At 48.5% G+C, this 72,089-nt stretch overlaps 2 long non-coding RNA genes across 2 annotated transcripts; both read right to left on the bottom strand.

The window, feature by feature from the left end:
* Positions 1-9,471: 9,471 nt before the first annotated feature.
* On the bottom strand, positions 9,472-31,059 carry LOC133341174 (uncharacterized). The gene is made up of 3 exons (XR_009755022.1): positions 30,886-31,059; positions 13,368-13,555; positions 9,472-9,600 (listed from the first exon to the last, which is right to left on the bottom strand). It is a non-coding gene; the product is annotated as an uncharacterized LOC133341174 (long non-coding RNA).
* An 11,768-nt stretch (positions 31,060-42,827) lies between these two features.
* On the bottom strand, positions 42,828-45,467 carry LOC133341175 (uncharacterized). Its single transcript, XR_009755023.1, has 2 exons — positions 45,243-45,467; positions 42,828-45,054 (listed from the first exon to the last, which is right to left on the bottom strand). It is a non-coding gene; the product is annotated as an uncharacterized LOC133341175 (long non-coding RNA).
* Between the last annotated feature and the right edge of the window lie 26,622 nt (positions 45,468-72,089).

The following is a 72,089-nucleotide window of genomic DNA, read 5'->3' on the forward strand; positions in this document are numbered from 1 at the left end:
GAGAGAGAGAGAGTGACAGGCGGCGAGAACACAACGGGGTAAGGTGACAAAACCACACGCACCTTCTTGCAGAGGACGTGTGGCCGTGCTCGTGTTTGCAAGTGACACGTCGTGGACACATCCAGTTCCACGCGCGACGGCCGGATGGTTCGCCTGCATTTCGAGGGACATTTGGCTGCCCGATTTTTTTTTTGCGTAGGCGCAGACAAATATTTTATGCAAGGAAGGTTTTATGAAAATAATAACTTTCGGGACTGTCACGCGGTGCCACGCTCCCTGGCCGCGTGAAAGAGCAAAGCGGAGAACACATTTGCAGAAACGACACAAGATTGTATTGCCTATTAGCGCACAATACTCGACGTCGTGTATCATATTAGACACGTAATGTGTATACATAATCATGACGCTGTATTTCTTGCCCACTTATTGCTTTTGACGAGAGAGCGTGTCTTTATATTCTAACAAGGAAGCCTGTTTTTTAACTCTCCCCCGGTTCGTCTCGGCTATTATTTTTTCCGACCGGGGAAGCAGTGTGGTGTCACGCTGACAGCAGTGGTGTGTTGTCTGAACCGATCACTGACCCCAACTCACCTTCACCAACCGACACTGACCGGTGTGGTGAAGTATGTCTGATTGCGTCAAGGAGCATAGACCATCACGCGAATTTCGGGTCATCCTCCGCAGCGGCTTCTGGCTACCTATCGAACAAAGACGGTCACCGTATCGCGCGCTTTTAGATGCGCTTCCGTGGACGTCTGGAATGCTCTTCCTTCCGATATTAGGAAGCCACTTGAGCTATGGACTTTTAAATCTAGATTGAAAATGCATGTCTTTGGAACTGCTTTTTTGTTTAGTGTGATGTCCTTCCCCCACACATCCGATTAACATGGTTGGCTATGTAAGGTTAAAAAAAAGTGCAACATACAGACGTTAAAAAACGACTCTCAGCGGTGGATTGACAAAGGGCTGTGAATGATACATTTCTGTCCCCATTATTTGCAAGTGGTACATTTGACCGTGACTTCACCGAAATTGCAAGGGGGTCGTTCGGCGTCTCTTGTTGATTTTCATGAAGAAGACAATGTGTTTCCTAATTCTGCAGGCCCGGAGAGCACCTACGAATGAGTCATTGGATCAGTGGTTAATTGTCAAGGTGACTCTCTCAGCCATTTCATTAATCCCATATATGACCATCGATCTGTCCACGAAATTGGACGTTTCTTCGTGCGCCATTAAGTCCGTGGGCCGCCACGCAAGTCATTGCCACATCGGCTACGCGTGCAAGTGCGGAAAATGTTGTCAATGCACAGGCTGGATGAGGGCCTCCTCACACCATGCGGGTCGTGGAGGTTATTTGCTATATCAGTGTTCTTCATTGCAAGGCCCTCCGGCCACTGGTGGCCTTAAATGCGGCCCCTGACGTACGGCCCCGGACAATACACAAATGTGGAAACACCTCCCATCATTATCGTGCTGTCAAACCACAATGGTTCCAAATGTGTGGCGCCCCACACACTAATGCTGTCATATCGGCAAAAGTGTCAGCACCCCTCCTCTGAAAATTAGTGAAGAATACTTCACCAGAGGTCAGCGTGGGTTGGTGAAGATGGGGAGCATAGATGTGGGAAAATTGCAGTTGAGTACGATGCTTGATGTTACCATACTGCCTTTCATTGCACACCAGCTAACACCACAGCAGCCTATAAGCACCTGTTATGCATGGTGGTTGCCCATCCGAACCGCTATCCAGACTCGATGCTGATTAGCTTCCAGGCGAGATCGGGAAGCGTTCCGTGTGATTTGGTCACCGGCCAGATGCATATTCATCATCATCATGAAAAATGACAGCGGAACTGCAGGGACAGACACGGATTGATGAATTGACCGTAACAAACTATCATCAAATAGCAATGCAATCGTACCGTGGCTATACAAATAGACTGTGTACATACACGTGCCGCTCACTAATGCAAGATCAATGAAAAAATGGAACGACCCAGCCAGGGTAGAAACGAGCTGTGGGGAAAACGGGTGGCAGGAGTCTTGGAGAAGTCGGTGAAATCGAAGAAAACAATCCACTCGATTCCGACTGACCGACTCCCCAGGACAATGTTACTTAACCTCGCGTGTGTCGCTGGCGTTAGCTTACCCGTGATTACTCACGCACATAATTGTGCACACTGTAGCATGTGGGAACCTAAGCAACGATTTTGCATCGCTACAGGTAGCCGGGTGCGTTTATTACTATTTTTTTTTAGTGAATGCAATGTGGCGATGAGGGATTGGACCCCGAGCCCCCACGTGCACAGTAGAGGACGAGGCACGTGACAGTAGAAGGACGAGGCACGTCACGGTAGACGGACGACGTCACAGTAGAAGGACGAGACACGTGACAGTAGAAAGACGAGGCACGTCACGGTAGAAGGACGACGTCACAGTAGAAGGACGAGACATGTGACAGTAGAAGGACGAGGCCTAGAGGACAGAACACGATGCAGAGTCACGACTCATCATCCATTAGCGACGTTTATTTGTGTTTGATCGCGTGAATTGTGAATGTGTCGTTAAACCCGCCACCACCCGACACAGCCAATTTAGGTTTCTCACGTAAACAGAACGTGCTAAGTCGTCACTTGCTCAGCGTACCGGTGTGTCGGAGAGCAAACCCGCAACATTTACAATTACAACCATCTTCATCAGACGACGACCAGCATTGTTGAGAAATCCTCCAGTGAACGACACATTTATATTACGCGATCTAACCCCCCAAAAAAACCTCTATCATGCATAACATTGGTCACGAAAACCTACGTGTTAAACTCGCTACTCAATGTCTCCGAACTTTATTGTTTTTGCTGACCTGTGTCCCCCACCACCTCGCAAGGATTCACAACAGGAGGAAAGAGATGGGGACAGGAGGGACCGGCTACAAGTCCAGCGAGAACGGCACCCACAGCGCCGTGGGCCACAGTGCTGCTGCCGTCCCACGTTTAGCTTTTGCTGAATTGGGAGCACTTCAAATATTCATGCCGTAATACTTTTGAAAGCCAATATTCATGAGATATGTTTTCAGTGCCGGAGGCCCAACTCTTGTTCCGAGTGGCTCTATTGCCCATTGTTTCTGGCATTTGTTCGCTGTTACCGGAGGCGGGGGCGGAGAACAAGCGGGGAGGAAGGGCAGAATGGAGAGGGCTGTTTATTTGCATGTTTACGTGTGTCAACTGGGGAGCGGTAGCGCAGCGGTTAGCGCAGTTTGATTTCCGCTCACGGCCAACATCAGTGACGAATATCTGAACTGGTCCCGGGCCACTCAGCACTCAATGAGTGCCTGGTGTGGTGTGTAAACATCGTCACTGCAGAGACCGGTTGTGGATCTGACAACACCCACCCGCTCGTCTGCCGTGCCCACCTTAATAGGTGTTCGTTAACAGTTATGTGGGGATGTTGGTCCGATCTTGTTTTATTTATTGTATGAGCAGGTCACCTGTACGTGTGTTTATTTATTTGGAGAACCTATTCGAGACCGCTCCACCGATTTCAATGAACGAGGAGTCGGTTGAAAGCGTATGTGTGGCTTTATGCGAATGCCGTTGAAATTCCCACCCCAAAAAAGAAACCCTTGATCCAGTAAATGTGTCTTATCGGGTCCCGCAACTCCTTATCTACTCTCCCATGTGTAATTGCCTGGTGTGACTCAAGCCCCATCTCAAAATCATAGCAGCTTGGACAGACGACGTATTCATTATTTTGTCTCGTCCCATTTCTAGTGCGGTGTCAGCGGCGAGCGATGTGGTGGAGTGAGTGTCGGTGGGCCCTCTCTGCCCCCATCACACAGGTCGCACAGCTTGGTGAAGAATGGTCGAGCAACCCCCCACCAACCCCCCACCCCCATGACCGACACATTGTGAGGAGAAGCCATCATCCAGCAGAGGAATGACAAAGGACCATGGAATTTTGTATTGTTATTATTATACATCATGATATTATTATTTTGAAGTTATTTCGGACCGTACGTAGAAAGGACAGTTTTCCATATATCAATAATATAGACCTTATTCTCCAGATCACAATATGTAATTTGCACCACCCACCCCCTATTTTTTCCTTATAGCCCGGTAATCTGGTCTCGCACGCACACACAAAGATGTTTGTGTTTGCGTGCGAGACAAGATTTGTATAAGTTAATTAACACTGGGGGACCAGTTGGGGGTGCGTTTTACTCCACCGGAGCATCCGATCACCTGGAGACTCGGACGCAACGCATTGCACACATACGCGCAAAATTGCACGTACTGTAGATGTTGTAGATATGCATGTTGAACTTCTTTCGCACCGCACGTAGCGCTCAGGTTCACGTGCAATCGTTCGCGTCAGCCGGAGTGTGTCGACGGCGACGCCGAGTTCAATCCGTGCGCCACAAGCGTTCACGCTAAGCGGGGATCGGCCAGGCGAGGCGGACCGAATGATCTTCGTGACTTGTGAGGTCCGTGTCAATAGTAAATCAGACGGAGTAATGAGCTTACAGCCGCGATAATGTGATGGATGCTCTCTCGTTCGACGCTGCTGATTGAAATATTTTACGAGGTCTAAACGCAATAGTTAAAGTGCAACGACATTTTGTGTTGATTTTTTTTAATTCGTGTGTTATACATATAAAGAAGTTAATCATATGTATGGATATTTTAGTATGAAATACATCTTTAATTTAATGTTATAGAGCTTTGTCGATCCAACGTCATGGACATTTGTGAAAAAACGAATCGTAGCTCATCGGGTTCCTCGAGGCAAAAGATTCTGATTCTATCTTGATTTGAAGCTTTCGTGACTGCAGGAATCCATACTCTTTCGTTCTTTCGGTAAAGTCACGTGGGTATAAAATAAAACAAATCACGACGTTTTGGGCGCAACACAAGCGTCCATCATCAGGTGGGAAAGCATGGTCTGCTGCTGAGGCAGACTTCTCGATTCTGTTTCACGTGACTGTTTGACCATACTTCACCACGCTGGTCAATGCAGGTTGGTGAAGGGTGGAGGCGGGAGGGGGTCCAGGTGTCACTCACCACTGATGTAAGCTGGGAATCCAACTCAGATTTATGAAATCATAGTGGATTGTGTAAACCACTATATCAATGCACCCCTCCAGAGCGAATGCACGTAAAATAGAATTGTTTCGTGCAATTGATTGTGTAGTGTGCTTACATCTATACAGCATTAAATTATTGGCAGCTTTGAAACATATCGACATAATTATACACCTGTCAATACACCGCGTGACAGATTACGATATATTGCTGTGGAATGCTACAAATGACCTAGATTTGTGGTATCGATTACTTGATTTTTAAAAAAGCCCTAAAAGCAAGGGAAATGTCAGCCTCTTGACCGTGGCAATGTTGCAGCCGCGTAATTATAAGTTCACTGGACGTGCGAATCCAGAGGTCACCGGTTCAAATTTTATCCCGCGGTGCGAGTTTCTTAACACCTCCCACGACCCCCGCCACAACCGCTGCCTCCGTCCACGCAGCAGTACACACATTGGCTTCACTCACCACAGTCGATCGCAGGTCACGTGCATTGGGGTAACGTAAAGGTACTGTATTCCCACCCTTTTCAAGACCGTCCGCTCAGCATGCAAGAGGAGGCCAACTACCCTCTAAGAGAGGGCCCTCCAGAGATCCCTTCTCATTGGAGAGCCTTCAGCCAGCGGTGGCGTGAGCACGAAGACATTGGCGGGGCCCCGCTCTTACCCCCGTACCTCTCTTCGGCACCCGAAAATTAAACGCCGTGAAAATGTGGAAAAGGCAGTGCTCTTCGTTTAACGATACGTAGCACATAAAGTGCATCTAATTGCGCGGTGAGTGCCACTTAACCGAGGCACGATTGGCGGTATAAGCGAACAGTTCAGCGATGCATTACGGCAACGCTTTACGCCATTCGTATGAGTACTCTGCAGAGGAGCAATTGAGCGACAAGCATCGCTAAGCAATTAAGTGATGACCCGTGCACTGGCAAGGTAATACATCACCGACGCAGTACCAAGCACATCCCAGCAACAACTAAAAAAGTGAGCCAAAGCCTCCAGGAATAATAGTTTTTTTTTATATTTGCTAGAAAGCATACCCGTGAAAAAGTGTGTGCGCGGACAAAATCATAGACGTTTGCATTTATGCTTTTCAATTTCTGTAGCTTGCTAAATTTGTACCTTTTGTTTGAACATTTGAGATGCGAATGCAATAACCGCGTGCATTACGTTGCCATGAAATCATCGGGCTCCTTTTTAGCCAGACAATTTTATTGCAATATTTCACCACGCTGCTGCTGTTGTTGACTCAAATGTTATACAACGTGTTGAGGATTTAGTTTAACGTATGTATTGTTTGCATTTGGACGGAGTGAAGGACGAATGGCTGACCTTGTGAAATACATTTGAACTAAAGGCCCTGAATGTGTTGTTTTGGCTCAGCAGTAATCCTCTGCTCGAAAATGACACGAGGCTTTGACCAACTGCGCTTGACCGTAAATAACAGTCGCTGCACTGTCTGCAAAAGCGGCAGCAGCATCTCTGTTCTGTCAATTTCCTCGGGGCTCACAGATTACGAGGGTGCATATTACCTGCTCTGACAAACACGGGCAAAGAAAATGGAACAAAATGACAAGATACAGAAGAATTTAGAGACGCGTGTTTTGGAATGGCACTGACATGCATGAAGGTGGAACGCATGGATCGGATAATGTCCAGAAATTATTCAGTGGACTTGGCGGGCAGGTCATGTCAACTGAAGGAAGAAATTTCCAACAGTCGAGAAACGTCCACCACAGAGAAGGATTGATTAAATTAAACCTAAACGATTTGTTGTACCAGGTAGAGCCCACTGAGTTATGAGCTATTTTTCAGAAGCGACCTGGCCACAAACGAAAGCTCAAATGAGTGGCTTTATCGTGTGGAAAATTATAGGAGCCAAATACTCCCAACGCATGCTGCTAAATGTGGAGAGAAAATCCCGGAGGACTCGGAAAAAATCCACGCGACCACAGGGAGAACATGTAAACTCCAAATATACGGGCGTCACCAGGCCGGGTAGTAAAATCGTATGCGGGAACATCGCAAGCTTCGGGTTGACGTTGATCCAGCAGTGGGTAGTTTGAGGATCAAGTTTATTTTGTCTACCCAGATTAGGCCTTCAGAGTCCATGACAGTCGCATTTGCAAGAGTGATCTCGGGCATTCGTCTGCCAAGCAAGTGGTGATTTTTGCTGCGGTGAACAATCCAAATTGAGTCATTTTCCGTGCCATTTTCTAATTTGGCAAATTTGGATCCCAACGCCGGCACGCAACGGGCCCCCGGCTCTTGCGAACGACCCCATGGGATCTCAAACGTCCAGCGTGAGTGAAGCAGACGGCCAGTGGCATGGTTACGGTTCACACACACACCACTGCGATAATAACAGGGGGGGAGGGGTGGTGGGCGCTGGATTCGAACCGCGAACTTCTAAAACAAGCGGCGAACAGCGCTGTAGTGGCGGGCGTGCAATGGTCAAGGCGACGTTTACGCCATCCCTCGCGGGCTGCACTTTAAACCGCCGAGGTTGCAACACGCGTGAGAGGTGGCGGCGACTTCCTCCATTAGCGGGGAATTAAGGAGCCGCCTAATTGCGGCTGCCGCGAGGCGCGCGCTACGATCCATCACGCGCGTCGCGCCCCGCCGATCGCCTCGCTACGCGCGCCCCTTTTTTTCTTTTCTGCGGGAGCCTCTAAATGGAATCCATTTGGCGACCTCACGCGCCCGGCGAAGTGTCTCCCGAACTCGACGGACGGACGCGCGCGCGCGGTTGTAGAACTCGCGCCGCTGATTGTCAAATGCCACGTGGGAGGGAGCGAGAGAGAGAGAGAGAGTCGCGCACGCGCGCACACACACGGCGTGTTTCGCCATGTGCAGGCTAAAAACACATTTGTTGTTGTTGCTATTATGTTAGCATTTCTATGGGAAAAGCTGAACAGAAATAGAGCAATTTAGTGATTATGCCACGTTATATATATATTTATTTGCTTGGCTTTATCGAGCTCGAATAACGTAAATAGCCTTCGCATGCACACAGAGGTCTGCTACAGGAAGGACCCCCCCCCACTGCCCCCCTCTACGAATGTCGAGGTGACGGTGCCCCTCAGCCTTGTGGGTTTTGTTGCCGCTCGATATGCCCGGGAGCCTTTGAGCGCTCTCCGTTATCGCTCGCTCCCTCCCCCAGGAGCAACGCTCGCGCGCGGGAGAGCGCCGCCGGATAAATGGAGGTGAGAGCACAAACCCGAGCCATTCACTTGGGCTCCATTGATTCGTCAAGCCTCAGTCATGTTTCCACACACAGAGTCCTCCATCTATTGAGACGAAGATCTCACCAACCCCTCTCTCTCTCTCTCTCCCCGACGCAAGAGGCTCTTGGGTTCAGGGCTGTCTGTTTGCGAGGCACCCTACGGCTGTTAGCGGAGCGCCTGGCACGGTTGTTTACACACCGCTCCACGCCGAGTTGACCTAGGGGAGGCCCAGGACCGGCTCAGATATTTGCCACTGATGTTGGCCGTGGCCGGGGATCAACTCCAAGTGGCTACATTTGTAGTGCAGTGCGCTTCCAACTCCGCAACCGCTACACCTATATATGTGTGTGTAAACCCTGCAAAGATGCTCCATGTAGCCTTTTAACAGACTGTGGTGCAGCGGTGACTCGACTCAGTCGTAAATAAGTAGCTAGTGCGGTGTGTAAACCTCAGCACTGGGTGCGGTGCTGGCCAAACCACCATTGTTTGTGCCGTTCAGTGCTTCCTATGTATTCGCGAAAGGACAAAGATCCCTCGTATAGCCTTAGCAAACTGTTGGCGCAAGTGCTGTTAGCGAGCACCTATGGAGGCCAGAACGGCACACGAGGGGGGTGGGTGGCCAGCACCACGCCCGTACGCCATTGTCTCCCCAGTGGCGATGTTTTTACACATTTGAGGCTGAGTCGACCTAGGGGACGCCCAGGACTGGTTCGGATAATCGTCAGCCAGTGTTGACCGTGAGCGTGGATAGAACTCGGTTCGCCTGGTTCGTAGCGCAGCGCGCTAACCGTTACACTACCGCTAAACACACAACCACTCACATGGTTTCTCAAAAGCGTGATGAATCACGGGGTCTTTTCACACCGCACGCACAGCACAGCGCTTGAGGGTATTTATTGGTGTTGGGCATCGTGGCTCGGTGGTGGAGTGAGCCGCTCGCAATCGGAAGGTTGTGACTTCAAATCCCGCGTTGTGGCTTGGCCCGGCTCATCATCCCTCCGTGGCAGCGTTCTTCATTGCAAGGCCCGCGGGCCCACTGGCGGCCCCTGATGGCCTTCAGCGCGGCCCCCGTCACGTGCGGCCCCCTACAATAGACAACTGTTGATGAATGCCACTCTATGGGGGTGGTCGCAGTTATTGTCCTATCGATGTAGACACACCCCTGTCGTGGGCACGTGGAATTACCACCACTGGCTGTGGGCCGCAAAGAGGAGGTGAGCACTGCTCTCAAATATACGCAATGGAGCATGAGGTCACGTTGACTTTGAATTCGTTCTTCTCCAGTGGCGGCTCCTGCAAAATCTCTCAGGGGGGGGGGGGGGGGCAAATGTTTGGATAATTGATAAGGATAAGGTCCACCCATGCAATGGATAAATTAACAGCTTAAGCATGTAAATGCAACTTCACTACTTTAATATTAATGAAAAATAAAGTGACTATTACAATACATCTCCTTGTTTGTTTCTATACTCACTATTATTACACTGCTTACATCACATTACTCGCTTAATACACTGCTTACTTATACTGAAATTTTGCTCTTCTCTCCTTCAAAGTAGCAACGTGATCAATTACTCTCTCATTGAAAGCAGGCATGTTCCTGACTAGTTCCCTCTCCATGGAAAGCATAGCCAGTGCATTCAGACGTTCCTGTCCCATTACATTTCTCAGGAATGTCTTGATTCTCTTTAAGGTTGAGAAACACCTCTCAGCTTCAGCAGTTGTCATGGGAGTGGTTATGAGGATGTTCAACAGAGCAACAGTCTCTGAAAAAGTATCCTGGAGGTTGTACTTCAGCAAAACCTGGTACAGCGCTAGTGCACCACAGCAGCCCTTGAATTCTGGACTCTCATAAATGACAGACAGTTCAGTCTTCAGCTTCGCCTTATTTAACATAGGGTATGCCCTGACAGTGATGTTCAGAGCCTCAACAGGGAATGTATGGCCATGCTGTTGAAACATCTCTCCTTGTAGCAGCGTGGCACTTAGAAGGTGGTCGGAAAAGAAGAACCTTTCTTTGGTGTGCAATACAGTATATAATTTAATGTTGGGTTTGTCTATGGCAGTATATAGTAGGGTGTAGACTCGTGTGATGTAAGAGAATAAAGTTTAGATGGAAGCATATTATATATTTTTTACGACGTAGAATTGTAATGTATTACTTACTGTTAGTAACTCAGCGTATTGTAGAGTATATTTAGTATACTGATGATAATATGTAGTTTATACTTTAGTTGTTTACGTGGTGGTTTTAGTTACTGCAGCTACATACTATTAACACTCCTTCCCTTCATTAATGCTACCCTTATCCCCTACCTTTGATGCTGCTAATCCTGCATAATGCACGGGCATAAATAGTACTATTCACATACCTGCATTTCCCATATCACATACCTGAATTTCCCATATCCCCTCCTTTTGATGCTGCTAATCCTGCATAATGCACGGGCATATGCAGTACTAATCACATACCTGCATTTCCCATAAATATGCTAAATTCCTCTTGATATGCAAATTATTTTGTTAAGGCTCCCCATTTCTTCCCCCCTTCCAACCCAGCTTATATACATGCTCCAAGCACGTGTGCTGTTTCATTCAGACGCTGTCGCCTCGACAAACCTGGTTTTCACCTGAGGACGGCTACTTGAGTTGTGGCCGAAACGTCATGAGATTTATTTTATTATGTTTTATTTTTATTATTTTATTACTTCCCTTCGACGTGACTTTACCGAAAGAACCAAGAAGATGAATCCCTTCAGTCACGAAAGCTTTAAATCGAAATTCCACTAGGTGGCGACAAATAATATTGTTGACTGAAACGTGCTTACGTATGATGACGTAAGCACGTTAGTGCGAGCCCTCCCGGAAGCCATAGAGAATGCATTGGAGCAGCCCGCCGTTCGAAAAAAAACATCTTTGAATGTAAGTCTATGGGAACACTCTGGGCGATTCTCAGCCAGAGTGAAATCGCCCAAAAAGAGGCGGTACTCCACAGAACGTGACATGACGCTGATTGGACTATGTCCAGAGGCACAGTGACGGCTAGCGTAACTCTGTGGTTGAATGAGATTGTTAATGTGATTGAAAAAGTCCCTTTCACACTTTGGTGGTGCGTCGCCCAATCGCCCTAATGAAGAATCCGCCCCTGTTCTTCTCTCTCTCGCCTTGCACCGCTCACGCCGCCTGCGCAGGGCTGGTCCGCGAAGCGAGCGCACGAACTCGTCACCGTTCACGCTGCGTGCGGCGCTACGTGGGGGTGGCGGGGGGGAATCTTGATTTGAAGCTTTCGTGACTGCAGGAATCCACACTCGTTGGTTCTATCGGTAAAGTCACGTGGGTAGAAAAATAATAGATCACGACGTTTCGACCGCAACACAAGCAATCGTCATCAGGTGGGACAACCACAGCAAGAAAAACATGCTTGCTGTGGCTTTCCCACCGGATTACAATTGCTTGTGTTGCGATCGAAACGTCGTGATCTATTATTTTTCTACCCACGTGACTTTACCGAAATAACCAAAGAGTATGGCGGGGGGAGTTTGTAAAAGGGTGGGGCAGGGGGCGCCCCCCCCCCTCCTCCTCCGCACTCCCCACGGTCAGTAATGAGGCGCTCGCACTCCCTCGTTCAGAGCGCCGTTCACCCGTGAGTATTGCCAGCGGAGGAGGAGGAGAAGCAAAACGGACGTCAGCGCCGTAACGAAGTGGCGCATGGGGCGCGGGCGGTGGGGGGGCATTCTTCTTTGGCCCCCTCTGCAGGTGGGAGGGAGATGGAGGAGGGACGATGATGAGGGGTGGATGAGGAGGTGGTAGGTGGAGGAAGGAAATGGAGGAGGGAGATGAGCTGAGCGAGAGCGATGTTACGCCGCTTGCGGTGCAAATGTCAACGACCACAACTTGTTGTCCGAATCGCATTTACGGCGGTTTGGAGTGGACACGTGGAGGTCAATTGATGCAAACTCCCCTTGGAGAAGACTACTAGTTGTCAGATTCGTCCTACTAATTTTATAAAATGGGGTGAACTAGTGGCACAGTATTTAGTGTGCTGCGCTATGAGCCCGGTCACCCAATTTTCGATTCCCAGCCACGGTGAGCATCGGTGGTGAATGATGCCTTAACCGGGCCTGCGTCCTCCCTCACCTCACTCATATCATTAGAACTGCTTTTTTGTTATTTGTTGTCCTTCCCTCGCACTTCCGATGAGCGTGGTTGTTAGCTACGTACGGTGCGAAAGAAGTTCAACATACATGCATACACACTCCCTTCCGTCAGCTTGAGCTGCTGACCAGCGTAGTGAAGTATCGTCGAACAAACTCCCACGACCGACACAGCGTGGGAAGGTCTTCACCCAGGAGTGAATTGAAACTAAAACTAAACTATTTGAATTTTTATTTTACCAGGTAAGGCCCACTGAGCTATTGAGCTTTTTTCCAGAAACAACCTGGCCACAAATGATAGCTCAACGAGGTGGCTTGTCGCGTGGAAACCTCTAGCAGCCAAATACTCTTAACGCGTGTTTCTAAATGTGGAGGGGAAACCGGTAGAACCCGGAGTAAGATCCACACAGCCATGGCGAGAGAGAGAAGCGCAGACTCCAAATATACAGGCGTGGTCAGCGGTCGGGATCGAACCATGGCTGCTGCTGATGATGATCGGTGTGTGGGTGGTGACACACCAAAGGCATCTTCTTCTTGGTTCTTTCGGTAAAGTCACGTAGAAGGGATGTAATAAAATAATAAAAATAAAACATAATAAAATAATTCTCACGACGTTTCGGCCACAACGCAAGCAGCCGTCTTCAGGTGGAGAACAGGTCTGTCGAGGCGACAGCGTCTGAATGAAACAGCACACGTGCTTGGAGCATATATATATATAAGCTGCGTTGGAAAGGTGGGGGGGAAAGGGCGTCTTGACAAAATAATTTGCATATCAAGAGGAATTTCGCATATTTATTTAATTATGTTTTATTTTTATTATTTTATTACATCCCTTCTACGTGACTTTACCGAAAGAACCAAGAAAATGAATCCCTGCAGTCACGAAAGCTTTAAATCGAAACACACCAAAGGCAGTTGTAGCGCCGCCGTCATCGGAGTCGCCTTGCTAGCTCCAGGCTGCTCCTGCTGCGAGGGCTGATGCCGGGTCACGCGCGTCGGACTCCCACAGGAAGGACTTGCAGCTGCTCACTGCGTCAATGTCACGTGCGTTTGAGTGCGCCCGTCGGCAACGCTGTTTGGTTTCGAAAGCAGCGCTGCGGGGAAATAAGAAAAAAATACATAACACCCAGGACTAAAACAATCTACTTTGCAACAGAAATGAGAAACATCACACACTCGCTATTATTATTATTTTGCTGTCGTTACAGCGGCGGTCATATAGAATTTATGCTATTGCCAGACAGGCATTGGTTATTAAAATATTATTTTCACGCCTAAGTGCTTATTTTAAGGGTTATGTTTTCTCATTAGTGGCATAATTTGAGCTCTTAGTGAAATGAACATTTGAACAACGCCTCTAAGAATAATGTATGGCGAGCGAATCCCTGATGAATGGCGTTATGCCGAGGCAATGCCCAATGAATGTTGTTGGCACAGATAATGAACTTTTCCAGTTGCTCATTTCATCAGTGCCCACATACCGCTGATTAATCCCTGACCAAATCATCATAAATGTGTCCGATTTGATCATAACTTAGAAGCAAAGCAGAGATTGGGCCTGGATGGTGCTTGTATTTACGTTTAATGTTTACTTGTACATAGCGTCGTTCGTGCAAATTGCATCTCACAATCACGAAGAAACCACGAACAGGCTGAAAGCCAGCCAGACTATGAGCCAATGCCAACAATTGCCAAAGCTTTGGAGTCCTCTATTTTTAAAGATGTTTTCAGCCAACGAATGATTGTTTATACAAGTGCGAGGGTACCGGAGCGCCCGGAAAAAAACTCGACATGCACGAGTGGGCAACACTCCATCCCATATTCTCCCGGCGAGCCACGATACTGGCACCTCCTCGACGCCCATGGGAAAGGAGTTCTGCAACATTCGTGCGATCCACAAACCCTCGCTGCCTCCAGCGCTGGACTCCAGGCCATGCTGCAGCGTAGCCACCATCGCACGGCGATGCTGATTCACTGCGCACACCACAGGATCTTGCAAGCCACCGTGGGGCTAACGTGGTGGCCATCACAGGGCAGTGCGGCAAAATCGGTGGTTGGACTCTCCTTCTATGGCTCTCCGCCTTTGGCAAGCCGCATCCAACCAGCGTGGCGAGGTGTGGCCTAATAGGCCCCATGAGCAACACAAATTCAACATTTTTTTTCCAGATTTGAAGCTTTCGTGACTGCAAGGATTCATTTCTTAGGTTTTTTCTACCAGGTTTAGCTTTCTTTTTTCACACTTTTGTTATGTAGGCTAGGCGTAGTCACAAACCGAACCTCTGCCATAATAAAGGCTCAGTCTTTTGTTATGCAGTCTATTCATAGTCTCAAACCGCACCTTACCATAATAATAAAAAGTGGGCCATTCCTGGCCCTCCCCCCCCCTCAACCATTATATATACGGAGTGGTATCTCCTGTAATCTCTCATTTACTTGAAACAGCTGTCGGGCTGTGACGGTTTCACCTGAAGACGGAAGCTTGTGTTGCCTCCGAAACGTCGTGATTTTTATTTTATTTTACTTTTATTAATTTTAATGTTTTACCTACGTGACTTTACCGAAAAAACCTGAGAATATTTTTTGTTCCGTCGCCGCCGCCAAACACCTTGGCCGTGCTAATCGGGTACCGGAGGAGGATTATTTTTTGTTATTCGACTTGGCCAACAAACACTGCGTTCGTAATTCTGTCTCTCGCGGTCGCTTCTGTCACTTCCAAGGGCCCTCTTTTTGCGCAATTATTGGATGACGCCGTGGAGCCTTGTCCTCGTGTGGCCGCACGCCAACGGCATCTTGAAAAGTCGTATGCTGCCCTCGCTTAAGGAGAAAAGGGTTGTCCCTCATTCCCACCGTAATGACAACACACCCGCAGCGGCACTGGGAGCGGCGCCTTTGTGACCTCTTGTCCACGCCGATTGCGGGCGGTGGCGCCTGCGTTTACACGACCGCTAGGCTGCCTCGGATGCACGCTTCGTTCTTAATAATAGAGGTTTATTCGGGCTAGATCGCGCAAATATATAAAGGTGTGGTTAAAACCCGCCACCACCTGATACAGCCAACTAGTAAGGGTTGTCACGTAAACAGAACGTGGCCAATTCGTAACTAGTACAGCAACACCGGTGTGTTGGAGAGCCAAGCCACAACATTTACAATCTGAGTACTACGTTTCGCCAGCAATTACAACTAGCTTGATCAGGCGACAGACAGATTTGTGAAGAAGTCTAACTGTTTCGTTCCTTATATCGAGGCGTAGATGTGGTGATCACGCTTCTTGCGCAAAGTGTGTGAGGGGGGGGGGGGAGATTACTGAGTCAACGTACATTATGCACGTGCATTATGCGAGCCTTTTGATCTTCTCCTTCCTGTCTATTGTGTGTAATATCCCCCCCACTTTGCGCAAGAGCGCAGAAGCGAATGTTTTAAATCCAAAGCTCATTCCCAGCCTCCACATATGAATACAAATATGTTACTGGTAGGAACCTCCTGGTTACACCAACCCACAAGGGGATTATTGTGTCCGTCGTGCAGGGAAGGGCTGGGTGGGGAGGGGCTGGGTGGGTAGGGTGGGGCTGGGTGGGGAGGGGCTGGGTGGAGAGTGTGGGGAGGGGCTGGGTGTGGAGGGTGGAGCTGGGTGGGGGGTGGGAGGGGTGGGGCTGGGTGGGGGAGGGGCTGGTCACCCCGTGGTGCCCTTATAAAACTCAACGTTTAACCTACTCACGCCGGCTTGTGCCCGCCCTCACAGTCGTGCATATTTGCGGAATACACCACGCCGCCGTTGACCCTGGCCATTGACCGAGCAACCCAACGTTCCTACCAGCTCCCTCCGCAGGAATGTGTTTTTAGTCCATCGGCCTGTTTGCTTTTTAGACCATCGTTATCAAGTAGCACTTGTTTAAGCAAGCAAACCGGTTTTCACCTTCTGCGTCTCATCCGCAGAGCCAGGCTTGCTAAACGCATGTTTGTTTATCAGATCTTATTCGCAAGAGCGCTCCTATAAAATCTGAGTCCCTGTTCAATGGCATAAGTAATATTGTACATAAACTCATTATGCGTTGCCATGGGTCATATCAAGTAAAAGATGTGTATGCTAGTTTTTTTTAAGGCGGTGTTTGGATTTGTTTGGGGTCATAGATAAACATGGTGCCTCAGCAACCAGATATCATCAGCTTCACCAAATCTTTAATTAACTGAAAACTGAGCTACAGAGTAATACATGCACAAACGATGTATTAATCCAAATCAAAGCAGATAAGTACAGTACAACCACGACCAGATTCATCGCATGAGGTCGTAAGGCAAATAAGGAGGCAAGAGCCTAATCTCGTACGGTATTACATATTGCAAAAACAATTGAAGTAATTAAACATATTCATTGATTTACCGATGTAAAATAAACACATTAATTCGACTCAAGGTAAGTTCACCAAACATCATTAACTCACTGAGACCGTGTTTCTTCACTGACAATTCTTTGCTGCAAAGTCAAGAATGACGTCGTCGCAATTGAAAGACAAAATATTTCTGACCCACCGTGCTCGTCACCCAGCTGCTTCTTCAATATTGAATGAGGGCCCAAAGCCTTTATTAGCCCATGGCAGTGTTCTTCATAAATTTGCAGAGGGGGTGGCCACTTTCGCCGATAAGACGTCATCATTGGGGGTTTGACGGCAGCAGGACCGATGATGATGATGGGTGTGTTGTCACTCGTTGTGTATTGTCGGGGGCCACACATCAGGGGGTGCACTAAAGGCCAACAGGGGCGGCCAGTGGCCTGCGGGCCTTGCAATTGTAATAAAGGACTCGACCACGATGTCTGGCTTGGTGTCCTTTATTCGGTTCTTCTCTCTTAACCCGCACGGCTGTCCTTCTATAAGACTCTATACTGACACTGATACTGCTCTCCTGCAGTTTCTCCCCTCGTCGTTCTCTCAGCCTCTCTCTCCTCTCGTCGCTCTCGTAGCCTCTCCCTCACACACAGCCTCGCCGGCTGTGTTCCCCGCAGCTCCTCGTCCGCCTTCTCTCCAGCCGCCCCACCGCTGTCTTCTCTCGCAGCTCCGCTGGCTGCTCCCTTAGCTGGCCACCGCTGGCCGCCGCTGCCACCCCTTGGCTTTGCCCACGTGGCCTTACTCTGGTCCAGTCCCACTCGTTCTGCCTTCCTCTTCCGGTCTCCTCCCTTAAGAACCTTAACCTTTCCTCCCACGTCACCTAACTCCACCTCTCCGTGACGTCACATCCGGGAGGTCGCCCGCGCCCGCATTACACCACCCTCCCCCGTGGAGAAAAACCCAGCCGACCTCGGCTGAACAACACCAACAGTAATGCGGGCGAACCCGAGCGTAACACACCAAAGGACACCAAGCATGCAATATAACAGTAAGAACAATCAACACAACTCAACAATCAATAACGTAGCAGAAGCAGGCAATAAATACACAGTAAGAACAATACAACATAACAATCAACGAAACACAAGGGATTTAGAGCGTGTGCGGGTCGCCGGCCCGTCCCGGACGGTCGGCGGCCCATCCGCGGAACGGGAACGTGATTGAGTTTGAGGAGCGACAGGGTGAAATCCCCCTGTCGCTGTTGGAAGTCCACCAACGTCCCGTGTCCTTGAAGGATCAGTCTTGGGCTTGTCCCGCGGATGCGTCTGCAGCGGGGTCGGAAGGGCTGCAGGGCTCGAAGGACCCGCAGATCTGGCAGGCACCCTCCGAGCAGAGCGCCTCGTCCCCTCCGGTGTCAAGGCCGGCCTGCCTGGAACAGGTACGACAGGCGCTCTAGCAAGATCAATGGACGCAGGCGGGGGAGAGTCGGCAGCAACAGACCCCGGCAAGGCAACATTGGGAGATGATGCATCATGTAGGGGAGCAACATACGGTTTCAAGCGCGACGTGTGAACAAACCAGCGGCGAGAACCAATTTGAACACGCGCCGACTGAGGATTAGGAACCTCAATGAGGCGGACAGGCCCTCGCCAAGGTTTGTGAAATTTGGGAGAGGTACCCGGCCGCACCTGCGGGCAATGGAGCCAGGCCAGGTCCCCAACCTTCCAGGGGCACTCCCCTTTGGAACGCCGTGCGTACCTCTCATTTCGGGCCTGAGCTTTGGCCGTAGCCACACGGGCACTCTCCCGCGCCTCCGAGACCCGGCGAACAGTGTCCCGAATGTAGTCAGGAAGCGGTTTACAAGGTCCCCTCACACCGGTTCCCATCTGCACATCCATTGGCGGCACGTTTTCCCGACCATACATAAGGTAAAATGGCGAATAACCCGTAGCCGCATGAGGAGTCATCCTGTACGCCGAAAGCACCCCCGGGATGTGCAGGTCCCAATCCGATTGTTGCTCACTCACCGTGTGGCACAGCATGGCAGACAATGTCCGGTTTAGCCGCTCAACCATACCATCCGTTTGCGGATGGTATGGGGATGTCCGGACCTTCTTAGTCCCTAGGCCCGCGCATACTTCCGCCAATAATTTCGAAGAAAAATTTCGGCCCTGATCCGTAAGGAGTCTCTCCGGCGCACCCTTGTCCATAACATATCCGAACAAAAAGGCGTCGGTAATGGCCGCGGCCGATTGATCGGGCAACGGCCAGGCCATCGGCCAACGGGAGAGGTACTCAACCCCGACCAGCAAATATTTATTACCCCTCGCCGAAGGTGGGAAAGGTCCCAAAATGTCCAGTGCCACCAATTCATTGACCCGAGACACCCGAATTGACTGTAAGGGTGGCACATAAGGATGTTTAGGAGGCTTACGCCGGGCACAGTCAGGGCACGCGCGGACGTGCCCCACGACATCCGTCGACATGCCGTGCCAAAAATAATGACGTTGCAACGTCAACAAGGTCTTCTGCACACCCAGATGTAATAGCGTGTCACAATGGAGAGTTCTAATCAACTCGTATCGGAGGGACGCAGGCACCACTAGACGCCAGTGTTCCTGGAGACTTTCCCTCCACATAAGCAGACCATCTCGGACCGCGGTTTCCGGCGCACCCTCCGTAACCGGACCCCCAACCTCCACTTTGGATCGCTTCCGCAAGGACACTAACGACTCATCCATCATTTGCTCCCTTATCCAAACAGACCGTGGCAGATTCAAAACCCCATCAGTCGGCCCCGGTTCCACAGTAGCATCCGACTTCTCCACAGCCAATACCACCGGCTGAGGGGGGGGTAGGCTGGGCGCACATCTCTGCGTCCCCGACGCACATTTGCAAGGGGAGCGCTGCGGCAACCTAGAAAGTGCGTCTGCGTTCGCATGGCGCACCCCTTTACGATGGTGAATTTGAAATGAAAATTCTTGCAGCGTGTCCAACCAACGCGACAGCTGGCCGGAAGGTTGATCCATTTTAAGGGCATATTGCAAGGCCGCATGATCCGTACGTACGATAAAGGAACGGCCGTACAGGTACGGTCGAAACTGACGTAGGAAAAAAACAACGGCTAAGAGTTCCCTGCGAGTGACACAGTAGCGTGTTTCCGCGGGCGACAGGACCCGGCTACCATACGCAACGACGCGCTCTACGCCCCCTTTAGACTGAGACAACACCGCGCCAATACCTGTGTCGCTCGCATCCGTATCAAGAATGAACGGTTGATTGAAATCCGGATAATCCAATGTTGGGGCGGTAGCCAACAGATTACGCAGACTCTGAAAGGCCGCCTCTTCCGGCGGTCCCCACGCAAACTTACGTCCCTTACCCGTAAGGAGGTGCAAGGGCCTCGCGATGGTCGCAAAATTCGGTACAAATCTTCGATAATACGAGGCAAATCCCAGAAAGCGACGTACATCCCCCACGGTGACCGGAGTCGGCCAATCTCGGACGCACGCCGTTTTTTCCGGGTCCGTAGACACCCCCTCAGCACTCACGATGTGCCCCAAATAACGGACGGACCGTTGCAGTAGGTGACATTTCTTTGGTTTAAATTTCAAGTTCGCGGAGCGCATCCTCGCGAACACCGTCTCCAGCCGCCTTAAATGTTCATCAAATGTGCGGCTGAAGACGATGATATCGTCCAAATATATGAGACATGTCTCCCACTGCAACCCCGTCAAAACGAGTTCCATGAGCCTTTGAAATGTGGCAGGGGCCGCATTCAGCCCCATCGGAAGGCAGTTAAATTGAAACAACCCCTGCGGCGTACGGAATGCGGTCTTCTCCCGTGAGGGCTCGTCAAGGGGAAGCTGCCAAAATCCCGAAGAGAGGTCCAGTGTAGAGAAATACTTAGCCCCCGACAATGCGTCGAGGGAGTCGTCCATACGCGGCAGGGGATACGCATCTGCCACCGATATCTTATTCAATTTTCGAAAGTCAACACAGAATCGCAATTTGCCATCCTTTTTCTTAACCAAAACCACAGGCGCGCCCCATGGGCTGTTCGACGGCGATATAATATCCGCAGCCAACATATCCTCCACTGCCCCCCGAACGTGTTCCCGCTCGGCCGGACTCATTCGGTGCGAATTCAACCGAATAGGGGCAGCGTCGCCTGTAGCAATGTGATGGTGAAGCAATGAGGTGCGTCCCAAATCCAAATCATTGGAGCTAAACACATCGGAATACGTCAATAACAATTTATGAAGCGCACCCCGTTGATCCACAGACAGGGAAGAATTTCCGTCACATAAGCTAGCAATCCAGCGGTCATCCGAAGCCACAGGCTCGGAAACACCAGCAACCACTCCCTGGCTATGCGAACAATCGTGAGCCGTAAATGCCGTGGTGGCATGTGCCACAACCGTGCCGGCTGGGACACAGACATTTTCCGTACCCGCATTGAGCACCTGCAAAAACGGTAATTGGTCTGGCCGGACGATGGTCTGCGCTCCGACCAGCGCCGATCCGGCCGTTATCGAGGCTGAAGGTGACAACAAGATCCCAACCGCTCCCAGCCGACCAGGCAGGGGCTTCCGATACCGCAGGGGAATAAGCATCTGTGAACCAGGTGGAATATCAACAGATGCCACGGATAGCGCCTGCACTTGTACGGCCGAAGCAGGTCGCCCCCAGGGCGACGGCAGAAACGAAATTTGACGGCCACCCGGCAGTTCAATACAATTCTCATTAATTTTGATCAAAATAGGCATCTTAGCCAGAAAATCAGTGCCCAATAAACAGGGAACTGCCAAGGATCTTGAAATCAACACAACGCCCGAGGCCGACACATCCCCAATAGATATTTTAGCGTCCACCTGGCCCACGATGCCCATACTACCCCCGTTCGCAGCGACGCACGACCCGTAAACCGGACGCACGGCCCCGGGTGGGATGCCTAACAGATGAAAAATGACATCCGAAATAATAGTCGCGGACGCCCCGGAATCGACCAAAATGCGCACGTCCACCCCTTGTATAGACCCCGGCACGGTGGACGAACCCGTAGCGGCCGCAACAACCCTCCGTGCCAATTTGCGCCACTGCGTCACAGAGCGACAAGGCCCCGTCGAAGGTCCCTCTTTAACAACAACACTATGACCGCACAACGAAGGTGATGGGTGAGGTGTAAAGCCTTGCCGGGTGTCTGGTGCGTGCCGACTTGCCTGTTTCGGTGGATCCTTGGGCGGCTTGGCCGGTAATGAGGCCTCCTGTTGTGGCGGACCCGGGATGCGGGCCCAGCAGTCCTTCGCGTAGTGGCCCTTCCGTCCGCAGCGGAAGCAATCGGCGTCGTTGCGCCGAAGCGCAGGCCTTGCATCGCGCCGCCCGCGTATCGGCGGTGCAGCACGAGAGGCCGGTCCACCGCGGCCTGACCATGGCACCGAGGCGGCCGTCAGCTCCTGAGGGCCCCGCTCATCCGGCACGTATACCGACTTCGTAGGGTCCCAACCCAGAGCGCCACCCTCCGCGACGGGCCCCCCTGTCCACGCCGTGACCTGTTTCCATCGTCGTAGGTTGAATTGTGCATCCAGACATTTCGCCGCCGCCCGGGAGGTGAGCTTCTCATGCCCGCACACCGGCATGGGAATCCCAAGATCCCGCGACAGCTCGAGCATCTTGCCCAAGATGAGAGGCTCGAGCAGGTCAGGTGTTGTATCTGGATACGCGGCCATAGCCAAATCAAGCACTGCACCCCTGTACGCCACAGGCGACTCCTCGGGCGCTCGTTGTCGTTGAGCGAATCGCCGATGCGCGTCGTCAGGTGGCTCGTAGGCGTCGGCCATTTCTTGAAAAACTCCATATAATGTCCTCTTCTTCTCGGCCTTAATGGAGCGAAAAAAACGAACAGATTCGTCGTCCAGAAGAGTCGGCAACACTTCCAAGGCCTCAGCATCGGTCCATCTCGCAGAACGGACCGCCGCTAAAAATCTGCAGGCGAAAGCGCTCCAGTCGCCCCCAATGGCGAATTCCTTGACCGTGGTGAGATGGCGACTCCGACTTCGCTTCACTCCGCCCTCCGCCGATGGTTCCTCCGGAGGCAAATTCAAAATGGCGTCGAATCGCGGCGTGGTCAAGATGGCGGATTCCCGCCGCGGCACGCGCAAGATGGCGGCCTCCTGCCGCGTGGCCCATGGCGCCGGGAGTGAAGAACCCGTGGCGGCCTGTGGAGCACTCTCCGCTCTCTCCGTCGCCGTGCTTGGGGTGACGAGATGACACAATTGGCCCAGGGCGTCCTTGAGAGTCTCCAGTTGCTCAGCCACCTGCAGCCATCGCCGATCAGCGTCTGATGGTGTCGGCGGCCCTGACACTGTGGCTACATCTTCCACTCCCGTCCCCGCACTCGTTTCAGCAGGGCTCTCCTCCACCACCCTGGCAGGATCCATGTTTGGAGGGAAGTCTTCGTCTTCGGACGAAGAAGCCGATGCCGGCGCTGGAACATTTTTCTTTCTCACTTGTTTCGACATGCCGTTGCACTTCCGACACCAATGTAATAAAGGACTCGACCACGATGTCTGGCTTGGTGTCCTTTATTCGGTTCTTCTCTCTTAACCCGCACGGCTGTCCTTCTATAAGACTCTATACTGACACTGATACTGCTCTCCTGCAGTTTCTCCCCTCGTCGTTCTCTCAGCCTCTCTCTCCTCTCGTCGCTCTCGTAGCCTCTCCCTCACACACAGCCTCGCCGGCTGTGTCCCCCGCAGCTCCTCGTCCGCCTTCTCTCCAGCCGCCCCACCGCTGTCTTCTCTCGCAGCTCCGCTGGCTGCTCCCTTAGCTGGCCACCGCTGGCCGCCGCTGCCACCCCTTGGCTTTGCCCACGTGGCCTTACTCTGGTCCAGTCCCACTCGTTCTGCCTTCCTCTTCCGGTCTCCTCCCTTAAGAACCTTAACCTTTCCTCCCACGTCACCTAACTCCACCTCTCCGTGACGTCACATCCGGGAGGTCGCCCGCGCCCGCATTACACAATGAAGACCGCTGAGCTGTGGGTTAATGCAGCGCTGAGTACAACACTGCCCTCTTGCTGACAATGTCGCCATGCAGCAGCCTACAACTCCTGTTTCTATGCGCGGTGGTCACCCATCCAAGAACTATCCGGGCTCAAACCTGCTTAGCTTCGGAGATGTGATGGGTATCGGCACCACTCCAGGTGAATTGGTCATGAACCAAAGCAATGAAATGCACAATTGGGAACATTCACAGCGATTGTGCAACATTAAAAAACCAACACGTTCAATAACGGTTAATGATAAAGCGGAGTAAAGTTTAAAAAAAGAACTTAGTTTTCGGTAAAATCTATTTTATCTGATGAATAGGTTACAGTGGAAGAGCAATTACATTCATAATGGCCAAGTAAGAAATTCAATTGCCCATTAAAACTGTCTGGAAACATTTTGATTTCAAGCTTTTGTGACTGCAGGGATTCATTTTCTTGTTTTTTTTTCTACGTAACTTTACCGAAAGAACCAAGAATATGTCTGGGAACAGTTGTCATTTGTTCCACACGCAGAGGGAAACAATAATTATAATTTCAGGTGCGGCAAAATACGATCAATTTATAGATACCCCACTAAAATTATATAGGAGGAATTATACAAGCAAAGATTTTTTATTGATGGCTGATTAAAGTAGCATCCCGTAAACACAACACAATCTTTCCAATCGGATGTTTTCTTCTGCTTTTCATTAAAATAAGTACAAAATGTCGCTGCTGCTGCTACAATAATAATCACAAAGTATAACGTTCACTGATTTTGAAAAATCAGACGCAATGTGCGATTGACAACTCAGATGCGGCGTGGAGCCCAAGATTAGAGTCCCGAGTTTGGGAGCCTGCAGAGGGGAGAGACTGAACAGGCGAGAGCCTGGATTGGTGAGAGCCAGAACCAGGTGAGATCCTGGACAGGGGAGATCCTGGACAGGTGAGAGCCTGAACCAGGTAAAAACCTGAACCAGGTGAGAGGCTGAACGGGTGAGAGCCTGAACCAGGTAAGAACCTGGACAGGTGGGAGCCTGAACCAGGTGGACAGGTGAGAGCCTGAACCAGATGAAAGCCTGGGCAAGGTGAGAGACTGAACGAGTGAAAGCCTGAACCAGATGAAAGTCTGGACCAGGTGGGACACTGAACGAGTGAGAGCCTGAACCAGGTGAGAACCTGCACCAGGTGAGAGACTGAACGGGAGTGAGCCTGGACTGGTGAGACTCTGGACAGGTGAGAGCCTGAACGGGAGTTAGCCTGGATAGGTGAGAGCCTGCATCTAGTGAGAGCCTGGACAGGTGAAATCCTAGATTGGTGAAAGCCTGGGCAGGTAAGAACCTGAACCAGGTGAGAGCCGGAACCCGGTGAGAGCCTGAAGAGATCAGGGCCCGAATACGTGAGAGCCAGGACAGGTGTGTATGTGCACTGGGATATAATTCCAATGCACGTGTAATAACAATGCCTTTGAATGCAACCACAATCTATTGTTTAAATAACCACGTTCTCGATGGAGACCTGAGACATTGACTGTGTTTATAGCCCGATAAGTGTCATGCAGGTGATTTTGAAATTATAGACTAAAATAATAAAATGCAGGCATCTGTCAATCCACTGCTGTTGTGAAAGACCTCCCCTGTGCTGTTCCAGTCATGGGAATTTGTTTGACCCCGCTTCACACCACTCTGCTTCAGTGCAGCTTGGTGGAATTATAACCGGTGTTGATTTTAAAGATTTCATTTACTCGCACCGAGGTCATTATTTGTCGCAATTTCCCCACGATGGTATCCGTGGAATGGCGGTTTTAATCAGGAACAATCTTCTTCTTTCTTTCCCCTCCCCCCCCATCAGCAGCCGGGGTCAAAGGGCAGTCACAACAGTGTTGTCAGATCTTTCCGTCCTTGGGGCACTGGCCAAGGTTACCCAACCCACGCGCTGCCGCGCATAAGCCTCTGATCCAGAGCGTTTATCGTTCGGCACACCTAAAGCAACCGTCGCTCCAAATCGACTTCTTCCCGCAATGCCTTAGCCCTAGACTTTAGTCCGCGAATTTAGCCCCACGACATAGGGGGGGGGGGGGTGGGGGTGCACATGGCCTCTGGCTTGGCACTGCCCGGAATATAAATTTGAAGGCGGTGTTTCGGCGATTCTGCCAACTCTTTGAGACGACGGTAAATTGAATGGTTTAATCATTTCGGGCTGGATCTGTAATACCTCCTCTTCATGTGAAAGAGACAGTGGACCTCCTAATGCCTGGTCTGCTAACCTCACCATACAACCCCGAAATATGATGTACATGTACAGCCATTTACAAATCCACTGCTGGATAACGGCCTCCCTACAGCGCGGGTCATCGAGGCTCAGCATTGTAGTCAGTGAAGGGCGGGCAGTGTAGGCGCAGGAGCATATACATTGATGTAGGACCCGACGTAGGAGCATAGAAATACAGTAGAACGATAGGTTGTATTGATGTGCTCTCTGGCGTCCGCTGCGTGGCACCGCAGCTTATTTCAGCTATCATATAATGCAGTTGCCCGTAAAAAATATTATCCAGGATTAACCTTGCTTAGCTTCCGATATCTGACAAGATCGGGCACATTCTGGTTGATTGAGTTATAGGCCCCAGATACTGTGATCTCCAAAAATGGATTATAATGTTACACACTCTGTGCTCTGGCAAAAAAAAAAACTTCGCAATGTCAAAGATGCTGCAATGCAATATAGGGTTAGATGTATTTTTCCATGATTCATCGTCCCAATGTGAATGGATGGGGCATCCACTTTGCATTTAATACGGGAATTTCCAACCGGCTAAATTGAAGTTAATTCCCGCTCAGACGGCATTGATCCTGAGTGGGGGTATAGTGTTTAACTCGACATCCCCGGGCCTCGCCGGGTCCAATAATCTGATACCAGCGCTTAATATGCCGATCCATTCCTGCCATCATATCTCGTAAATGTCTTTTAACAACGGGTGAAAGTGTAAATGGTTGTGAAAGGCTGGAATTGGTAAAAAAAACAGGCCACCTTTTCTTTTCGACTTGCATGGGAACGTCTGTCTGTCTCTTTGGTTTGACCGACTTTCCAAGAGGCCAGAGAAACGTTAAGTTTCAATTTCACGGTTTTTCCAATGAACGCGAAAGACAGAAGTTCAGCGGACGTCCTTCACATGTCAGAATAATCCCCTCCGAAGCTCTTCAGTACCCTGTCTGTCTCTCAGAGTCTTAGGCCAGTAAAGCTGGTGGGATTGCTGATAAGGTTGATGCATTGCTTAACATGTAACCCTATGCAATCCAATATCATTTACAATTATATAATAGTGTCTAAATGCAATCGCGTGTCCAGATGCTTCACGCGGTGGGGGGGGGGGGGGAATTTATATTTTTAAACCAGTATTTGCTGTGCATTATTAATTCGCTGGACTTCAATTTATGATTGGTGGTGCAGCGGTTAAGCACACCGACAATAAGAGCTGAGTCTGAGTACCCGGGCACGGCTAACATCAGTGGCGAGGAGTGACGTGTGAACCGGTCCTCGACGACGCTTCATGAATGCACAAGCGACCATCGGGGTGAAGTGCGGTCAGACAAATCTCAATCACAGGCACGGCATGGGGAAGCGTCGTTCATTGCAGTTGTTTTACGTTAATTTACCCGGGAAAAAAGAGCCTCACTGAGTCTCAAACTGTGCATGCATAATGTGCGTTGATTGCCATATGAATAACCCAACCGGCAATGGATACCCATTGTAATTTATATGCATTCATTAACCCCCCCCCCCTTCGCACGTGAAGGTGCTCACAAGTGACGTCATCACATCTACCCCTCTATTTAAGGAACGAAACAGGAGGAGTTCTCCACGAATCTGGCTGTCGCCTGATGATGAGGCTAGTTGGAATTGCTGGCGAAACGTCGGACTCAGATTGTAAATGTCGTGGATTTTCTCTCCAACACACCGGTGTGCTGTACTATTGACGAATTGGGGTATTCTGTTTGCGTGATAACCCTTACTAAGATAATTGGTTTTTTACCCTTCTATCTGGCAACAAAACTGACACCTTTTTACAAGGAGTCATGTTTGCATAGACCGCAATACCTGCAGTCATAATACAAACAAAAGAACATAACTCTGATAATGTGCACTGTCCTTGAAGTTGATTGGACCACACCCGAGACAGCTTTCAAGGACAGTGCACATTATCAGAGTTATGTTCTTTTGTTTGTATTATGACTGCAGGTATTGCGATCTATGCAAACATGACTCCTTGTAAAAAGGTTTTGTTGCCAGATAGAAGGGTAAAAAACCAATTATCATATTTTTGCTGGCAAATGAGGTTCCCATAGTGTAAACCCTTACTAAATTGGCTGTGTCGGGTGGTGGCGGGTTTAATGACACATTTACGTTTACGCGATCTAACCCAAAAAAACTTCTATTATGGACGAGTCTCAAACTGTTACTTCGGAGGGAGCACTGCAAAGTTTCGGAGTAGGGGGGGGGGTGTTAGGCAATGCTTGCCAAGAGTTTCCCATTTGAGTCATTCGCGGGTAATTAAAACAGAAAATGGCAATTTTTCATCCAGCAGGCGGATTAACAAAGGCAGTGATATCTAAACAATTACAGGTACGGAAAGATATCACCAAGGAGATGACTTTTCCAACCGCGGTTATTTCATCGCCGGGTGATGAATGTTTAACAAAGGGCTGTAAATTTATATTATTATTATTACTCGGCACAAGCATCCAGACCCTAGTCTCTTAGGCGACGGGAAGGTTATCAGGTTCATTTCAGGCTTCCTGGCTTGAGCTAAGAAGCAGTCCAGTGGATGTATTAAAGACACTCATCATCCCGTCGAAGCGGAGCAAGACGCTGCCGCGATTGCCTGGGGCAACGCGGGCATGGCTGGACCCGTTGCGGTCACAATGCTCTACGCGGCTACCTTAGCCTGGTTATTCCTGGGCCCCTGCAACCATCGGTCCCAGGCTATGGACCCCTGGAGCAACCGTTACGGCCGTCCAAACAAATCCCCGCCGTGTCGTTTCTGCGAATTTCTCGAAGCAGTGTTTTCCTCCGCACCTCGTGTACACGCGGATCAGCGCGGGTTTCCAGTGCGCGTCGTACGAACATTGAACTTGTTTTCGCGAACCGATACGTAGCCAACAGTGCTAATGGGAGGCGCGGGGGAAAGGACAACAAACTAAACACACAAAACAGTTCTAAACGAATGAGTTTTCAATCTAGAATATAGATTGAAAAGTGCATAGCTCCAGCGGTTTCCTAATATCGGAAGGAAGAGCGTTCCAGACGGCTGCTCGACGTGGTGACCGCACGTTCGATGGCCAGCCAAAAGCTGCCGCTGCGAGGATGTTCGTCGCCGTTCTTGTCCGCCGTGATCCATCCACTGCTGGATGGAGGCCACCCCCAAGCCGTCGCCAGCTCTGACGATCGCTCGGTGTGATAATCCACCGAGCGCCTGCAAACGAGTTGATTCCATCGCTCCGTCTCCTCGGTGGACGCACCTCTCGGACGCGTTCTATTCCTCGGAACGCGTCTGGTCATGTTGTGTTTTATTGTTGCAATCATCTTCGGTTTTAAGAATATGTCGAATAATGATTTAGTTTATATTGCGTAGATGTTTGCTGTTTTGTGGCGGAATATTGTTTCCTGATTTCAACGTATCGGCGGAACCGTACACCAATGCACAGTACACATATAAAAAAAAAAAACACACATTTTTTCGTAATAAATATTTTTCCTGTGATTCACAATCCCGGTAAGAAATCTTGCGGGGTGGTGCGTCCAAATTAGTTCTCGCGATGTCGAAGCAGTCGGAAGACGAACCTCGTGAGCGGCTAAACGTGAAGCTTCACAGTCTTGTTGCCGTAGAGCAGCACTCAGTCCGATGACGATTGTCTGCCTCCGTGTTTCAAACGCAGGTTTGGCTCGTGCCCGAGACTCGGTCGGACGGTTCCTCGATTCGTTTCCCGAACCGTTTCTTGGCGGACGGTGGCACTTAAAGGCTTGCGACTCGTGGTGTCCCACGTTCGAATGGGAAAGCAGCTTGCTGAATCTCAGTGCAACTTCTGATAGGGAGCCTTGAAGCTCACTCAGTTTCATTTCATTTTAAGTTGTTATTTATCAGGATTTACCCTGTGAGCCATTTGGCTCTTGATTTGGGTTCAACCGCAACAAACAATAAAAATACAAGATACACCTAAAATTAATTGTACACAAATCTAAACATCACATACGTAAACAATAAAATCCTACAGAAAAAGCACAACCCGTCCATGCTGCATACAAAAAGTGCAAAAAATTATATTTCGATTTTTATCTCAATAACAATCATAATACAATACAGATCAAATTTTTAAGTATAAATGTATACTAAATAAAAAAAATCGGGCCAAACCAAGCCCCTCTAAAACTTACAAGGCCAACAGCGACATCGTCAGACTGCATGAGGACCGGTGTCTTATGTTGCACCTCATACTGCACCGCCAATACGTCCAATTGTTAAAATACCCCCCCCCCCGCACTCCCCGCCCCCCCCCCCCCCCCCACACAATATTTAAGTGTAGAAAATATCTTGGCCTTATTTACGTCAGTGTCCACAGTTGTCTGCGAAAGAAATTCAACATACATACAAAAAATACAAAGATCCCCCGTATAGCCTTCACAGAATGTAGGGGCAAGTGCTGTTAGCGAGCACCTATAAAGGCCGGCACGGCACACGAGGGGTGGGTAGCCAACACCACGCCCGGCCTTTGTTGACATTTGGCGGACTCGGCGGAGGGAACGCGCACACCGCGGTGATAATTTAATTAAATTCCGGTGTTTGAAAAAACACAATAACAACAAAAAAACCAAAGAACACAAATACTCCGGGTTATACAAGGAAGTTGTGTAACAAGGAAGTTGTATAACCAGAAAACGTTGATTCATGCGATGTCCTCGCCGAAGAAATGCACACAGCGTAACGTGTAAATAAACAATGTCTATTGTTATTGGACTCCCTTTCACTGTCAAAACGCATGATGTAGCACGAATACAATCGCTGCAAGCGCTGGAGCCTCACCGCGTGGCTGCTCCTGCTGCTGCCTTCCCGCACGTTTGTGGTGCCTCCTCTTGGCGCATCTGAGTCGCCTTTAAATCCCAGTCGTCCTCCCTCTCTCTCTGAGTCGCCCTCTCTCTCTGAGTCGTCCTCTCTCCGAGTCGTCCTCTCTCTCCGAGTCGTCCCCTCTCACTCCCTCTCTCTCTGACGTAACGTGCGGCACTGCGTTACCAAGTTGAATACAGTGGCAGTGTTACTGGCTGGGCGAGAGGCCGATATCTGGGACAGAAAATATCGGAGGAACACAAAATAAATGTTTTAGGGCCCACCTTGTGGCATTTCCAGAGTTGCGCCCCTCCCACCCCCTTCACTCCCCAACCCTGGCAACATTCCCAGAAACCCCCCCCCCCTCAACCCTCTCTACAGCAGTATTTATATAATAGAATGAGAATGGGATGGGGGTACCTTTGGATATACCACCTCGGGTTGTAGTTAACCTGACGCTGCCCCTCTGGTCGCAACCGTTGGTGTACGTGTGTGCGTTGCACTTCTTTCGCGCCGTACGTAACCAACCGTGCTAATCGGAAGTACGCCAGCTCTAAATTGCATGAAGCATGATTGGTGGTGGGCGGGGAAGTGATTCGCAATGAACCTCGCAAACCCGCACTGACCGGCATGGTGAAGTACGGCCGAAAAGCCCCCCCCCTCCCCAAAGAGCTATACGGCTTGCGGCAGCCGTCATCCAGCAGTGGATTGGAAAAAACAAGGGGCTGAACGCGTGCGTGTACTTAACTTACTTGCGGCAACATTGCAAGTTCCCCTTTAGAATCGCCACCACCAACACCAACACACACAATCGGCACGCTTTGCTGATTGCCCATTGCAGCGGCACCTACGCAGAAGGCAGGTGGGGTGAGTTTGGGCTGTGGTGGTGGTGGTGCTGGTGACATCCCACTGAGGACCCCAAACAGAAATGGGAGTCATCTTCTTGGTTCTTTCGGTAAAGTCACGTAGAAGGGAAGTAATAAAATAATAAAAATAAAACATAATAAAATAATTCTCACGACGTTTCGGCCACAACGCAAGCAGCCGTCCTCAGGTGAAGACCAGGTCTGTCGGGGAGACAGCGTCTGAATGAAACAACGCCACGCTTGGCTAAATAGAAATGGGAGTGTATGTGTGTGCGTGTGTGTGTGTGTGCGTGTGTGTGCGTGTGTGTGTGTGTGCGTGTGTGTGTGCGACATGTGACTCAAAAGCAAAAAAGTCAAAGTGTCTTGCTGCTCAAATGAGCGTTGAGATATTGACGCTCATCTCCTGTTTACGATCTTCAGCCAGAGGTAGAAATTTCGCATTGCTATGGCACGGGGGAGGTGGGGGGGGAGGAGAATCGACGCACTGCTGGATGCAACTGGGAGACTGACGTTCCTCATCTGTCCAGGGTTATTACAATGAATACCAAGTCGTGGGAAGTCAATAGTGGTTGCCCTCTTAAGCCACCCGTTAAGTAGGAATGTGGAATTTCCATCACTTCGGGCCGTAAGCACGAGAAGAGCATTTTCACTTGTGCTTAAGATACTCGTGGAGATAAGTTGAACAAGTCAAATGAGCATTGGGGCAGTGCTCATCTCATGCCCGGAGACAGCGGAGAAAAATCTATTTTATTCTGATGGTGGCTGAGCCCGTACAACAGGTGAGTATGACCATGATTCGCGGAATAAACTACGTGGCTCAATTATATCACAGTTGCGTTAAGTAATTACGGTAAGAGAGTCAATTATTATCAGAACATTATTTTCGTCTCATTCGGACTATGAGCTTTTCTGTTTTCTATAAGGCAATGAGCTTGAGACGATGTTTGGTGCCTCTATATTTTCATGAACCTGGAGCACCCCTTGCGGTTGTCTTTAAACAGAAAAAAGAAGTTCTAAAGAAATGCGTCTTAAATAGAGGTGACTTAAAATTGCATAGCTCCAGTGGCTTCCTAATATCTGAAGGAAGAGCGTTCCAAACGGCCGCAGAAGCGTGTCTGTGAGCATGCGATGCAGTTACCATCTTTGTTCGATGGTAGTGATAGGGGTTGCATCTATCTATCTTCAACTTCTTTCGCACCGTATGTAGCCAACCGTGTTAATCGGAAGTGGCGGGGGAATGACAACAAACTAAGCACGAAAAGCAAGTCTAAAATTTTTTGTTTTAAATTTTTATTAAAAAGTGCACAACTCCAGTGAAATCCCCGTATCAGCTTGAGCTCAGACAATTTGACATTTGCTTCGTTTGGCTATGCCTTAGCGCCCAACACTGGCACCCAGTATTTGATAGGAAATTGAAAGGAATGAGATCAACACAAATACACGAGTTGATATCTTCTTCAGAGACGTCTGAGTGTGTGTGTGTATGCGATTGTTGGGGGACTGTCAGCGTTATCAAATATCGTAAGAAAATGTAGCAGATTGTATCCGGAGTGCATTATCGCGTTTAACTTTCCCCGGTAGAGGCTGTTATCTGTGACTTGTTTTCTTACTCGCTGGCAATAACCCGTGCCGTTCACAGGAATGGAACTCCAACATCAGTCAGCGCAAATCGGCACAAGTCAGCAGAAGCACATGTGGAAGGAATATGCACGATGTTCTTGTGTTGGCTGCAAGGCAGGCACGGCCAAACGATTATTTTATTCAGACTAACAAGTTTAACGAAAAATAATTAAAAATAAATTAATGATTACAATTTATATATCCATAATTCATCAATGTCATCATCATCGTCGTCATCGTCAACAGCCAAGATTTGTTCGCAGTTGAATGACGGCCTCCTCCTTAAGCCATCACCATCTCTCACGGCCTTGCGATGGTGACACTCCAACTGGCTCCTGCGCACGAGCCAATTTCATTGCTCCTTAATGATGGAAATTATGAATAGGTTTGGCTCTTTCTGCCAATAAAACAAGTGTTAAGATGTTCAAACACCAAATAGATACCTTTTTGCAAGGCATAACATCTGCATTAACCACACGTACTTGTGACAAAACTCTCTGCAGAGTGAAAAAGAGCCATTGCCCAACACATAAGCCGTTTAAATATTTGTCCGTTACAAGGTAGTGCTAATGCCTCCAAACCAAATTGTCCTAAATGCACATCATATCATGTATTTGCCATGCACCACTGCTGCCACATGGCCTTAATTGTCTTATTTTAACAGATACAAAAACAAAGACAAAGATCCCCCGTCTAGACTTTAACAGACTGTTGGGACAAGTGCTGTTAGCAAGCACCTATGAAGGCCGGATTGGCACACGAGGGGGTGGGTGGCCAGCACCTCGCCTGGCCGCCTTTGTCTCCCGATTGCAATGTTTACACATCGCACTAGGTACTCATTTGAGGCTGAGTCGACCTAGGGGAGGCCCATGGCAGGATCAGATAATCGTCACTGGTATTAGCCGTAAGCGGGAATTGAACTGAGGACGCTGGGTGAGTAGAGCAGCATAGCACTAACCTCTACGCTACCGCTGCACCCATTTTGACAGACACACACACACAAACACGTCCTCATTAGTTTCGTGAAAAATTAACAAGGTAAGACATTAAAATGTACGATCAATGGCACCGAGTCAATTAAATATCCTATATTTAGAGCCAGCTGTGAGTCCTGCAGAGATGCAGTATCTCCCTGGGAAGTGGATATCTGCTCAAAATGTTGATTTGATTTCGTGGAGAAAATGCTCGGTTTTAATAGAGAGATTAATTATAGACCTCTCGATATCTCCCCCCCTCACCCCCATCTCCCTCCCCCTGTTTAGTATTCTCTCAGATTAACCGCCCGAATCCAGACGGCACTTTATCTACGCTGCCACTCCTGAGAAATTTACCTTTAAGCCATCGACGGCCGTCATGGTTTACATTGCGGGTGGGAAAAAAAAAACAACAACAACAAACAGAGAGGATTGCCAGAAATAGCAACGGAATGTATCCGTTCTAATGCTGACATTGTGATTCAAAGTGTCGCTCTGAATTTCACCCTGCACACGCTCGCTTGCACAACCGAGCACTGCGCACGTTTAATCTCTTGCTGGTGCAAGCGCCCATCGCTTGTGCTGAGCGGTAGATGTTGAGGAGGACTCTGGCAGTGCGAGGTGCATGGTGGGGGCGCGGGGGGGGGGGCCTTGCAAAGACAAAGAGGGGGTGAGGGGGCGACATGAAGCTGATCTATGTACGTGGAACTTGAAACTTCTTTCGCACCACCGTACGTAGCCAAGCGTGCTAATCGTGCTAATATGTGGGCGGAGGACAACAAACTCAACACAAAAGCAGAAATACATTTCAATCTACACGATATTAAAGTGCACGGATCCAGTGGCTTCCGAATACCGGAAGGAAGAGCGTTCCAGACGGCCGCAGAAAGCGCATCTGAAAGCGAGCGACACGGTGACCGTCTTTGTTCGACGGTTTAACCAAAAGCCGCCGCCGCTTCCAGGATGACCGGAGTTCGCACGATGATGGTTTATGCTCCTCGACGAAATCAGCGAATTACCGCGGTTCATTTGTAGCGATCACCCTGGGAAGGTTCGCCACCGTCGGTGTGCCACAGTCCACGCGTGATATCACGGGGCGAGCCCGCGTCGCCGCAATGGCCGCGCGAAGCTCCGCGGCGTTCAGACGCGTTCGGCGTCGGAGAGGGGTGACCCACGGAATGAATAGACTTGTCAGGGCAGATGCTTCTCTTAATTCATCACAGCTTGGGAGAGGGCCGCGGGGTAAGGGGAGGAAGGGCTATTCGCTGAAAGCGGCAGTCGAAACGCATTTTCTCACTTTCCTCCCAGCAAGAAGAGCGGTCCTCGCGCGACTGATGAGTGGCGCTCCTCGGCAAAGCGATAACGAAGGGCGCAGTGAAAGGCTCGAGCACCGGGATACGGGGTCGCATTGATCTTGTACGTCCGCAAATGCGCTTTCATGGCACGTGACGCGCGCGTGTGCTGGGGGAGCGGTAGTGTAGCGGCTTGCGCGCCGCGCTACGAACCGAGTTCGATTCCTGCTCACAACCAACGCCGGTGACGACTATCTGAATCGGTCTTGGGCCTCCCCTAGGTCGACTCAGCCTCAAATGTGTACCTGATGCGGTGTGTAAGCATCGCAGCTGGGGAGACGAAAGTTAATACTCGCTAACGGCACTTGCCCCAACAGTCTGTTAAGTCTGGGGGGGGGGGGAGGGTGTCTTTGTCTTTTGTGGAATGAAAAGAAAAGTTGGTAGATTTAGAGCCAAATTGGGATTTGCCGCTTGCAGTCACGGGTTTGGCAGCCCGACGCTCAATTTCCATTCCGCAACGTGAAGCGGAATGAGCCGCGTGCCAGCCTCCGCCAGGCCCTCTCCAGACGAGCCCATTGACGAGTAATGCATTGACCTATATAGTATCTACGTGGGGCTCGCTCGGCGCGGGGGCTGTATCTGGGGCCGTTCATCCTGGGCAAGCCGGGCCCGATTAATTTTTGCAGGACATTGAGACGTCGTACGTTATAATCCCGGATAATGTGCGCGCAATGGGTCCGGGAGCTGCTTAATCCTCACCGCTAAGCGCGTAGGAAATGAATAAGCGAGCGCTTACGGAACGGTGGGGGTTGAATCGCATTCAAGCACATTAGCAAAAATTGGCACGTGGCGTTATGAATAGCAGCCTCCGTGGCCCCACTCGGCCACTGCAGGTTTGGTTTCGCTCGCCGTCAGACACGTGCTGGGACAAGGGTTCCAAGTGGACACCTCGTCTCGTGGCATGACGCCGATGCCACAATTAGAGGAGACAGTGTGAATGAAGGGGGAAACAAAAACACGTTTAAGACGAGAAAACACACGCAAAGTCTGAGTCTTCGGAAAAGCTAGAGGCCGCTTATTAAAGCTACTTGGGCATATTAGCTCATAACGTTTTGGAAGTACCGTCTATTCTCCTATAATGCGTACAATTTTCAGAACGCAAATTGGATATAACGCGATTAATGCATTAGGGAACACATTTTTTCATGATGCGGATGCGAATTGGATATCACGCGATTGAGCGAACGGAACTACGTCGCACGAGTCGGACTGAGCGGTCATACGGCTGCCTCGGCGTAGCATCATCACACCAGGTGGGATGCTGCTGGATGCTTCTCGATGCTACCCACACGCCTCAGTCTTTGTTCGGACTGCATTTATCATAACGCGATTTTTACGTACCGCAGCGTTCTTTAGGAACGCAACGCCTACCGCATCATAGGAGAAGAGACTTTGTAAAAATGAAAATGTGCATCCCTGCAATTCCTTGCTCAAGCCACTGCTGGCAGAAGGGGACTCCACTCGAGGGAGCTCTAGGGTTGTATTTTTGGCCTACTCTTCCATGGCGGCCAACTGTTTTGGCCAGATTGTGGAAGAACCCCACACACGACCTGCCGATCGGGAGTCTGTGGTGGCGCCTGTTGATACCGATGCGTGGACAGAGGCGGTGGTGGCATTTGAGAAAGGTGCGCCGTCATTTCAACTGCCGCTCTGGGAGATCGAATCTAGTCGGCGACCTCTGGAGTGCAAGTCGAGTGCAGTGCTAAGGGGCCGTCCATAAATGACGTCACGCACCTCGGGGGGGGGGGGGTGGGTCAGACATTTGTGACGTTGTGTGACGAGAGGGGGGGGGGGGGTTGAGAAATGTGACGTCACATCAAAATGCGCAACTTTAAATAAATATAGACAACACGTTCTACTTAATTAAATATACTTTTTAATAAATGTTTTCTCCTACAACATCATTGTGCAGTGGCACATTAAATATGCACTACAATGACAATAGTTTAAAGCGATTTGAAGCATGTTTTATTTTTTGGGGGAGGGGGGGGCAGAGCTTTGTGACGTCATATTTGAGAGGGGGGGGTCTGACTTTTTGTAACGCCGTGTGACGATGGGGGGCGGGGGGGGTCAAAAATCGTCCAAAATCGCGTGACGTAATTTATGGACGGCTCCTAACCGCTACACCACCACCGTGGCAGCAGCATCCTCCAGGAGCTATACAAAGGATGAATCAGTTCAATTCTCCCGTTGAATAGCTTATCTGCAAGCTATTTGTGCACATTTTATTTTGGGCACATGACCTGTTGACCCCAATTATATGTCAATGTACCTCTGTCAGGCGAAAGTTCTAAAAACATAAAATGTCCAAAAATCGCCCTGGGAGGGACGGTAAATTTGTGGTCTCGAATTGAAATCAAAAGCAGCCCCCCCCCCCCATGATCACTGCATGCATTTTCCAAGTTTAACTTGTATTTTTTTTAAAAAATTCAACAATGTGTTTATCACGGCAACCACATGGCTCGCATCGATTGCCATTTACGTACAACGTGGTGTTTACACGATGCCCATATAAAAAAAAAAGAATCTAAAAAAGTGGTAGTGTGCAGTGATAGCAAATAAATAAAACATTTGGCCAAGGGAACACTGCCACAGTTATCACCGCGATCCTTCGCATTCCTGTCTCCTGGTGCACGGAGCGTTGAGAACACTGCCTCACACTACGCCTTCTCTTAAAGGTTTAGTGGATTCAGAGGTGACCGCGTGCCTCGGAGGTCAGAGCGCTGAGCTGACACCGCTGAGAGCCTGGGGTTTGAATCCGGGTTTCAGCAGCCACCCGTGATTAATCTGGCTTCGTTCCCAATTCTAGTGAGTCGATTGCCTCAGCTCGCTCACCGGATGAGTGAAAAGACACAGACACACAAACCCCTGTCACGCTAAATTTGGTGCTGCACTTAATGTTTGGTTAAATTCCATCTCTGACAACTTAAATATTGGTTTGACTGTCACGCGGTGAACAATATGCTCTCAGTGGCAGGTCGAGTGGGAAAGTGCTTGCCCCGACTGTGTGCACCAGAGGTCACGTGAAGGGATCTCTAATGTAGCTCTGTGGTGTCTGCTTCTGTGGGCCTATCGCTAACATGGAGTGATGCACTGCTGTGTCGAAGTTTCCGCATGGACACTGTATCTCATGACATGCTGTCTAAACTAAACAATTTGTATTTTACCGGCTAACGCCCCACTTAGATATGTAGCTCTTTTTCAGAAGCGACCTGGTCAAACAAGATAGCTCAACGAAGTGGCTTTTCACGTAGAAACGTATAGCAGCCACATACTCTAAACGCATGTCGTTTCTAAATGTGGAGGGAAAACCGGAAGACCTGGCGACAAATCTATGCGACCACGGCGAGAACAAGCACACTTTACATATACAGGTATCAGGGTCGGGATCGAACCCACTACCTCCTGTATATCAGGCGAGGTATTTAACATCTCGATATCACAACGCCGATTTCACAATCGGGATAAATAAATGAGGAACATATAAAAAGCAATCGCAAAGTGATTTCCTGTTCAAATTAACATCGAGGTGGTGGTTCACTCCCCTTCACAACCCTGAGCGAGTGGTGAACATTACAAATTTCGTACGGCGGGGGGCCGAATCTATCCAATACCTCTCCACTAAACTCGCCTATCCCAAAAGATCCTCGTTCCACGTCAAATGGCTATACAACCCATGCTGCTGGATACCTCCAGCACAAAAGGCCGAAAATAAACTGAAGGCCTCGAGCCAGCTAAAAAAGCTAAAACCTTGAGAGAATATCAAGCAGCAGGTCGACAGCCTTTGCTCGCGAGGCGCAAATGGTCCCCGTACAGAACACCGTCTGTTCCACTCAGCACGCTGCTGTCCAGGAAGACACATCAAGCCCGAGCCGCGGTTCGTGATTGTGCAAGGACTTTCGGCTCACCGTGTGCTCTCGCAGCGACCACTTTGAGAATGGCTCAGGCAGCAAGTAGCCTGGCTGGGTGGCTCACTCAGAGCGCTGAGCCAAAACTGCAAAAAAAAACGTGGGTTCGAATCGAGGTTTCAGCCACCTGGAATTAGGTAGATTAGATCATATGAGGTGCTAGGCTCCATTTCATTGGCTTCTTGCGATGGTACAGACGTTATACAGAACAAGTCTACGTTACACAAGCGTGGTTACATAGGGAATAGGGAACTGGTTGAAAATGCAGAAAGCATTCGGTGGCAGGATGGCGTAGTGGTAACAATTGTGCCTCACAGCAAACAGGGCCTGCGATCGATTCCTGACTCAGTCGCCTTTCTGTTTGGATTCAGGCTTTCGCAACCAATATTTTGTTTAAAAAAATGAATTGTAAATTATTGATGTGTGACGATTGTATGTTCTCTCCCTGTTCTGTATGGGCTTTCTCTGGGTCCTTCAGTTTTCTTCCAGAGCTAAAAAAAAAACATACAACGTAACTAGTTTTGGCCAAACATCTCATAGCCGAAAATTAACCAGCGAATGATTCAGTTGGGATCACACATAGCAGCAGCAGCAACGTCGCCACTCTACTGCGACAGCTTGGCAGGACCCTCTTGAAAAAGAGGTGAGATTCAGTGAGGAATTCCTCGATAAACAAGTAAAGTAATAAAAAATAATTATAGACTAAGTGGAGTGACTTGATTTCCTCAGCGCAGTCACCAACAACTGCACAAAAATACTACAGCTTGTTAATTTTTTCATAATAAAGGTTTTTGAGTTAGATTGAGTAAGTATAAATGTGTCGTAACCCTCCACCACCCGACACAGCCATTCAGGTTTGTCACGTAAATAACGCGCCAATTAGTTACTACTTCAGCCCACCAGTGTGTTGGACAGTAAATCCACAACATTTTAACTTTAAGTAGTGCGACGTTTTGCTGGTAATTACAACCAGCATCATCGGGCGATTTGCCAGAATAGTGAAGCAACCCACGTGCTTCCGGTCTTAAATAGAGCAGCAGCATGACGTCATCACCTAAACCCATCAGGTGCAGAGAACAGAGGCGGAGGAGAGGGGGGGTGCTATTGTAATTATATACGTTAGTAATTAGTTAATTAGTATGTGTTTCCTCTATAAATAATTATAATTGTAAGATGTCTTACTTAATAAGACGTTTCCAGGCTGCACTACTTACGCGATCTAACCCAAAAACCTTTATTGTGAATAATATTGGTCGCGAAAGTGTACGTGTTAAACTTGTTAAATTTCATCTTCTTGGTTCTTTCGGTAAAGTCACGTAGAAGGGAAATAATAAAATAATAAAAATAAAACATAATAAAATAATTATCACGACGTTTCGGCTACAACGCAAGCAGCCGTCCTCAGGTGTTTTATTTTTATTATTTAATTATTTCCCTTCTACGTGACTTTACCGAAAGAACCAAGAAGATGAATCCCTGCAGTCACGAAAGCTTTAAATTTGGTTCTGCGCTTCAGTAACATGGAGACATTTCAGCTCTGAGAATTGAGAATTAAGATCGGTTTGACTAACATGCAACGGACATTTTTCTTTTGCACGGCGGACGGTGAAGTGCTACTCCCCCCCCCCCCCCCCCCCCATTGTGTAGATGCGCAGCCAGTGGCAGGGATCTCTGGGCTAGCTCCGTCACATCCACTTCCTGCGGGTCATTCTCTCGCACTGCTCCCATGATAATTCCGAACGGGGTAATTCATCTCGTAGCGCGGTGCCGATAGCGTATCCCCACAAACGGGGATCCAATTGTTGAAAAGGTGTTTTAAAAAAATGCAGGCAGTGAGAGGTCGTAGGGTCTGTGAAAAAAAAAAAACAGATGCCAGGATAGAACAGATGACGGACGCGCACTGTGGCCCGCTGGTTATAGAGAGATGGGATTTGTGCAGCCGTTTAGTTTCGACGCCCAGTGGCTCGATATCCGCCCCAGTTGTGCGCATCGGCGAGACCAAATACTGCTAATAAAAATAATGAACGCTGCGAATGAATTCGTTTCACCATAATGACTGTAATCCCTCCAAAATGCATGTAAAACCGGAATGCAACCGTTCGCGAGCCGCACTTCTTTCACCGCTTGCAAATCATAAACTGATCGGATCGATACACGGAAGAACCCCCTCGCCAACCGCGGCGCCGAAAATATACAAAAATCACGCGACGCAAATCAAATATTCGCTTCCGATAAACGCGGCGTGAGGCGAATAATGTTGTGCCGCGTGGCATCCTAAAAGAAGAAAAAAAACTCGCCGTGTTCACGGCCATGCCTTTGTGTTTTTGTTCAATAAATCACCCTGGCCCTGTGTTGTCTGATCAATATTAGACTCGCACTCAATATGTGTCGGTTTTCTTTGTACGGGGGGTGGGGGGTGGGGGAACGCAAGTCCTTTGTGTGTGTGCTGGTGGTCTTTTCTTCTCCTTATGAACACGACGGAGCGAAAATGTGGAACCCCGAAAGTTAAACAATGCCAGGAATTTGCTTGGATGTTGTTGATAAACCCGCAGCAAGTTTGCATCACTGCGATCCTAATAACGAAGCGACAGGGGAAGAAGGCCCTCCCTGCAGTAATTATGAGAAAGCATTTTTTAAAATGTCTCCCATTGAGTTTCCTTTAAAAAAAACCTATAATTAAAACTTGAATGGTAAAAAAATGCGAATTATGAGGTGACTGGTTGCCTGCGAGCCATGAAGTGCTGCCGCCGCCTTCGTCGTTGTGTGAGTTATTGAAAGGCATGTGCCGTCTACTGGCACGATGCACGCTTAAGTCATCGTCATCTCCTCATTAACAAAGTGTTCTGTTGCTATTAACGTCATTCTTTGACACTCAGTGTCACCCGAATGCAGTGTATTGGCAGTGCGTGGTCAAATTACTGGGACACTTTTATTCGTGGGCTTCCATAAATAATGTGAGCAAACAATAACCATCATCAACGTCGTCATCATCATCATCTGCCACGCACAATCTACTTGCTGGATGAAACTCTGGCCAAGCCGCCACGGCAGCCACCACCTCTCACGATCCTGCAAAGTAACGATCCACCGTTCCGTCTCCTCGGTGGACGCACTCACGGACGAGGCCCACTGCTTCACCGTGACCGACGGGCACTTTGAGCTATGACAATTAATTATAATTTCAGCCTATCGTTAATCCACTCAGAATCAGAATCTTAATTTAGATATGAAGACATTTTTTCACAGACGTCCAGTGTGGGCGAGTCAGCGAGTTACAACAGCAAACAATATAAAGACACGATAGGAATGCAAAATAGAGAAAACGGAAAGCAAGTCACTAAATATAAATATATCACTTACATTACAGGCACTCCTCTACTTACGAACGAGTTAGGTTCCAGAGGTTTGTTCGTAAGTCGATTTGTTCGGAAGTCCAACTTTACTCCTGTCGATTCCAAACGCGATGTACGGCATGTACACTTAATCTCCTGTAGATGTAGATGCCACTGTTTGTTCATGTTCTGCAGATGTAGATGCCACCACCGCCATCTATTACGCGGCGATTCAACTTACGGACTCTCGATCCGAACAGGCAACTGGACATCCGGACAGGTTTGTTCATATCTCTGAAAGTTCGTAAGTCTAATGTTCGTAAGAAGAAGAGTCCCTGTATATAAGTCCGATTTATCAAGCTTGGGCAAGGCAGCAAAACAATAACAGCAACACAATCCCAGACCACACCTGAGATAACGCCACGCAGCAGTAGTCCCTTAATAAAACGGCTCATTAAGATTAAACTATCGATAACCAGGTAATGATCAAAGTTACAAATCACATTTGCAAATGTGACTGCCGTTTCCAACATTAATTTTCACTGCTGGATGCAGCCCTCCCGCACGCCGTGTCAGTCCTGCTGGCTGTTTGAGAATAGGTTTTACCCTTTCCGGCCATATAACAAGTGTCAAGATTTGATTCGAAGCTTTCGTGACTGCAGGAATTACTCTTTGGTTCTGTGTGGAAAGCTATTATTTAATTTATAAATAATAGATTTCTCTGACCCTCTCTGATCCCCCCCCCCTCTCTCTATTCAAGGCCTCGACACAGAGGCATTGGGTCTCTGTGTGTCTATGTTGTGTATCTCTGTGTTATCTCTCTCTGCTTGTGTATCTGTCTGTGTGTCTCCGTGTCTGTGTTTTGTCTCTCTCTCAAATTTAGTTCTAACATGATGACGATTACTTGTGTTGCAATCGAAACGGCGTATTCTATTATTTCATTTATTTTCTTTCTACGTGACTTTACCGAAAGAACCAAAGAGAAAGTTTTAAGTTGTTCAAACACCTTTGGCAAGGTGTCAAGTGTGCATTAACCACGCGTACATGTGGCGAAACGTGCAAACAAGCATGCTCTGATAACGCTATGTAACACAATTTTTGTTCCTGGGTAGTAAGTGTTATTTCGTAATTTTTTATGCCTAAAAAGTATCGAAATGGCTTTTAATCCCCAAAAACTTCGCTTTTGTGATCAGGACAGTGATATTTTGAAATTTACCTATTTTCAATGAGAAGACGGGCGAATTTGTGTATTTTCGTTCACGTAACGTCAGAAAAAACAACATAAGGCAAAGATGGCAGGGAAACTTGGTAAAACCGCCACGCAGACCCATCAGCAATGCCACCATTTAGAAGTTTTCGATGACCTCCCAGCTGTACTCATCATACTTCAAGGCGTCCAGCAAGATCTTGTTGCTGTTGTAATCCTCTTTGAGGTGCACAGAGTGAGCCAGGGGAAGAGACGGGTACTTGTTTCCATGATGTTGCAGCACGGCTTTGAGGCTCCTGGATGAGCTGTCAATGAAGAGGCGCCACTCATTCTGTTTTTCGGCGATTCCGATTGCTTCGAACAGACTGGTCACATTGTGGCAGAAGCAGAGCCCATCTTGACGGGTGAAGAAGCTGCAAAAAGGTTGGTGACGCTTCCTCTGAATGGCGACTTGCACACTTTCATCCAACAAGTTCCACTGCTTGAGCCTAGATGTCAAAAGCTCGGCATTGTACTTGGTGAGACCAAGATCTCTGATCAAGTAGTTGAGGTCTTTTTGGTTGGGGTAGTATAGGGTTTCTCTCCTCTGCTCCACCTCTGAAATTGCCATCTGGATCTGCAATGTCTTCCTCGCTCTCTGACATGCTGATCTCTTCTAAAGACGGCTGCTCTCTCTCCGGAGGAGTGGATACGGGGAGCTCATGGCAGTGTGGCACTGGGGCATGGGATGAAGGAAGGTCCGGATACGTGATAGCAGGTGCATTCTTGCCAGTCCGACGTTTGGAAGGGTCCATCATGCAGAAGTAGCAGTTGGTTGAGTGGTCAATGGGTTCCTGCCAAATTCTTGGGGTAGCGAACTTCATGGCTCTCTTTTCCACTCTATACCATCCTACAAAAATACATTTATTTCACCCATGACTAATGTGTAATAGATTCTCGCAACATCATTCACATGATATATTTTTTTCAATAACATTGAAAAGTGTAAAACATTTTAAAATGTAAAACTTTTACAATTTTAAAACTTTTAACAATTTATGTTCACGTAAAATTCCGATCAACGATTGTCCATCTTACCTTCCAGAGTTTTTTGCGTTGCTCGCAGGTGAAATGAGGTGCCCAGGGTTTGTCTTGATCCCCAACAGGCATGCTGAAATATGCCTTGTAGGCTTCACACATCTTAGCAGATGCTTCCACAGGGCACTTTTTCGTTCTTGTCTTGATAAATTGGCTGCAGACATAGCAAAATGCCTCTGCCGGATGCTTGCAGCCTCTTGATGCCATCTCAGAAAAATGCAGATATGTATCCACTTAGGCAGCTGGAACTAAACTGAACAGGTGGGCTTTAGGCCCCTGTATTTATACTACTATTTAAATTACTGGAAGGTTCTACAATGTTCGAGAAGTTACTCCAAGTTTACTCAGTACTAACTGTCTCTGGAATGTTCCGGAAACTAGGTACATTTCAAAATATCACTGTCCTGGTCACAAAAGCAAAGTTTGCAGGAAATAATAGCAGTTTTCTGTAATTTTGAGGCATAAGCAATTATGAAATAACACTTGCTATCCAGGAACAAGAAAAAAATGTTACACAGTGTAATGTATGCATTGTCTTTGAAACTGATTGGCCTACACCAGAAACACCCTTCTTTATGTCCTTGTCTCACCACCAGTGTTCGACCAGAGAACGCCACAAGGCGAACAGTCGAAAAGACAATGCAATTGTCAGAACCACTCGTAGCTCGGGACGAGCAGTCATATCAATGGGATTCTTCTTTTTTTCCAGTATCAAAAATGATGAAAAATTGGGTCGGTGAAGTTTCGAGGCGCATTGGATACGGTTCAGAAATCACTCGCCACTGACGTTAGCCGTGGCCAGTCATCGAATTATTTCGGGTTCGCCGGGTTCGGAGCAAGCTGCACGCTGCCACCTCTCCCCACAATCGCGCACGTTCGGAGGGAGACACCACAAACGATAACCCCACGTGGCGAAGCCTTGCCTCCTTTACGGGCCATGCGGCCTCTTCTCAGCTGCGGCGGTCACGTGAAGATTGCCGTCCGAATTGCATTGCCAATTTGAGGTCTGTATTTTGGCAACGGGGGGCAAGGAACAAAAATGATGCACACCGCTCGCTTTTGCCCGTACGAGCCGCACAGGAACAGTTTTGCCATTGTACGCCGTGCAAGGCATCATCCCCCACCCACACCACCCACCTCCGCCCCACCTACACCACCCACACCACCAACTTGTGACCCACTCACACCACCCACACCACAAACCTGTGCCACACCCACACCACCCACACCACCCACCTCCGCCCCACCCACACAACCCACACGACCCACCTCTGCCCCACCCACACCCTCCCCCCGTTTGGGTTGCACATTCAGCCGGGTGCATTATTCTCAATTTGCCAACTCACTCATGCTAGCAGCTCACTTGTCGGTCATTCGATTACTTTAATGGCGCTCGCTGCCTTGCACGATGTAGCTCATTTTTCCGCTCCTCTAGTGAATCACCATCGGCATCAGCCACGATGAATCTACTGCTCGATGAGGACTGTCTACAACTTGCCGCCTTCCGTTGCGGTCCTGCGATGTCACAATTCCCCCCCCTGCGATCACCTCCTTTAGCACAGGTAAAGGTGCAGCCCTGCAATTGCTTACTCGCGTGAGTACTGGCAAAAGAGCCTCCACGGGAGGGAACTCGAGAGGGTGCTTGGTCTACTCTTCCACGTTGGCCAGACGTGCTGGCAGGGGTTAACGTTGCCACGCCTTACCCCACCTCGTGCGACCTGACGATCGACGAAAATGCAGCCATGACAAAGTATCATGAATAAAAAACAACACCGCCGGGATGCTGCTCATGAAGGAAGACTCGGGTTATTGTGAGATGATGGCTAAAAGGAGGGATATTGGATTTTTGTTTGCTTTCGGCAAAGGAGGGTGGGAGAAGTTTATTGCAGCAAGATATGGGGGGATGCAGGAGAGCGAAAACTTCAGAACCACAATCGGGGTGAGAATCACAACAAACACTCGGAGAGCCGGCGACACACGCGGCGTGGAGGAAAATGGGAAGGCGTTGATCCTGCGACTTAACCGGGGAAAGGGTCTCAACTGGATGAACGACCGGTGGAATTAAATTAAAATAAACTCATTAATAATGATCATCGGAAGGCGACCTGCCGATCGACTAACTGCGGTGAGCCAATTCATACCACTGGGTGGACAGAAGCAATCGGAGGAGGGGGGGGGGGATTTGAGAAACCTGTGCCATTGTTGAAACTTCCGGCGAACCTCTGGATTTGCGAGTGCTAACCGTTATGCAAGGGCAGCTCCCTCGTCATTGTAGGCCATGAAATATGAGAACTTTATTTTAACGTCATCGTCGGTTTGTCTTTGATGGGAACGTAATGCACCGTAAGCCATTTCTCCGCTTCAGAATATTTGGTGGCGTCGTAGCGTAATATTTGGAAGCCTTCTCGATCCATCACTCGCTTCGATGACATGGACTCTTCTACTTAGGAACATTCAACTTACTCAGAGGTACGAACAAACCTGTCCGTTTGTCCAGTTACCTGTTCGGACCGAGAGTCGTAAGGTCAACCGCCGTGCAACAGATGGTGGTGGTGGAATCTACAACTACATAATGTGAAGAACCAGTGGCACCTACATCTGCAGAACATGAAGAACCAGTGGCATCTACATCTACAGAAGATTGCACAACTATTAAAGCCATTCCCTGTGTTTAGTGTACACGTCATACAACATGTTCGGAATCGACAGGAGCAAAGTTGGACTTACGAACAAATCGACTTACGAACAGACCTCTGGAACCTAACTCGTTCGAAAGTCGAGGGGTCCCTGTATCAGGCAGCTGAGCGCCCAGTGATCTGTCACGCACCACCCAAATCCGTCTCCTCGCCGCCAATCGTCCCCTGCTGCCGATTATCCACCACAACCACATACCAGGGCCATGTCTGTCTCTACACCAGCCATGTCCCAGAGTCCCATTCGTCTACGGATGGGTTGATTTCTAACGCCGCGGTCTGCTTCTCTCCCGTAATATTTCTGACACGGACATTCGTCTTCTTTTCCATCTCGAAGATACGGCAGAGTCTTTTGCAGTGCCGAATCTCAAAAGCTTCCGTTTACTTTTTGTCAGCGCCATTAATTTCTCACGATTCGCATCGATCCACGAGTTGCTGTGGAAAAACAAAACAAAATTACTCTCGAGCCAGTTGAGCTTTATATAATTCAAGATGCTACTGTTTTTTTTCTTCAGTCTTTCGTCAGGCCACGATTGAGCGAGTCACCCCCCGAGTCTTTGTTCACGTGTTCGCTTTGAAGCCGTGCCGCGCGTTCTTCGGCAATGTGCCCGACGTCTCGTTCCGCGTGCTGTGCGGAGCACGTGACGTCTGACCTTAAAGCCAGGTGTGCCAGCCCGCATCCTCGTGACGACGGTCACCTCCCATCAGGCAATATTGAACGCACTTGAGCAGTCTGAAGCACACGATCGACGCGTGATTTGTGCTCCCTACATTCTCCAATGATGTGATGAAATGTTCCGCGATTCCCTTCCACGTGCATGCGCTGCTGCCCCTTTCTGAAACGAAAAGCTCAACGCATTTCTCAGCAGCACAGCCTTGAAAGGACATCGTGTGTAATAGCCGACGCCACGGCGCCATAGTCATCCCGTATAGCACATAATTCACCACCGTGATGTGTTTTCTTTTCGATGCCACATTGCTGTGGTGGTAGTTACCTTGACATGTAGAGGAGGCTGAGAAGATACATTTCTTGCCATTTGGATGACATAAATTTAACACATAGGCTTTCGCGACCAATAGTATTCATAATAGGTTTTTGGGTCATATCGCGTTATTTATAAATGTGTCGTAACCCTCCACCACCCGACACGGCCAAACAATAAAAAATGTGTCACGTTTTTCAAAGGACAAAATAATTCACTTCTTTAGCCCACCAGTGTGCCGAAGAGAGAACCAACAGAATTTTGAAATTTGGCTAAGACGTTTCGCTGACAATTACAATCAGCTTCATCGGGCAAGAATGGTGAAGCTTTCCTGTTGCATCCGGTCTTAAATAGAGCAGCATCAGAGTGACGTCATCATTTAATTCAATTAAATCTGGTGCAGTGATTCGAGGCAAAGAGGGGGAGGGTATTATAATTATATAGATTGGTAATCAATCAATTGTTATTCATTGGTATTTGTTTCCCTTATAAGGAATTGTAGTTGTATTTATTTAATAATACGCTTCCAGGCCACACTAAGCCTGAAGCTGTCAGAGCGATTGAAGTTATTTCTGTTTCTCTCAATTTCAATGGATTTTCTAATTTGTCTTGGCCAGTAGTAATTAGTTTTGCTCAACACTTCAACGTTATCAAAATCAATTGAGTGTCCTTGTTGACAAGCATGCTCTGCCACTGCCGACAGTTGTGTTTGAGATACTTTAATGTTTCTTTGGTGTTCTTTTAATCTTACGCTGATGTTACGTCCCGTCTGCCCAATATAGCATCTGCCACATAAACAATTAATCCGATATACACCTTCTGTTGATAATTTAGGCAATTCCTCTTTAGTGCCAGATACCAGTTTTTTTTTTATTTTGTGCACTCTCACCATCTGACACTGTTTTAACGTCGTACTCAAATTTCAAAATGCTGTTGATTCTCTAGTGAGAGAGATGAAACATGTTAAAGAAGCACTAAGACAGAATGGCTACAATAATGCTCAAATTAACAGAGCACTGAAGGCCAAATCACGAACGCAAAGCAACACTGCTGAAAGCGATAAGATTGTTCAAACAATCAAAATACCATACATCTCAGGAGTAACTGACAAATTAGCCCGGGTTTTGAAAAAGCAAAACATTAAAGTAAGATTTGGTACAGCGCACAAAATTAAAAAACTGGTATCTGGCACTAAAGACGAATTGCCTAAATTATCAACAGAAGGTGTATATCGGATTAATTGTTTATGTGGCAGATGCTATATTGGACAGACGGGACGTAACATCAGCGTAAGATTAAAAGAACACCAAAAGAAACATTACATTATCTCAAACACAACTGTCGGCAGTGGCAGAGCATGCTTGTCAACAAGGACACTCAATTGATTTTGATAACGTTGAAGTGTTGTGTAAAACTAATTATTACTGGCCAAGACTAATTAGAAAATCCATTGAAATTGAGAGGAACAGAAATAAATTCAATCGCTCTGACAGCTACAGGCTGAGTGCGGCCTGGAAGTGTTTTATTAAATAAATACAATTTCAATTCCTTATAAGGGAAACAAATACCAATGAATAACAATTGAGTGATTACCAATCTATATAATTACAATACCCTCCCCCTCCTTGCCTCGAATCACTGCACCAGATTGAATTGAATTAAATGATGACGTCACCCTGATGCTGCTCTATTTAAGACCGGAAGCAACAGGAGAGCGTCACCATTCTTGCCCGATGAAGATGATTGTAATTATCAGCGAAACGTCTTACCCAAATTTCAAAATGCTGTTGATTCTCTCTTCAGCACACCATTGGGCTAAAGAAGTGAATTATTTTGTCCTTTGAAAAACGTGACACATTTTATTGTTTGGCCGTGTCGGGTGGTGGAGGGTTACGACACATTTATAAATAACCCGATCTGATCCAAAAACCTATATTATGGATGAAATAAACTCTGTGGATTTAAAAAAGGCACAGATTCCCCGTAAAATAGCCTTCACCAGACTGCCAGGGTAAATGCCATTAGCGAGCACCTATGAAAGCCAGCATGGCACACGAGGGGCGGATGGCCAGCACCACGTCCGGTCACATTTGTCTCCCCCGTGACAATGTTTATACACCGCACCATGTCGTAATTTGAGGCTGAGTCGACCTAGGGGAGACCCAGGACCGGTTCAGATAATCGTCACTGGGTGTTGGCTGTGAGCGGAAATCGAACTCGGGTCGCCGGGGTTCATAGCGCAGCGTAGCGCTAATCGCTACACCACCACTGCCACACAAAGAGAAAGTTCCCTCTACAGCCTTCCACAGATTGTCGGGTCAAGTGCTGATAGCGACTACCTATTGATGATGCAGCCACTCCGCATGAGCGTGGTACCGATGTTTGCACAATGTACCCAGTACCAGTGGCGGCTCCTGCAAAATCTCTCAGGGGGGGCAAATGTCTGGATGATTGATAAGGATAAGGTCCACCCATGCAATGGATACATTAACAGCTTAAGCATGTAAAGGCAACTTCACTTCTTTAACATTAATGAAAAATAAAGTGACTCTTACAATACATCTTGTGTGTTTCTATACTCACTATTATTACAATCCACTCAGTTTCTTTTATTAAAGATTCCACTAGGTGGCGACAAATAATATTGTTGACTGAAACGTGCTTACGTATAATGACGTAAGCACGTTAGTGCAAGCCCTCCCGGAAGCCATAGAGAATGCATTGGAGCGCCCGCCGTTCGATAAAAAACATCTTTGAATGTAAGTCTATGGGAACACTCTGGGCGATTCTCAGCCAGAGTGAAATCGCCCAAAAAAAGGCGGTACTCCACAGAACGTGACATGACGCTGATTGGACTATATCCAGAGGCACAGTAACGTCTCGCGTAACTCTGTGGTTCAATGACATTGGTGGTGCGTCGCCCAATCGCCCTAATGAAGAAACCACCTCTGCCCAGTACCCATTCTAGGCTGAATTGACGGTGGCGACATGTTAACTCCCTGACCTGGTATACATGAGGTTGTGGGTTTGATCCCGACCCCGACGCCTGTATGTTTGGAGATTTAATGTTCTCCTCATGGTAGCGTGCATTTTTCTCCAGGTCCTCCAGTTTTCTCCCTCCACATTTAGAATCAACATGCTATACATTTCCACGTGATACACCACTTCGTTAGGCTATCATTTATTGCCAGGACGCTTTTGAAAAATAGCTCTATAGTTCAGTGGGCCTTACCCGATAAAATAAAAAGATCTTAGTTTAGTTTTATGTGGTTCAGAATCAGTTCATTGCTCACCGCTGAGGCAAAACAGACTGGATGGTGCCTCAAGATGTACTGCATGGGAGGCGCAGCATGAATAATAAATGATCGTGAAAATGATGGTGTTAGCCATGGCCTGAAATTGAACCCAGGACATGGGGTTCATACCTCAACCTGCCAACCACAGCACCACTGCCGCTCCGCATCAGTTGCACATTGGCTGTAATCAAGGCTTATTTTCTCACCAGATATTTTTCAGTAACTCTGCTCAACTTGCTTGGGGAGTAGGAATTATTGGTCTAAGACACTACTGACGAGAGTGCAAGGCATGCCTGTCCATAATAATCCAATGTTTCCCCCCCCCCTAATTTGAGTACTGTCTGAATTTTCCAGGTTATAAATAATATTCGCAAACTGATTAATTGTGACACACAAAGCAATCATAACCCCCCCCTAACCCTCCTGAAAAAAAAGAGTCATGAGACTCGGTGAGGCTCTCCTGGGTAAACCATCGTAATAATTAAGAATACGATAACAAGGACATCTGTTAACCCTGGGCACGATTCACGCAGGTATTTTTATCCACGACATCGCACACACGGCCACACACCCACCACCACACACGCACACCACCACACACACACCACCACACACACCCACCACCACACACGCACACTACCACACACCCACCACCACACACCCACCACCACACACGCACACCACCACATACACACGACCACACACGCACACTACCACACACCCATCACCACACACGCACACCACCACACACGCACACCACCACACACACACGAACACACACGCACACCACCACACACGCATCACCACACACCACCACACGCACACCCTGCCGCCGTAGGGGCCATCCATTGAGTAGGTACGCAAAAATATGTCAAAACTTGACCCCCCCTTCCCTGTACGCACTTTTTACACCCCCCCCCCCCACCATCTGCATACGTACGCCTGACCCCCCCCCCCCCCGCCGTGTCCTATGCGTATGCACATTGTCAGTAGGCCCCCATACGCAAGCGTACGCATTTGGGTTAACCCCCCCCACCTCCCCCCTCCATGCGTGCGTACTAAATGGATGGCCACGTATGACGAGCACGACATCAGAGGCGAGATGGATCTGGCCGGGCGCCAAAACAATTCCCGGAACAGCGTTCCGGGACCGTTCCGGCTGAAATTAAACGGCGGTGGCACTTTCTGCTGCGCCCGATCTATCCCCTTGGTTTCAACGAAAACGTCTTTTGACAGCGCAGAGGCCGGGGCGACAGCGGAAGAGGCACTCTTTGACGCGATGGGCCGGGACGAGCAGGGAATTCCAATTGGGCTTCGTGCGAGACGAACAGGGGGATGGGGTGTGTGGGTGAATGCGTTCGGGGCCATAGGCGTGCAGAGAAGTGCCGCTAACGATGTCACGCTCTCTCTCTCTCTCTATTTCCAGCCCTCCGCGTTTCCTTACGTAACGGTGTTAGGACAACCGTGATAAATGACCGAGGTGTTCCTGAATTGCGTTACGTTTACCCCACACGCTTCTGCCACGCAGATTCCTTCAACACACACTCAGTGTGGCTTCCCGCACACGTAGGCATATAGATAAGTAAAGAGAGAAAAGCAATCACCAACCCCCACACGGCTGGAGACAAAAAGAGTAATTTAAGGCGGCTGCTGGATATTGAAACAGTTTCATACCCGAAGGCCACGCTGGTGTGCATTGCGACATTACCGAAAGCAATCAAGGATGTTTCTACTCCGGTTGGCACAGTTCTGGAAAACAAAAACAAAATACTGACCAGTCACTTTACAACGGGGCCACCTTGTGCTCAATTCTTTCAGTGACAATCCCCCTCCCGTCTCCACAAAGCCTCTGCTCTGTGTGGCTGACGTTAATGTAGAGCAGTGGTGGTTCTTTCTCGGGGTGCAAGCTGCACCCCCTGGATGTGCGAGATGCCCTTTCTCGGGGTGAGAGGCATGGCCAGATTAATTTTAGAACGCAAATCATCGAAACGCAAATTTAGCACGAACAACGTAAGTGCAACTTACTTTGTTTTATTCATCAAGCCTATGCATGTATGTATGAACATTGTACATTTTAGTAACTATTGAAAACCAACGGGGCGAAAAAAGCTGCAGTAAAGGTTTTAAGCGCCACTGATGTAGATCAACAAATGAACCTCATGGCGGGATCCCCGGGGTCCCGAATAAACGGAAGTCAAAATCGTAACTTATGAATTTATTTTTGGCGACTCCGTCCCACCGCGCACATCAACGCCGCGACCCACCAGAAATCAATCCTCTTGTTCTTCACCAAGCACCCGTCGTTGCCAAAATTGCCGAAAGTCACGAACAAAACTTTGAAAAATTGATCAGCGTATCGTGTAGAGCTCGTCGAGAGGAATAGATTACCGTATAGTTCGCATTCAACAGACATAAAATGACGTCACAACGCAGTTTTTGCGAGAGCCGGGGGCTTATGGGACCCCGGGCTCCCGCCATGAGGTTCAAGTGTCATTTCACATGGAGGCAGTCGTTGAGCCCAGATGATTGAGTCAGGAGGAGGAGCGGCGTGATGCATCACCGCCGTGGTAACGCTTCCTCCTTCCTTCTTTACGAATCGGGCATTGAGTCGTCATAAGTTGCACGGTTCTTTATAGGTGACCACAGTCTCCGCACACTGACCGGAGAGTTTTAAATTTACAAATGTGTGCATCGTCGTTATTAAAGTTTGTGCGAATGTGGTTTAGAGTGGTGACCTCATAAGCTTGAGGGTGGAAGATGGAAGGCAGGGATCTTCTGCGTGGTCAGGGCATTCACGAAGTCGTTGTGACCTCTTTCTTGTTTGTGACTTCTCCTCTAGAGCCCTTAGGGGTTCAAGGGGCTTCCTCCAGTGTGTTTTTCGGTTTCGTGTCGCTCGGCACAAGGGGAGCTTCCTACCACTCACTGAAGCTTCTTCAGTGCTTCACGTCACGAAGAAGCTCCCAACGCGTGGCGTGAGACGTCGGACATCCTGCCAAACAGCATGCGATGGGTACAACGCGAAAGCAAATAGGGAAGCACAGTGGCGAGAAGTGATCTCACTCGCCTGGTATACAAGAGGTCGTGGGTTGCATCCCGACCTTGAAGCCTGTTGTATATTTAGAGTTTGCGTGTCTCTCTCCCCGCGGTCACGTGGATTTTCCTCCAGACGCTCCGGGTTTTCCCTCCATATTTTAGAATCAACGTGCGTTTTAGAGTCATTTGGCTGCCATTAATGTCCACGTGATGAACCACTTCCTTTAGATATCATTTGTGGCTATGTCGCTTCTAAAAAAGAGCTATATAACTCAGTGGGCCTTACCTGGTGCAATAACAAAAATAATTACATTGGAGAATTAAACAGATGCACGACTGCAATGCCCTCCTATGCAAGTAGCTTCATTTACTTTTTGTTGAAAATTCCTAAAGATCTTTTTTTCTCTTTTCTCATTCCCAGTGCTTCTCTTTACGATGCAATGGTCAATCTTCAGCAGCAGGACAGTGATACTGCTCAGAGACGTAACTGCAGCGCTGCGTCGTTTGCCCTCGTGCAATAAACATCATGTTCACTGATGCAAAATAAAAGTCACATCTCTTTAAGACCATTTAACACACATTACAGAAACTGTCAAATTGTTTGTAATAATAATCATCGCTAAAATCATAATCGGACACGGTCAATTCTCTGCTGGATGCAACTGGAAGGTCGACAGTTCAAGTGACGGTTGGGGGCCGACACAGCCCTTCATTTCTCCAGGGTCGATAAAATTAGTACTACTTTGTGGGAAACCAATAGTGGTTGTCCTCTGAAGCCACTCCTTCAATAGGAATTGGAAATGTCCAACACTGCCCCGGAAATGTAAACACGATGATACATGCATCATCCCTGCTTGGGCAGTAAATCACGTTTCCTTTAATATGTTCTCATAATAGTTGCGTCAAACTTTAGGCAATTAGACGGCGCCCATCCTCCTGCTTAGAGGGGATGAGCGTGTTAATGCGGCAATTCCATGTGCCTATGGTCGGATAAAGTCTATCCATAGGACATCCACAGCTGAGTTCCCCCATTAAGTGGTGCTAATATGTTCAACCCCGACGAGATGCTGGGCTAATTTAACCCACAGTCAGGTATCGAACTTGCAAGCGTGGGATTGCCAGCCGCTCGCTCTGCTGCTAAACCATCTGGCCGGCGTTTGTGTGAAAGTTGGTCTTGTATTTGTTAAAGTACTCGCCTCCTAGAATGTGTGGAGCATAGAGCGGCTGCTTCTTTGACATTGTTTATCTTCAATCGTGACGTTGAATTCAGCAAGGATTTGTTGTCAGAATAAAAGAGATGGATATTTTTTTTCCAATTCGCAACTTCAAAGCAATGACTCCCAGTTGGTTGGTTAAATTGACATTTTGGAATAAAATATGTTGCAGGAAATATACAGAATGTGTGAAAGGTTGGCGTCTAGATTTACGATGAAAGTCTTGGGCTTCAGAGTGAACGGACGCTGCTGCTCGTTATACTTTGCCTGAAAGCTAATGTTCGCTAAAAAGGTAAAAGTGCAGCCCTGAACCAGTGCTGGAGGAATGCCCTCCAACAATAGGACTGAATTCCTCCACGCTTCGCAGATATATTCGAAGAGGTGACGTGCTGAGGCTTTACCCCCCCCCCCCCCCCCCTCAGCGCACGCGACCTGTCGATCGACAAACTGCGTTGCACACACTCATGCTGCTGGGTGGCCAGAGACAGGGGAATTAACTGGCACCCTTGTTTGGTTCAACTGCCGCGCCGAGAGAGATCGAACGTGGAGCCGTCGACCTCTGGATTGCAAGACCGCAAATGCAGCCCAAAACCTGCCACGATTAGCGTTGTTTACACGCTAACCAGACAACATCCCTCGGGGTTTTTTTGCGGTCGACTGCGAAATGTTTATGTAAATAAGTACAAAATATATACACGCGGCTTGTACTGAATTAATAATGCTGATACGTCCGTTTTGGAGCGACGACTTGTTACATTTTTGTCACGGCTTTGCGAATCGGTAGTGGCCACTGGGCACGAAATTAAAACAGTTGCGAACGACGAATGTGTTTTTTTCTTTCGCAAAAGCGTGGCATCGGCAAGCAGCGTGAATCGTCCCTCTCTTTGGCGGACACACACAGCGTTGATCTGTCGGAATCAAACGCCGGCGAGCCTCTCCGCTTCGTGAATCCGATTGAAAATGTCACGGCCGTCGCTCCCTCGCCAAACGTGTTTGGGTGCGGGGGTGGGAGAGACGCGAAGAATTTCAACTAAATTTCGAATAAGAAGAGAAACAACCAATTGATAAAGTCACGTAGCGGAAACATGGAAGCCCTTTCTGCTAAAACGGTGCCGTTTCGTGCGGGAAACCCCGACGGTAATAGGGTGGTGTAGGAACACGTGGATCGCGAGGTTAGATACATCACCACAGACCCTTAGCAAAAGCAACATTAGCAACGTGCCCAAAGGAAACACTTTTCAATCAGTGGGTGTGTGACCCAGCATCAGCAAAGAGGGCAAATGCCGCAAATCTACATCGGCACAACTCCTCGCCAAAACTTTTCACGACGCCGTTAAAACGTTCTTACATAAGAGGCCGTCCCTCCAGCCGCGTTGAGGACTACGGTCTGTCTGTCACAACGACCTGTTTCATCCCCAGCCGCCGTGTTGAAACCACCACCACCACCAACCATCACGCAAGGCAGGTCACAAGCATTCTCTTCCTGCTTGTTCCCTCCCACGCACTGCTCCACTTCCCAGGGTCTCCCTCCCCCTCCGACCACTGCGAATTCTTACAACGACCTCGCTCGATTCCAGAAAAGCGAAACATTCTTTATCTATTACAACTTCAACGGTGTTGTTTGCTGATGGCCGCTTGCCATTTTTTGGGGGGGGGCGGGGGGCCTTTGTGCCTTGCTCAACAACCATTATTAATAGTGACAAAAATACAAATAAAATACTTCAATTACCCAGTTCAATATTGACTTATAGCTTTCGTGACTGCAGGAATTCATAGAAAATATTAATTTCTTCGAACCTATCCAGTTCACTTTTTTGTTTCCCACCCCAAATCACAAGCTTTTTCCATTAACGTTACCACGCAGCCACGATGTCAATACTGCAGGGAGGCAGAGTGCTGAATAACGATTTCCCTGCGCCACAGCCTCACGAAGGCGCCGGGAGTGAGCGAAACAAAAAAGGACAAAAGGCGCTTGCCCCGTGCAAAGGTTGCGGAGAGTGAACGATGACGAACGTTTGATGATCCATGAGCAATAATTGTGGTGTGGGGGGGGGGGCGGGAAGATGTGGGGTAGTCACGTACAAGTTTTAAGAAGTCGTTTCCCGCAAGCGATGCTGTTCCTGTTCGCTCCTTGCAAGCATGCCGGTCGCCTTGCGGTCAAGTAACGTCGCATCGATCGATCGGTGGTGATGAACCCTGCTGATTCAGGCAAGCCTTCGTACGAGTCACTGGACATGCTCACGGGTTAGTTTAATTGATCGATCGCCAGGTTCCCGTGAGTGGTCATGCCAAGTGTGGCGAATTTCCGTCCTGTTTAATCCACGTGTCTAGGTCAGCGTGGGAGAGGTGGCCAACGTTGACCTCTCCGTCTCGAGCGCCATGGTGGCTATGAGATGCTAACTTTCTCGTCTGGTATACAGGAGGTCGTGGGTTCGATCCCGACCATGATGCCTGCAGGCGTGAAAATACAGTAATTACTGTAAATTTATGTTAATATTTCTGTAAAAAATGGGATTTCATCTTCTGTATAATTACAGAAAAAAATACTGGCGACTTTCTGCCAGAAAAGTTACTGTAAATTTACGGATTTATTTTTTACAGTGTGTTTTTGTTTGGAGTTTGCGTGTCTCTCTACCCGTTGTCGCGTGGGTTTTTCCTCCGGATCCTCCGGTTTTTCCCTCCGTATCTAGAATCAATATCACGCGTTGAGAGTGTTTGGCTGCTCTAAATTTCCCCGGGATGATAAACCACTTCGTTGAGCTTTCATTTGTGGCTAGGTGGCTTCTGAAAACGAGCACAAATATTGGCTCAGTGGGCCTTACCTGGTGAAATAAAATATAGTAAAATTCTCATGCATGCCCTTCTCCCAGCAGCGGTTTCGAACGAGCCAAATCCGCAGGACCGCGATCAGTCCGCGTGCCCGATGTCGGGGCCCTTTTGGGCAACTCCGCGACATCTCGCTGGAGCGTCACCACGATCGCGACGAATCGACAAAGGCGAGGGCGGCTGTCACGCATCGCTCTTCGAGGGCGGCTGTCGCAAATTGTCGCCGCGCCGTCACCGCGTTCCGGGACCCGACGTCCTCAAAGAGAGCGGCGCGAAAACGCCACCTCCGAAGAATAGGGGCCCCATTACGGGGTCGCCAAAGCCCTCCCGATAATGACACAGCCCCTACCACTACCACCACCACCAACGGCACCTCGAAATAAGGTCATGGGCCGCTAGAGGAGCTGAGAAATTAAAGTTGTGAGAGTGAACCTGGCGTGAAGGGAAGGAGGGAGGGGAGGGAGGTAATGGGGGGCTGGGGTGGTGGGGGGAGTGGTGGTGTGGGGGGGGAGTGGTGGTGTGTGTGGGGGGGGGAGCGGACAGGTTGCAGTGAGCTCCTGGGGGATGGAGTGGGTGGGGGTTGCCATGGCGACACTCCCACGCTCACCATGGCGGGGAGGTAACGACCATCTCACGCCAAATCGATGTTACCGTGATGTGAGGGGGGTGGCGGTGGTGGTTCGTGGTGCTGATGGTGGTGGCGGCGGTTGTGGTCACTAATCGCCGGTTGTAAACTTTTCTGGGAAGGTGGAACGGCAAGGCGCTTCTGCTGTGCGCGCGTGGGTTGTGTGTCTTTTGTTGTTGTCGTTCGCAAACGCGGTCGCTGGTTCGCCAGGACCCATGGGCCAGAGGTCGCAAACGGGTTTTGATTCCTTACCCGTACCCGGCCGCACCAGGGTCGCAAACGGGTACCCGTACCCGGCCGTACCCGTACACTACCCGTACCCGGCCGGGTACGGGTAGGGTACGGGTATCGGGTACCTGATTGCGACCTCTGGGATGAAGCCATGTTGCAGGCGCGGGTGGGTTGATTCTAGGAACTTGAATTGTGAGAAGAGACAAGATGTTGGGAAATGAGTGACAAACGGTTACTCACCAGTGACTCACGGCCCACCCGTATCCGTACCCGGCCGCACCAGGGTCGCAAACGGGTACCCGTACCCGGCCGGGTACGTACCCGGCCGGGTACGGGTAGCCGGGTATCGGGTAGGGTACGGGTAGGGTACGGGTATCGGGTACCCGGTTGCGACCTCTGCCATGGGCTCAGAATGGCCAGCGACGTGCCAGCAATAGAAACGCGTCTGCCAACGATGCGATTTGTTCAGAGTTGACGCGCGTCACGAATTTCAGAAAGGGGTCGGTGCTATGCGGTGCACAAGCGCTTGGGGTGGGTGGTGGGGGAAACACAACAGACGCTTGGAGGAAATTCCGAGGCGGAGACGTGTGAGCGAAGAAACGGGAGATGTTTGTGTGTTTGATGTTAGATGTGGTGAGCGAGTGCGTGTGCGTGAGAGCGAGGTCGTCGTGTGTCAGCGTGATCTGCAATGTGGTGGTTGAACACAGGATGGGGGCGAAAGCAAACAGTCGCTCTGGCAATGTGTAACAGCAGCACCACCAGCAACAGCAATTCGAATCCCTACAAATACAAACGCCTACAACCAAATCGCCCAACTTGCGCGCCACATCTCGAAAGCCAAGAAGACAAGCTCGATTATAAAATCTGTATCATATAAAAGCTGTATAATATAAAAGCTGTGTAATATAAAGCTGTATCATATAAAATCTGTATAATATAAAAGCTGTGTAATATAAAAGCTGTATCATATTAAAGCTGTGTAATAAAAAAGCTGTATCATATAAAATCTGTATCATATAATTGCTGTATAATATTTGCTCGGGACGACCATCAAGACCTGGCCAGCTGCTGTAGGCCCGAGGCTAAGCGGTAGCCGGAGATTGTCACCCACCCTCGTATGTACGTGTGGCAAAGCCGTAATTATATATAGTATTGGGGGGGATATCCCCTCCAATATTCAAATATGCTCAAAATATACCCCTCTATATATTGCTATTAAAAATATTTAAAAATAATCATTGCTATGCTATGTAAATAAAATCAATAATTTGCTAAACCTTGGCCACAATATCTGGACTTGTCTTTAGATAACAATGCATAGATTTCTGTTCATAGTATTGTGGTTATGGTTGTACTTTATTAATCCCTAATCTCTGCCGTTACATACAATGAAACAAGAACAAGTAAAAAAGAAAAACAGAGCAATGTAATACAATACACTATAAGACATTATTGTAAAAAATATATAAAAAGTACATCCCATGTGTAAGTGAATTTTTATTTTATTTTAGGCTGTAAATTCGTTTTCAAATTTAGATTTTTTTTCTGGGGGGGGGGGGGACCCCCAGAACCCCTGGACGATTTGGTCCTCCCCCCAATTTTGACTCCATGGCTACGGCCTTGACGTGTGGAGAGGGTTTTCTCGAGGTGCTCCGATATCCTCCCACTCCAAGCCAAACACTCTTTAATGGGATTGGCTAAACATCCCCAAAGGGGCAGAGGCCCTCCTGAAAGAAAATAGCCCTGAGACTCGCCGAAAATTTTTTTATTTTTTCGAGTCATTAGATTTCTACCTAAAAATAGTATTTCACGTTTTTTTGTGCTTTACGGTATATATCTCGCGACTCAATTGCGACTGTACCCCCCAAAAAATGTTCCCGCAGTCTCAACTCGTTCGTTCATTCCGTGACCACCAGACCGACTCGGTCAAATCGATAATGACCTTTTGTTGTGAGTGGCGGCATAGCACCCACCGCCTCCACCGCCTTCTCCCACGCACGTTCCGTAATGATGATTAAATCATCAGCTGCTCACGGCTCCTCGAGCAGACGCCGCAGGTTCCTGACGAGCGAGGAGGCATCGTCCGCCCATCGCCGCAGACGCAACTCGCGGTCAGGGGGCCTGGTCAAAAAAATAGCCACACTTCCTGAATGTTTTTTTTTCCCAGGCAGCCAGTCAACGCCCGTGCAGCCGCGCCTGGAGATCGAATCGGACCGGTGACCTCTGCATCGCCACGGCGGCGTGACGTTATCTTTCTCGCCTCGTATGCAGGAAGTCGGAGGTTTGATCCCGAACCCTGACGCCTGTATACTTGGAATTTGCATGATTCTCTCCCCCAATGGTCGCGTGGATATTTCCTTCGGGTCCTCCAGTTTTTCCCACAACATCACGCGTTCATATTATTTAGATTATTTGGTTGCTGTAAATTTCCACACGATAAACCACTTCGTTGAGCTATCATTTGTGGCCAAGTCGCTTCTGAAAACGAGCCATATATCTCAGTGGACTTTCCCTGGTCAAATAAAAAATAGAGTGTTTTGTCTTTTTTTGTGATTTGCTTAACGTCCCTATACTTTGCACTCCTGTCGTGTTGTGTATTGTTTGTTGTTGTAACGTTCTGACCCGCCCCTACTGGAAATCTGTGAAAAAGAGCTTCATAGCTCATCGGATTCCTCCAGTCTAATAAAATATTCCTATTCTCAATGCAGCTCCAGTATTTGCTCAATGTTACACCACTGTGGCAGCTCCCTTCACTTCTCAAGTTAGAAAGGTTCAAACAAGACGCTCATCGCTCTCGATATTGTACATACATATACGCACGTGCGGAAAATCGGCAATGCAACAAACGAAAACGTTAACAATCCTGGTGATTGCAGACGGCCCCTCATTAAGTAGCGGCTCATTACAAGGCCCCCCGCTCTCGCGAGTAACCCACCAGGGAGTCCCCCTTCATTAGCCGCACCTTGATGGACACGGACCCCCGTGGGTCCCCCCGAGATGCAGAGATTTACCCGCTTGCCTGCGCACGGCAGCGGCGCCCGTGTACCAATGGCACAGTGGCATCAATAATATAAACGATGCTCGCGTGACGATGCATTGATTCGTCAATTTAAATTTATTATTACGCCGGTGACACATCCGTCAATTTGTTGTGAGAATATATTGTTTATGGTTTATGCAGATCAGCTAGCAAATTAGGCTGTGCTTGCCGTGGCGTAACGATTAGCGCGTGGGGATTTTGCGAATCCAGAGGTCGCCGGTTCCATCACTTGGCGTGGCAGTCCCCCCCCCCCCCTCCTTCCACCTCTGTCCACCCTGCAGTATAAATAGGAGTACCCCCCTCTTACGACATGTATGTTGAAAATTTTTCGCACCGTACCGTAGCCAACCGTGCTAATTGTAGGTGCCTGCCCAGCGTGGAAGATTAGGCCAAGTACCCTCTTCGGGGGCTGTCTGGAGCTCTCTTTTTCTCTCCATTGGAGGTTCTTCCACCAGCAGAAGGCGTTCGCAAGGAATGGTGGGGTTGCACTTTGACCTGTGTTCAAATGATATGCAAATTACACATGCCGGCTCGTAAAATAAAGAAATACAAATGAGACGAAACATTTTTTTATTGCGTTTCAAATTTGTGCCACTTTATTGAATCGCTGGGTCGGTGGTTGGGTTAAGGGGATGTGTTGGGATGGGAGGGGGAGGGGAGGGAGGGTATAATCATTGCGCAGCTGAGTAAACAAAAACAGAAAATGTGTGCGATCATTAAAATGTCTCCCAAATCTACCGAGCCAGCAGAATCAGCTTTATTGTCACGTGTCACTTATGTAGGCTGTGCAATTAACGTGGGAAGCACAGGGCCGCTGCACATTGCAGAGACGTGGGGCTGTGCGGTCGTCACACAGAGCGGCACTGCCAGCCAGCACAAGCCTGCCAACATCAGCTGGCACATGGTTTCTTACGCTCTTATTTTATTTCTCTACCCCACCCCCTCCCCCCAGATATATTCCATTTATCTCGTCAAAGTGCACAAATCAGCACGCGAACTTTGGTCATCATCGCAGCATCGGCTTTTGGCTCACCATCAAACAACGACACTCATCGCACACTTTCAGATGCGCTTCTGCGGCCGTCTGGAATGCTCCCCCTTCCAATATTAACAAGCCGCAGGAGCTATGCACTTTTAAATACAGGTGTAACGGTTATTTCTCTAAACCCGCTTTTTGTGTTTAGTTTGTTTTTCTTGCCCCGCACCAACGATGAGTACGGTCGGCCATGTACAGTGAAATACTTATTTCCATCATTAAAATGCAAATCAATTTATAACATTTTTGACATGCGTTTTTCTAGATTTTGTTGTTGTTATTTTGTTTCTCACTGTTCAAGTAAACCTACCATTAAAATTATAAACTTATCATTTATTTGTCAGTGGGAAAACGTACAAAATCAGCAGGGGATCAAATACTTTTTTCCCTCACTGTACGTTCCGAAACAAGTTCAACATATATACACTCGAGAAACTCACTGGTGGCTAAATTATTCAAACCCAGGATCTCAGTGGTTCCGGCTCAGCACTTTGACCCCTGAGACAACTGACCACCTCAAGCAGCTGAATAGGATCAGGATGAGCCCAGCAGTTGCTTTCTCACATCACTGCGGCCACAAGGGCCTGCGCTAGAGGGCACTTTAGAGGCCATTTTATCCAACACAACTCGTCCACGCTGCCCAGACTGCTTGGATGAGGTTGGAGTAGCCACACTTTACCCTACCCCACGTGAGCTCTCCCTTGTGCTGTACTCATTTATACTGCCGTAAGGTGGACAGAGGCAGGGGGCAGGGGGGTAAGAAACTTGCACCATTGTTTCGACTACCGCGACGGGAGATAGAAAACCGGCGTTCAGCGAACTAGCCATTCGCACCTCCAATTGGCATGGTTGGATACGTATGGTGCCAAAGAAATTCATCGTACATACTGAACTAAACAATGTTTTATTTTAGCAAGTAAGGCCCACTGAGCTATATATCTCTGTTTTCGGAAGCGACCTGGCCACAAATGAACCTCATGGCGGGACCCCGGGGTCCCATAAGCCCCCGGCTCTCGCATAAACATTATATAATAATGTAAACATTATATTATAATGTTAACAAAAACTTTGATCTTTTTCACCAATGGGTTTGAAGGATGGTGGCAATTGTTGTCTTGTTAAACTATGCCTTTAAAACTGAAAACTGCTTACCTGCAATACCTCTATTTAAATACATTATCGAAAAAATAATTTACACCCCTCTGTCAATCATCGTGTTTTTCAGTGTGGATTTGTGAACACGTTTTGTAAACAGTACATAAAATAGTACGCGTTTTCAATGCGCTGTTCATATTTTAACAAGTGTTTATACCAATGTTATTCTACAGAGTAGTGGGTCGCCGCTCCTCTTATCCGCATTGATACGAACGGTATGTGGGGGTTATGGCTTAACCGCAAAAAAAACTATCTGCACAGATGCATACGGACAGGATAAGTATTATCAAACAGGAGGAATTAACGGTGCAACGCATCTCATCTGTTAAATATCTGCAGGTAATAGGATTGTCATCGATTGATCCTGGCTGCAGACATTGGTAGGCCACAAATAAAAATTAAGATAAGAGAGCAGTTTCACTGTATTATACATTCCGTTGTGACAAATAAAGGACTTAAGTCGTGTCGGCAGTTTGAGCAGCTTTGGATAACACTTATGATCCTGCCCATACCCGAGCATAGAGTGCATTCGCTTGTACAGCTCTTGTGCGCATTTGTCCGCGCTGCTGCGCTTGGACACGAAGTGACAACAGGACGATCAGCGCCAGGTGGGTCGCGGCGATTATGTGCAACGGTGGGACGGAGTCGCCAAAAAAAGAAAGTTAATTACGATTTTCACTTCCGTTTATTCGGGAACCCGGAGTCCCGCCATAAGGTTAAAATGATGTTCAATAAAGTGGTTAATCATCTCGTGGAAATTTGTAACAGCCAAATGCTCGAAACGCACGTTGAGCTTCGTGGAAGATCAAACCCTAGGGATCTTCGTTCCCATACTCTACATGTTCAGTCCACTGCTGGATGAAGGCCTCTCCATGCCATGTCGGTCACAGAGGTTGTTTGACCACACGCGCGGGTCAGTGCGGGTTGGTGAAGGTAGCGACCATAGATGTGGGAGCATATAAATACAGTGCAACAATGGATTTTGTAGGACTGCCCACCACATGGCTAATTGTGTTTATGAATGTACAGTATATGAATGAACACTATATGTGTATGTAGCTTAGGGGTGAATGCTGGACCGTAGTAATACACAAATGCCAGAAGAAAATACTTACTCTTTGGTTATTTCGTTAAAGTCACGTAGAAAATAAAATCAAATAATAATAGAATGATAAAACACAGACACGGAAACAACATAGGCAGACACACATGCAGAGACACCCCGAGCGAGACACACACCATTAATTCTTACCTGATGAGGGCTGCTTGTGTTGCAACCGAAACGTTGTATTCTATTATTATTTGATTTGATTTTCGACGTGACTTTACCGAAAGAACCAAAGAGTAATTCCTGCAGTCACGAAAGCTTCAAATCTAGTATGGAAAAAACTTCTTAAATGTGGTACTTCATACTATCTACATTTGAATTTTCGTAATAGTAATTTTAAACTCGTTACGTGCACAATATTCGCTCGCTCTCGCAGACAGAGGACGACTCATGAGGCGTGAATGATGAACCACAGACTACAAATTTTACTTTTTTATTTTATTTTACTCGGTAAGGCCCACTGAGCAACGTAGTACTTTTTCAGAAGTAACCTGGCCACAAATAATAGCTCAACGAAGTGGCTCATCATCATGTGGAAATGTACAGCAGCCAAATACTCTCAACTTATGTTGACTCGACATGTGGAGGGATAAACCGGAGGACCTGGATAAAAATGCACGTGACCACGGGAGAGATCACGCAAACTCCAAATACACAGGCGTCAAGGTCGGGTTCGAACTCACGCCCTCCTGCATACCAGGCATAAATACATTACGCCACTGGGCCACAACGGGTGAATATGAATGTAAATCCAGGGCCACGTGATAAACCCCACGTCTTTTATTCTCACACCTGGCCATGCAAGCCCTGCGTAGAATACAGATTCAATAATGATGCGTCGCAATAATTGGGTAGGGACCTGAATGTCAGTTGGGTCCCAGAGGCGCCGCTCACTCTCACGTTTACATCTGCAGCGCCTCGTCGAGTTTTCGTCTTCTTCTTCTTTTCATCCTTCATATTTCAAAGAACACAGGGAGAACGTCTCTAGTTTAACACATAACGAGATCCCAACAGAGTAGCTTCTCACACGAGTACTCAGAGCAGAGATCTCTGCTGTCCCTCGACTCTACACTTCTAACTTTATACTCTTAGTTTTTTCGGTAAAGTCACGTTGGTAAAAAAATGAAATAAAAATTAATAAAAAGAAAATAGTAAAAAATCACGACGTTTCGGAGGCATCAGGTGGGACCGTCACAGCCAGATTTGCTGTATCAAGTGAGGCAGGGATTCCAAGATGCAAGTTCTTAAATACTTGTTTTTAAGAATACTTGCATTTAAGAATACTTGTATTTAAGAATACTTGTATTTAAGAACTTGCATCTTGGAATCCCTGCCTCACTTGATACAGCAACTCTGGCTGTGACGGTCCCACCTGATGACGGAGACTTGTGTTGCCTCCGAAACGTCGTGATTTTTTATACGTTTTTTATAATTTTATTTTTATTAATTTTAATTTCATTTATTTTTTTACCTACGTGACTTCACCGAAAAAATTAAGAGTATGAATCCTTGCAGTCACGAAAACTTCAAATTTAGAATTAACTTCTAACTTTGCCTCCTTCACATCGACAAAGCCACACGCTGAAGGATAATTCCAGCTCTGGAATATTCACAGGTGAATAGAAACGCGCAACTAAGAAGCGCGGAGAGATACATGCGTGGGATTACAATGAAACTGAGAGAAATAATGCATGGATCAGAGAACGTACAGTGCGTGGGTTTGTTTGGAACAATAAGCGGGCATGAGCAGGACAATCAGCTAGAAGGGATGATGTTCCAGTGGACAAGAATAACCCCTTGAGCGGCAGCTAAAGGAAAGGAACACATCCACGTTGGAGTGGTGAGGTCGGCTCCTGGGCACGTGCTGTACGTAGGAACGTTGAACTTTTTTCGCACCCTACGTAACCAACCGTGCTAATCCGACGTGCTGAGTGCATGTTTCCATCGTGGGACTGTGGAGGATGGTGGCGCCTTGGGGACGCCTTCGTCCAGCGGTGGATATGTCATGGTAGTTGATAATGACAAAAAAACATTTCAGCAGGAAGGGCCCAATGAGCTGCTAGATTCTATTTCATGGGCGTCTTGCGACTGTACAGATGTTACACTACTAGACAGTTCAGTTTTAACAGCGAGTATCGGTGCATGCCTAACATGGGAATATGGAACCGGTGAAAATAGTACCAAAAAAAATACACGACTACATCGTTTTACAAATCAAATAAGAAAGCAAAGAATAAATAATAATTCCACAAAGCAAACACCATCAGTAAACCGGCAACTTTAGGTGCGATCCACACAAACTCTGGCTCGCCCCTCTCTGCCGATTGTTTATTTAGAGCCACGTCCATGAAGGGTTTTCGAGAGTGAGCGGAGGCCTTCTCACGGTCGGCAACGATCGAATTCCAAAATCCGACGCGGCGAAAGCGCGATTGCCCAGTGAGGGAGCAGCCACCAAGGAAGGGTCCTCGTTTCCACGGAGCGAATCGAACCTCGGGGGGGGGGGGGGGGGGGTTGGGGGTTTTTCAAGAGGGAGTATGAAGAGGAGCTTGAAAGGCTTCGTTTACTTTCTTTATTACGGGCTCAACAGATCCATCGAGCATTTAGCGGATTCATCCAAGCCTTTAAAATAAATAGAGCCCCGTGGATGTTTTCTAGGGGGCAGAGAGGGAGGTTAAGCTTGAACCGATATAAAGGTCACAGTGGTGGGTATTGTATTGTAGGGAGCCTCCTGTGCCAGGCCAAGAGTCCAATGGCAGAGTGAGTTTAGCTTCTTTAATGCAACCTCAGAAGCGAACTGATGAACGACACGGTTATCAACAGCATGGTTGGTTGCTCTTACCATATTTAAATGTAACATAGATGGTATGCAGTTCGTTTTTTTCGTATGCATGTATAAGAAGCCAATCTTCGTCTTCTCTTGACATGTAATCAAAGTGGGAGTGCAACTTCAATTTAGATTCGATGATTAAACCCAAGTATTTGCACTCCTCCACTTGCTCGATTTGTTGATCGCCTGGAGACACCACCTGGGTTGTAAGAAACGTGGCAGGAATTGCCAACGAGTGTTAACTGTGCGCGTGCAACGCGTCCAATGTTCAGCGAGCATGTCCCTAACGAAAATTGCCACCACCCAAGCCGGCTAAAAGAAATCGAGGAAGCATTCCCATCGATGCTTCCGTTACATGCGAGCAATAAAAAAAAACCAGACACACACTGATAGCAAGGTGGGTAAGGTGCGTGGTCCAGCCTGCGCTGTCCCCCACAGGTAACTTGGTGAAGAACGACGTCGAAATCCGCGTGGCGTCTCCGCGTCTCGCAGACCACGGACTTTAACCGCCGCCTTAGAGCGACACGTGGGAGGCGCGTCCACCAGTGGCCGCCGCATTCGTGGGGAATGAAGGGGGCACAGCGTCGTAGAGAGTGCGGGGAAGAGCACTTCCATCACTCAAGTCACGGTGGATTGTACGGCATGCCCCCCCCCCCCCCCCCCATGTGAGCCTCATAGGTCTGAGTCTGTGGGTTATTATATGAAGCTATGGGTTGCTGTGTGGTTGTCTGTGTCTATGCGTCTATATGATAGTCCATGGCTCTCTATATGGGAATGTATACGTGATATGTGTATCATACGCATGTAACTTATTTCTCACGGTACATGGCCAACCATGCTAATCGGAGGGGTGGGGCAGGGACAACACACTAAACAAAAAAAGACGTTCTAAAGTAATCCACGTCAGTGTTTGGGTCTCTGTGTGAGTCTGTGCATCTGTATGTTCGTAGCTGGGTTTTTGTGCGATCCCATGAATCTCTGCATGCGGGTCTCCTATGCGAGTCTTTGGGTCTCTGTGCGTCTTCGGGTGAGCCTGTGTGAGTTTGTGGGTCTCTCTCGATACGACAGTAGCTGTTCTGTGCCGAGTCTCATCCATTAGTGGTGGATTACCGAGTCGACAAATTGCGGCGTCGGTGAGGCGTGATCCATCACTCACACCGCCCACGAATGTTCCCACGCACGCTCTGGCCGGAGGTACGAACGGCATTCATTGAACGGCACCCCCCCCCCCCACAACATCAACAACACGCAGGCGTATAGACTCGGCAGTGCGTTGCTTTTGAAATGCCACGGCGAAAGAGAGATTCGTGAAACTAAGTTAGAACTTCTATCCAGTTCTGAAGTACAGGCGGGGTTGGAGGAGGGGGGTTAGAGTGGCCTGACCCCCTCCCACCCTCCACCCTCTTCTGAATGATCAATCCCCCTTTAAATGTTGTACAGTCAAGTAAAACATTTTTTTATAATGTTTTAACAAAGCCGCTTGCAGCTGCGGTACTTCTGCTGGCTTTGTTCAGTGTAATGACGGCTCTCTCTCAAATACAAAGATCCCCCCTATAACCTTTAATAGACTGTTGGGGCAAGATCTATCAGCGAGTACCTATGAAGGCCGACACGGCACACGAGCGGGTAGGTGGAATAGCAACACGCCCGGTCGCCTTCGTCTCCCCAGTGGTGACGTTTACACATCGCACCAGGTGGTCATTTGAGGCTGAGTCGACCTTAGGGGAGGACCAGGACCGATTCACATAATCGTCGCTGGTGTTGGCCGTGAGCGGGAATCGAACTCAGGTCGCCCGAGTTCGATGTCGTATCCCTGCGCACTAGCCACTACACCACCGCTCCACACGCATTGGCCGAACGGCTGTGGTATCCTTCGGGGCCGTCCATAAATGACGTCACGCACCTGGGGAGGGGGGGTCAGAAATTTGTGACGATGGGTGACGAGGGGGGGGTGAGAAATGTGACGTCACATCAAAATGCGCAACTTTAAATAAATATAGACAACACGTTCTACTTAATTAAATAGACTTTTTAATACATGTTTCTCCTACAACATCAGAGTGCAGCGCCACATTAAATACGCACTACAATAGTTTAAAGCGATTTGAAGCATGTTTTATTTGGGGGGGGGGGGCACAGCTTTGTGACGTCATATTTGAGGGGGGGTCTGACTTTTTGTGACGCCGTGTGACAAAGGGGGGGGGGGGGTCAAATATCGTCCAAAATCGCGTGACGTAATATATGGACGGCCCCTTATTTGACTGCAAGCTTCGTGTGGCGACAGACCCACTCTGCAGTCGTTTTGAAGGGGTCGTACAATGCCCATAGATTCATAACAAGGGGCGTCGACAGCCTTGACTCGCATACACAGGGAGGAGGGTGCACCACAGACAACAAGCAAATTCACAAATCGTTACTTAAAATATTGCTTAACATTGCTTGTGACGTACCTATTGCGCCTGTGGTTTGTAATCCTCTCTCTCTGTTTTAACAAGGTCACGATGCGAGGTAGCTTCCCAGCCCCTCTGATCCAGTTCTGTTCAAATCCCAAGTTCACGCCACCTTCTGTCTCCTGCAGGCGGATTTTCCCCGCGCGCCACGAAGCCACGGTAATTGAGTTTCTCCCTAATTTTAGCCGCAAGGCGCTGGGCACTCGGGGCTTGCACCCTTCCAACCACCCCCCAACTTCTGTGCGAGCCGTGAGCTATCGCCCGCGTTAAAAAGGCGTGAAATATTTAAGATGCGTTGCCCCCCCCCTTGGTATCGCTCATCAGTTGTCC

This window comes from Lethenteron reissneri, chromosome 11, assembly GCF_015708825.2.
Source record: "Lethenteron reissneri isolate LAM-NWPU_2019-01 chromosome 11, ASM1570882v1, whole genome shotgun sequence".
NCBI classification, from domain to species: domain Eukaryota; kingdom Metazoa; phylum Chordata; class Hyperoartia; order Petromyzontiformes; family Petromyzontidae; genus Lethenteron; species Lethenteron reissneri.